This window comes from Eucalyptus grandis, chromosome 6 (genome assembly GCF_016545825.1).
Source record: "Eucalyptus grandis isolate ANBG69807.140 chromosome 6, ASM1654582v1, whole genome shotgun sequence".
Taxonomy (NCBI): Eukaryota; Viridiplantae; Streptophyta; class Magnoliopsida; order Myrtales; family Myrtaceae; genus Eucalyptus; species Eucalyptus grandis.
The window spans coordinates 18384775-18456371 of NC_052617.1; the positions used below are offsets into that span (position 1 = coordinate 18384775).

The window sequence follows — 71597 nt, forward strand, 5'->3', positions numbered from 1 at the left end:
ACCCTTGTCAAGTCTGGCAAGACTCCAACCTGTGAGAGAACTCCCAAAGATAAAAAACTGAATAACAAATTTCCCATCAAACCCAGTAAATCAGTCTTAAGACGTGATCAGAGACTACTAATTCATCGTCTCAACCAAGAAAAAAATAAGAAGACAGAAAAAGGGTCACCACTCCTCCAAAAAGCCCAAACATCCAAGACATGGTATTAACAGTATTCATCGTCCTTGACATCCTCAGGCAAACAGTTCGCACGGGGAAAGAAACCACAGCAAAGCCACCAAATAACAGAAAGATTGATCGGTCACTGTATCAAGGGTCAAAGGAGGAGTTAAACCAAACATTTCCCATAACAACCTCCTCCAACGTCAAGAGATCACAATCCAAGAGGAAAGAAAGAAGCAACACTGCCAATTCGCCGAACAATGAGAATCAAAGGATCTCCGTGCAAGAGGGACAGATCTCTGCAACCAAACGACGCTTCACAAAATCAGACCAAGGAAATCAATCGGACACCATCAACAAAATCAATTAATCAAGAAATGGAAAACAAAAAGGAACGATGGGGAGAGTTACCGTCACAAAATTAGATGCAACTGCCAATCAACCGAAAGGCATACTCATATTGATAAACAATTAAATGGAAAGATCAATCTATTGATAAACCATCCAACAACATTGCTATACAAGTGAAAAATTACATACTATACTTTAGGGAAAGTTTTGGCAGAAGGTAAATGTTACAACAAAAAACAGTGTGAAAAACAAATATTTTTTGGAAAAGAACATGTCCTGCAAGTTCCAGATAACATAGAGAAAAAAGAGGCAATAGGTTGCACGAAAATAACACCTCAGCATAGGAAATTACCATCCAGACAGATCAATCTCATCAAATATTAACACAGGAAACCTGACAAAAAAAATTCTTCAGATAAACCAAATTTAACACCTATTGAGACAATATTCAAGCAGACATACACTCCAAGTCAAAACAAATGCATATGCAAGAGACGTATGTCTCAATGAATGTGTGACAAAGTACGTTGAACCCGAAAAAGTCCATGATAAATAACATGCAGGATAGTTCCATCAAAGAAAAAGGTAAGACATACAAATCAAAAGTTTTCTAATCCAATCCCGAAGAGAAAGTAGGCTCTAATCTACCAAAAGAACGAGTGGAATCAGCTACCATCATTGGTTAAGAAATAGAAACAAAATAAGAATGATTAAGAATGCAAATTGTCATAGATATCTGATGTATGTCATTTCAAAATAAGAAACTACCAGTATGCCCTGAAGTAAAAACGATTCTGTCAGTAATAAACCTTCAAAGTCCCAATAACCAAAGAACACCAACAAATTAGACATTTATATGGCCATTGACTGAGTCCAACAACTCAAATAACCTCTGGCACAAGAAGAACACAAAATGAACTCTTGTTTTGTACCAAAAGAAAACATATAAGTCTTGGTAATGCCCGGAGACAGTTCCATGATAAGGAAGAAGAGCATGACGCATACATCTTACATATGATATCTCCATGATTTACCAGAGATCCAATTAGTGATTGTAGCATACAAATAACAATGAAGAGAAACGAGCTAGAACTTGTGTGGACCTTTCCAGACAAGAAAGAACTCTGACAGAAGAGCTTGTCCTATGAATTGATGCTTATGCAGCAAGAAAGCCATCACTGATCGGACACTCCATCTCGAAATTGACAAGGTCAAGTATAGCCTCGAACAAATTATGACCTGTGAAGGAAAGAGAACATCTGATCATTCCACCTCAACTAGATGATAACAGCAGCGGAAGACAAATCATAAATTGATGCTCATGTAGCGAGAATAAACATCACTGATCATAGACACTCCATATCAAACTTGGCTACGTAAGGTATTGCCTTGACTAAACTCTGATCTGCAAAGGGAGGAGAAATAGATCTGAACTTTCAGATTAACTAAGAAATCAGAAGTAAAGGACAAGATTCATTCAAACCAATAACTGCCCAAAATCTGAGAAGCAGGAGCTCATCCAATTTCAAAGAATTATCAACTCAGCCCCACAGAAAACGCAACAGATCACCAGCTGTCAAATCCAGTAAAACTTTCAAGCTGTAATGGAAGCCTAGAAGGTTGTCAAAATTTCAGTGCATCAAGTTTGTCTTTAAGACAAAGGCTTCTAGATCACCAACCCAAAAAGCCCAAATGTCGTATTGTATGTAACCAACTGATCAGTTGCATTGTATTCATTGTCCTCAGACAACATCCTCAGCCAAAAGGATTTCTCCAGGAAGAAAGAAGCCATTGCCAATTCACTGAATACCAGAATCAGCTCAAAATACAATTGAACTTGGAAATATCAATCAACGATGAATCAATCACCAATCGGAGGAGCGCAAAACCTAATCATGCCGACAACATGGCAGAGTCCCAAAGAGGCAAGGCGTGACCTTCGGAAAATAACATGGCATAAACAGAATTAGACCAATTTAACAATCAATGAAGAGATAAAAAGAAAGAAGAGGATCAAGAGCCTGCATTGGGAATGATGTCTCCTCGAAGAGTACTTCATAGAGGCGACAAGGCGAGAGAGGAACGCATGCACAATCATAGACACGAGATGAAACGGAAGGATGAGGACACGAGGGAGGGACTATTTCTACGAAGGAGACACCGGCTTTTGAAATTTAATAAGAATAAGATGTGGATATGGATTGGATAGTGATCTGTTGGGATGCGTACACCTTGCAAAGAAAGAACCACCGCAGATCATAAATCAATCAAACAATGACATCCCAACTAATGAGAATCAGTTTTCACATTAATCAGAAAATAATGGGACTGGAGAACAAATTCCATTTGAACCAATAAATGCCTCGAAGAACGATAGAGCTTATCTAATTTCAGATGATCGTCAACTCGTGCAAGATCACCCCACTTGTCAAGTCTGGCAAGACTCCAACCTGTGAAAGAATCAGGACTAGAAGATAATTACTCCGAAAGACAAAAAAAACGAAGAATAAACTCCAATCAAGACCAGTAAATTTCAGCCTGTCACCTGGTCTAACATGTGATTAAAGACTACTAGCTCATCATCTCAACCAAAAATAAGAAAACAACGGATCATCAGTCCTCCCAAAAATCTAAACATCCATGTTTTATCAATCAAACTAGCCAATGTCATCATATTGATCATGCTTGACATCCTCAGACAAACAGTTTCACTCTAAGGGGAAGGAAGCCACTCCCTCTTCATTTATTATTGGATGGTGATCTGTCGTAGCGCATACACCTTGCAAAGAAAGAACCGTCGCAGATCATACATCAACCAAACACTGGAATGAGAATCAGCTTTCACATTAAGATTATGGGACTGAAAGAACAAATTTCATTCAAACGGATAATTGCCTCATGAAACCATCATAGAACTTATCCAATTTCAAGCAATCATCAGCTCGCGGCAGATCACCACTTGTCAAGTCTAGCAAGACTCCAGCCTGTGAAAAAATCATGACTAGACGATAAATATCTCCCAGAGATAAAAAAACTGAAGAACCAATTTCCATCAACACCAGTAATTTTCAGTCTATTGCCCAGTCTTAGATGTGACCAAACACTAGATCATCATCTCAACCCTAAAAAGACAGCAAAAGGATCATCGGTCCTTCAAAAAGCCCAAACACCTAGTTTTATGGAACACACTGACCAGTGTCATTGTATTCATGGTCCTTGACATCCTCAGACAAACAGTTTGCACCAAGGGGAAAAAAGCCGCGGGAAATTCACCAAATAACAAAATCCATAAGCAACTCATAGATTGTATGGAAAGTCAGTCAATGGATCAATAAAGGATTGGAGGAGGAGCTAAACCAAGCACTTCCCATAGCAACATCCTCAGACAATAGAGATATGATTCTAGAGGAAAGAAGCCACACTGCCAATTCAATGACTAACAAAAATCCAGAGTAAGCTGGCAAAACAATGAAGGAAAGATTGACTGAGGATGAGGCTATAAACCAAATAATTCCGGTAACCACAGGAATCGTAGACCAGGCAGCAGAAGCCATGGGGAGACAAAGGTGGGGGGTGAGCAGAACCTAGGAAAGCGTGAGAAGACTTATCCTGCAAAGGGAAATATGCAGGCTTTAAAGGTAACAATTGAGTAGAGCAGATTAAAGAACCTGGATAGCCAGCAACACTAATGCCAAAGTAATCCCCATATTCGGCTCTGATGTGTTTCACCTGTATTAATAACCAAGCAGATCCAGAACAAAAACAATAAGCACAAATAAAGAGCAAATACAGGGGCGGTTAACGCTGCCAATCCGGTTTGTCAATGCACTTGCTTAAATGCTCACTTGCTATATATCTAGTCAATTTCTAAATCAAAGTAAAGAACAATGCAGAACCACATACAAAACATGGTATGCAAAAGCATTAATTGTTACTTATGATTTGTTGCTTCTCCAATTCAAAAAGACCCTCTTTCATCATGAGAAATGGTTTATTTTGTATACAGATATTGTACACCAAACTTGTGAATGATTATGATATCTAGCATTTCTCTTTTCTAGGTTTTACATGGGTAAATGAAGCTATCAATAAATGAGAGATTGCACAATTTTAAACAAAACCCGGTCTCCACAATTCATCCTCTTAGCCTTGCAAAAAAGGCAAAGGATCAGCACTTCTCAAGTTCAGCAAACCTTCAACCTAAAGCAATTAGGACTAGACAATTATCATCTCGATTCTTGCCACTACCCAAACATAATTAATGAAAGAATGAATTTTGAAAAAGAAACATAAGTCTTAAAACAAAAAAAAAAAAAGAAACATAAGTGTCCATGCAGGAAATTATTAAAAGTTGCAGTTCATCACCCAGTACTCCTAGTCCATCAACTCAATATTACACCACAAAGGAATCATCAGTCCCAAAAAATAGCTCAAACACTTTATTTTATGCAACAATTGACCAAACTCATCATATTTACTGTCCCTTACATGACGTCCTCGGAAGTAGAGATCAGTCCAACAGAGAAGAAGTCACTTCCAATGCATGAAATAACAGATCCAGAATCTGCTCTTAAAAAAAATAAATAGAACAACCAACCAATAAATTAATACATGGTTAAAGGAGGACACTAGACCCTAATGATGTCCCTGACCATGGCAAAGTCCCAAGGAGGCAACCGGAACACAAGAAATTAAGCTTCTGCGACAAACCAGATGCTTCAGAAATTAGACTGAGAAAGTAATTGGCTCAACAAACGTCAAGAGATAAAAACAAATTAAGAAAGATTAAGAACACGTATCATAATAGATATCTGAAGCACATCATTCCAAATAAGGTACAACCAATATGCACTGAAGTAAAACCAATTCTGTCAGGAGTAAGCCTCCAGTCCTAATAACCAAAGAAAACCTACAATGTTGACATTTATATGGCCATTGACAGAGTCCAACCAGTTCAAACAAACCCTCATACGAAAAGAACACAAAATGACCTCTCATTCTAGACCAAAAGAAAACACAGAAGTTGTGTTAGAAGGAAGTTGAACCAAGCAAGGTAATGCTTGGCGCCAATTCCAGGATAGAAAACAGACCATATCGTATAACTGTAACATATGCTATCTCCATGATTTAGAGAGATCCAATTAGTGATCATAGCACACAAATAAGAATGAAGAGAAACAAGATAGAACTTGTGTGGACCTTTCCAGAAAAAAAAAAAAAAAAAAAAAAAAAAAAAAGAAACTCTGAAAGGAGAGCTTGTCCTATTAATTGATGCTTATGCAGCAAGAAAGAACCATCACCGATCACAGACACTCCATATTGAAATTGATGAGGTAAAGTATTGCCTCGACAGAACTCTGACCTGCAAAGGAAAGAAAACACTTGATCTTTTCACCTTAACTAGAAGATAACAGAAGTGGAAGACAGATTAGGAATGGATGCGTATGCACCAAGAAAGAACATCTTTGATACCAAACACTCCATACCGAACTTGGCCACATAAAGTATTTCCTTGACTAAACTCTGATCTGTGAAGGGAAGAGAAGTAGATCTGATCTTTCGGCTTAAGTAGAAAATAACAGAAGTAAGGGACAAGTTTCATTCAAACCAATAACTGCCTAAAATCCGAGAAGCAAGAGATCATCCAATTTCAAACAATTATCAACTCAGCCCCACAGAAAACTCAAAGATCACCAACTGTCAAGATCCAGTAAAACTATCAACTGGTAAAAGAAGCCTTAAAGTTTGTCAAAATTTCAGTCCATCATTTGTCCTGACAACAAAGACTTCTAGATCATCAGCTTAACCACAAACAGTGCAAGATTGATCATTAGTTCTCCAAAAAGCCCAAATGTCGTATTCGAGGTAACCAACGGACCAGTTGCATTGTTTTTATTGCCCTACAACATCCTCAGACAAAATGATCACTCCAAGGAGAAAGAAGCCAATTCACAGAATAGTGAATATCAAAATCAGCTCATAATACAATTAAACTTAGAAAGATCAATCAACGACAAATCAATCAATCAATCAGAGGAGTGCAAGCCTTAATGATGCCCACAACATGGCAAAGTCCTAGAGACAGCAAAAGGATCATCAGTCCTCCAAAAAGCCTGAACTTCCGTGCTTTATGAAAAAAATTGACCAATGTCATAGAATTCATTATCCTTGACATCCTCAGACAAGCAGTTCACTCCAAGGGGAAAAAAGCCATTGCCAATTCACCAAATAACAAAATCCAGAAGCAGCTCGTAAAGCAATTGTAAAGAAAGTTGGTCCATGGAGCAATTAAGGATTGAAGGAGGAGCTCAACCAAACACTTCCCATAGTGACCATCCTCAGATGAAAGAGATATTATCCAAGAGGAGATAAGCCACAAAACCAATTCACCAATAACAAGAATCCAGAATAAGCTGGTAAAAACAATAACGTAAAGACTGATCGGTCGATCAATCATTGAGCATAAACAAGATAATTCCGATAACCACAGGCATCATCCCAAAGAGGCCGGTGTGAAACCCTCAAGGATCTCCGCAAGGGGGTTTTCGCAACAGAAGAGGATTTGCATCATAGTCAAGCTACTTCTCGTACACCCTATCATTAAAGCATGGCCAAAATATCAATTGATTAGGGATTAAACCATATATATACACATGGAGAGTGAGGACATCAAAAGAACCAAAATCCAAGAAGTGGGAAATTATCCAATTTCCAACAAAGATATCATCACCCGGTATTTGGCAAAACACCACCACAATTCATCAACTCAACCAAAAATAGATGTGAAGAGAACGTTGAACTCAAGAAAAGCTCAGCTATTCTAAGTAATAATTGACCAAAATATCAATTGATTAGGGATTAAACCATATATAAAAGGTGATATCATCACCTCTCAGCCACACGAGAAAAGGTGATATCATTCCGGTATTTGGCAAAACACCTACACAGCAGGAGTTTTCCAAATTCAGTTCAATTCTTCACCATCCACCAACTCAACCAAAAATAGATGTGAAGAGAACGTTGAACTCAAGAAAAGCTCAGCTATTCTAAGTAATAATTGACCAAAATATCAAGATGATCAAGGACATCAAAAGCAAGAAGTGGGAAATTATCCAATCCACCAACTCAACCAAAAATAGATGTGAAGAGAACGTTGAACTCCAAGAAAAGCTGAAGAGAACGTTGAACTTAGCTATTCTAAGTAATAATTGACCAACCTCATTATATGTACTTTTCCTTAGACAATATCCTTAATCAAAGAGATCACTCAGTGAGAAAATAAGCTACTGCCATTCCACTGGATTATAAAAATCTAGAAACAGCTCGTTAAACAACAGAATAGGAATCATCTGATAAATGAAAAAGTACACCAAAGGTTCTGCACCAAAGAAAGCACATCAATCATGTGTATTGTGTGAAGCTAGTATTTGGGGGGCAAAAATAAAAAAAGCAAGACAAATAACATGCACTATCTGAATGATTTACCAGCAATTGATCTTGGGATTGCAGCATGCACTAAAAGAATGAAGAGAAGAAACAAGCCAGAACTTAATGGACCTCAAGCTTTTCCAGACTTACTAGCAATCCCTACAATGGAGGACAGTCAATGATTATTCATCTTACAAATACAAGAAAAGCCAATAAAATCTCAAATGAAAGAAGATCTTGATAAAGATTATGGAGCTAGAAAGAACCATCACAGATTGAAGACAGTCAACGTTGAACCAGAAGAGGTTTGCTTCAAAGGAAAGAGTGAGGGCCTCAGACCTTGCTAGTTCTCACACACCCTATCATTAAAGCATGGCCAAAATATCAATTGTTTAGGGACTAATCCATATAAATATACATGGAGAGTGAGGACATCAAAAGAACCAAAAATTTAAGAAGTGGGAGCTTACCCAATTTCCAACAAAGCCCAGACACCAATATTCATCAAAACCAACACAGAAAAGGTGACAGATCATCACTTCCAAAATCTGGCAAAACACCAAGTGCCTACACAGCAGGAATTTATCAAAATTTTCAGTTCTTCACCCAGTCCTGAAGATGATCAAGGACAATGCCCATCCACCAACCCAACCAAAGATAGATGTGAAGAGATCGTTGAACACAAGAAAAGCTCAGTTATTCTGATTAATAATTGACCAACCTCATCATATGTACCATTCCTTAAAAAACATCCTCAATCAAAGAGATTGTTCCATGAGAAAAAAAGCTACTACCAATCCACTGGTTTATAAAAATCCAAAAACAGCGTGTAAAACAACAGAAGGATGGATCAATCCATCAATCAGATCAAAGAAGTAGCGTAAACACTAATAATGTCCATGACAACTCCTCAACAACCACCCAAAGCATAGAAATCACCTGATAAATGAAAAAGTTCCACCAAAGGTTTTGTGCCAAAAAAAAACACATCAATCGTATAGAATGAAAGCCCTGGGTATTATCTCGAAGCTAGCATTTTGGGGGGGAAAAGCAAAGAATAGCATGCAATAGCATGCAATCAATCTGCATGATTCACCAACAATCAATTTTGTGATTGCAGTATGCACTACAAGAATGAAGAGAAACAAGCCAGAACTTAGTGGACCTCAAGCTTTCCAGACTCACAAATGATCCCTGAAATGGAGGATAGTCAATGATTATTAATCTTCCCCAATAGAATCTCTAAAGAAAGAAGATCTTGTTAAATGAAATGAAGATTATGGAGCTAGAAAGAACCATCACAGATTGAAGGAAGTCCACATCGAACCATAAGAGGTTTGCATCAAAGGAAAGAGAACTAGGCCCCAATCATCTCACCATAACCCAAAAAAAAGCAGAAGTGGAGAACAAACTTCATTCGAATCAATGACTGCCTAGAATCCACTAAGTGACTGCTTGTCCAATTTTGAACAATCATCAACTCAGGCCCACAGAAGAACGCAATAGATCACCACTTCTCAAAACCGGCAAAACTTCAACATGTAGAAGAATTATAACTTGACGATAATTATCTCACTACTCCCTGAAGATAATCAACTAAAGACAAACTTAAATCAAAACTACAAAAAGCCTATAAATCTTCAAAGTTTCAGCACTGCCTAGAATCCACGAAGCTGCTGCTCATCCAATTTTAAACAATCATGAACTCAGCCCCACAGAAGAAAGCACTTCTCAAACCCAGCAAAACTTAATCCTTTAAATGAATTAGAACTTGATGATACATCTCACTGCATCCTGAATATAATCAACCGAAGACAAACTTAATTCAAAACTACAGAAAGCCTAGAAAGCTTCAAAATTAGTCCATTGCCCCTGCTGAAGATGTGAACAAAAATACTTCAGAACTCAAACAAAGACTGCATAATAGATCACCACTCCTTTAAGAAGCCAAAACACCTTATATTATGCAAACCGACCATCTTCTATGTATTTATTATCATCATCAGATGACATGATCCAATGAAGAGATCGCGCTCCAAGAGGAAAGATGTGACTGCCAATCCACCACAAAATCCAGAATCATCTTTTAAACAATTTAATGGAAAGATAAAGCTATTGATGAACCATCCACATCATTGCTTTATAAGTGAAAACACTACATAATATGACATTTGGTAAAGTATTGGCAAAAGGAAAATGTTACTGCATAAAAAAGTGTGAAAAACAATTTTTTTTTTGGGAAAGAACCTATCCTGCAAATTCCAAATAACATACAGAAAAAGAGCAATAGATAACACCAAAATAATAACTCAGCATAAAAAATTACCATCTAGACGATGACAATCTATCTAATATAAACACAAAGTAAACCTGACAGAAAATTCTTCGAATAAACCAATTTAACATAGACACTAACTTCAAATAGACATACACACCAAGTCAATAGAAATGCATATGCAAGAAACGTATTTCTAAGTGAATGTGCAACAAAGTATGTTAAAAGGGAAAAAGTTAGTGATAAATAACATGTAGAATAATTCCATTAAGGAAAACGTCTTTGCTTTAAACAATTTCTGACCATAAAAGAAAGAGAACTTAATGGTGATCCTCTTGCTTTAATTAAAATAAAAAAAAAAAATTGATTCAACACCATTGGAACCATTTACTGTCCAGAATGCAACAAATAAGAGCTTATCCTATTTCAAACAAAACCGGTTCTCCACAATTCATCCTCTCGGCCTTGCAAAAAAGACAAAGGATCAATACTTCTCAAATTCACAGAACCTTCAACCTAAAGCAATAGACGATTATCATCTCGATTCTTGCTACTAACCAAAGATAATTAATGAAAGAATGAATTTTTAAAAACAAACATTAGTGTCCATGCAGGAAATTATTTGAAGTTTAAGTTTAACACCCAGTACTCCTAGTTCCACCAGCCCAACAATACACTGCCAAGGAATCGCCAGTCCCAAGAAAAGCTGGAATGCTTTATTCTATGCAACAATTGACCAAACCAATCATATTTACAGTTCCTTACATGACATACTCGGAGGTGGAGATCAATCCATCAGAGAAAAAGTCACTTCCAATCCACTAAATAACCAATCCAGAATCTGCTCGTATAACATCTAAATAGACCAACCAACCGATCAATTAATAAATGGTCAAAGGAGGAGAGCAAACCCTAATGATGTCCATGACAATGGCAAAGTCCCAAAGAGGAAACCGGAGCAGAAGGAGCGAGCCGATAAGAAATTAGACCAAGAAAGCTCGGCAACCATTAAAATAAAAGAAAGAAAATAACGAAGATTAAGAATGCGAATCGATACTGCACCAAGTAAAAGCAATTCCATCAGCAAATTAGACCAAGAAAGTAATCGGCTCGGCAACCATTAAAATAAAGAAAGAAAATAACAAAGATTAAGAATGCGAATTGTTTTTCACAACAATTGGAAAAATAGATATCTGAAGTTTGTCATTCCAAATAAGAAGATACCCCATGTCAATGCACCAAGTAAAAAAAAGAACAAATTCCCCATCAAACCCAGTAAATTTCATTCCATCAGACGTGATCAAAGCAATAAGCATTCCCAAAAGTCCTAATCCTTGACATCCTCCGGGAAAGCCACTATGAAATTCTGGAAATAACAGAAAGATCAATCGGTCAGTCCAACCAACTCAAACAGCCTCTCGCACATAAAGGGCACATAATGACCTTGCAAAGAAAGGATAATCACGATTGGATAGTGATGTGGCACATCGAAAGAACCAAACTCCACCCCTCCAAAGGAATGAGAATTATGGACTGAAGAACAAATTTCATTCAAACCAATAACTGCCTCAAGAGACGATAGAGCTTATCCAAATTCAGACAATGCCTGTGGAGAGCACCCCATGTCAAGTCTGGCAAGACTCCAACCTGTGAGAGAACTCGCAAATATTAAAAAACTGAAGAACAAATTCCCCATCAAAACCAGTAAATTTCATTCCATCAGACGTGATCAAAGACTGATAATTCATCCTCTCAACCGAGAAAAAAAAGAAGACAGCAAAAGGATCACTAGTCCTCCCAAAAGCCCAAACATCCCAGGCATAGTATTCATAGTATTTGTCATCCTTGACATCCTCAGACAAACAGTTTCACTCTGAGGGGAAAGAAACCACTACGAAATTCACCAAATAACAGAAAGATCAATCGGTCATTGTATCGATAAAGGATCGAGAAACAAAAAGAACAGGACAAGGATCAATAGTGCATTTTGGTGATGTCTCCTCTGAAGAGTACTTCGCAGAGGCTGTCAACTGAGGAACGCGTGCACAATCATAAACACAAGATGAGACTAGGGAGGGCTATTTCTGGGAAGGAGACACCAGGAAGCTGATCTGGATTGGATAGTGATCTGTTGTGGCACATACACCTTGCAAAGAGAGAACCATCACAGATCACACATCAACCAAACTCTGAACTCCAAAGGAATGAGAATCAGTTTTCGCATCAACTGGAAAATTATGGGACTGGAGAACAAATTTCATTCAAACCAATAACTGCCTCGAGAGACAATAGAGCTTATCCACTCTCGGACATCATCGGCTCGCGACGAGCACCCCTTGTCGAATCCGGCGACTCCAACCTGTGAGAGGATCAGGACTAGACGACAATCAAGTCCCACCAAAGATAAAAGACCAAAGAACAAATTTCAATCAAAACCAGTAAATTATAGCCTATCGCCTGAAAGACTACTTTCATCATCTCAACCAAAAAAAGGATCATCGGTCCTCCAAAAAGCCCAAACACCTAGTTTTGTGAAACAAACTGACCGGTGTTGTTTTGACATCCTTAAACAAACAGCTTCACTCAAAGGGGAAGATGCCACTGTGAATTCACCAAATAACAAAATCCAGAAGCCGCTCCTAAAACAATAAAATGGAAAGACCAATCGGTGGATGGATCAATTAAGGATCATAGGAGGAGCTAAACCAAACACCCTCAATGACATCCTCAGACATCAAGAGATATGATCCAAGAGGAAAGAAGCCACTGCGAATTCACCGAATAACAAAAATCTAGAATAAGCTGGTAAAACAACAATGCAAAGATCAATAGATCAATCGATCAATAACTTCCAAGAGTCAGCAAATCACACCCTGACCAAAATGATAACAAGTGCTATCTGCACAATTCATGCTTGATTTTTGCCAACCACAACTTACTTATGCTATGATACAAAGTTACACAATTTGCTCAACAAAGTGAGCAACCGACAAAGATACAAATATGTCCAAAAGTCCAAACATACAAGCAGAATTATACAAGCTCCATCAGGTATTCCACTAGTTTATATACTCGCTAACGCTAGATGCTTCGTTTGTAAGCAAAATTTTATCCAGAGATCACAGCCTTCCATCTCCTTTCAGGGCCTATACGATATATCCTACAGTAAGGTTTAATTTCTTTGTGAAGTCAACAAACCAATTAGTTTTTCTTCTCGAGTTCAACATGAGGTATAGCTCATACAACACATGAACCCTACCATGCTTGATTTTTGCCAACCACAACTTACGTGCTACGATACAAAGTTACACCATCTCATTCAAAGAGCAAGCTTGTAAAAGTTGGCCAAACATCCAATCCATCCACTCCATGGCCCACTAGCATCCTTGCAGATATAGTTTTGAAGGCATGAAATAGAGCCAACTTCCTCAGAAAAGGAAGATAACAGAATAGGAGTTTCGGAGAAAATCGGGGGAGAATCCATGTAGAGGGATTGTGCAAGCTCATGGCCCAGTAACTTTTCAACACACAAGCAATATAAAACTAATTTGTTAGGCAAATTTATATCAACTGGAACTTCAATATAAAGAGAATCCCGATAAGAATGCTTCTACGGACTGCACCAAACCAATTCAAAGTAGAAACAAGTAATCTGCCATGATATTAGTGAATATCGGCAATCAATTTCCATCTCACAATGTAGAAGCATCCAATAAGTCAAACTGCCATCAATGTGTGCCACCAAGTCACCAAGGAAAGCAACAACTAGACTTAGACTTGAAACAGGACTCAACTGTAGATTTATCTAGTGAAGTTCACAGAAAAAGATTAGAGGACAACATCATCGAAGAAAGAGACTTTGTAGTAAAAGCCCCAAATGACAAAGCTAAGCAACAACTAGACTAGCCTTGGAAACAAGCCTCAATTGTAGTAATAGTAGTTTTATCCATTAAAGTCCACAGGCGAAGATAGAGAGAAAGACATCCTCAAAGAAAGGACTTGAACTGGCACCCAAAATAAACCATTTATACCAAAAATCCCCCGGGAGAAGCAAAAAGCAAAAGCTGGCTAACTCAAATCATTCCCCTAAAAGTTAGTAAAATTGGTCAATACACTACAACACAAACCAGGTCAAATTCAGCATGATTAGCAACAAAAGGACTCCAACCTACAACAGGAAGAGAACTAGATGTTCATTGCATCTCCCCAAAAATAAAAAATAAAAATAAAATAAAAAAAGACGATCCCTATGGAAAGATCCAGACATTGCTCATCACTCCAATCCACAAAGAAAAACAAAAATTCAGTATCTCAACTAAACATAATTGCATTAATTAATAACCTCCTGCCTTCCCCAACTAAAGAACTAGGATTCTCTAACAGTTTTGTTCAATTAGCATCCTCACACGGTCCTGGTCCTTAGTGGGATCACTCTAAACTGGAACAAGCACCCGTCAACGACTGAATAAGTCCGTATAGCATGGAAGCCACATAATTAGTTGACATGATCAGCGTTCGAACCTTAATAGCTTTAATAGACCTTTCTGTATAAAATCGGAGCTGTCGCCAACATTGTCCTGGAAAAAGACCCAGCCAGATGCTTCAAAATTCATGCCTTCAAAGCAAACACCAAAGCAAATGAAACCAATCATAAGGCAACCATTTAGTATCTCCAATTACAAGGAAGATGACTTTGTAGAGCAGATGAGATACAGTAGAACCATGAACTAGAATTCCTAGTCAAAAGATCATCATTGGCAAATGATCATGCTGCAATTGGACATCTATGAATTCATAGCCCTAAAGAGTTTCAACAGCTATGCTTGATTAAATTTAGATCATATAAGTAGTAGAAGTTCACCCATCGTACATTAGGTATCATAAGAGATCAGAAGGGATATAAGTAGTAGAAGTTCACCCATCATACATTAGGTATCATAAGAGAGCAGAAGGGGTCCATGCTTACCAGATATGTTAAGACCTCAAACCAAGGCTTATGCAGAATTGTCATCTGCCCCTTCAGTTTCACCCATCTAAAAATAACTACAAAATTTGACAAACATGCCAAACAAGCACCAAGTCTCTGCTTCTCCCAGCCGGACCAGCCATGTCTGCTGACAGCATACAAGACACAACACAGCTTCGTGATGGATAAGAAACAAGAGAATCAGCAGATAGGAGAGAACCGGTCAGAGTGCAAGCAATGCCAAGGGAGTTATGTCTAGATGGCTGTCCTGTCTACGTCCCCATGTGAGGCCTGATCACATATGCCAATCATGAAACACGAGAAGGAAGTGACCTTCTAGAAGGCCTGTCAACATCCCCATGTGAGGCCTAATCACATATGCCAATCATAAAACACGAGAAGAAAGAGACCTTCTAGTTATGAAAGGTACCTACGTGGAATATGTTATCAAAAGATAAAAGGCAAAAGCACAGTACCAGTTCATCTTTTCAGAATGAGATGCTAACAGTTTGCAACGAAGTATAACTTAGGTCCTGTCAGAAAAGTCTTCATACCGAGAACCTAAAATATCCAGAAATTAGGCCCTCAAGGTGGCACCACAAACTAAAAACAACCTATATCACCTACAAAACACGTCATTTGTAAAACGTCCCCGACAATCACTGTATCAGAAGAATGTGAAAAACAGCAGTGGAAAATGTTGGCCAAGCAATCACTGTATAAGCCGCGCACTGCCCATTCGCCGAACAACGAGAATCCAGAATGAACTGCTCGAAACAACGCCGCAAAGTTCAATCGATCGGCTGATGAATCACTAAGCGATCAAAGGACGAGGCGTAAGCCAAGAATTCCGATAACCAATAGGAATCGTAGGCCAAGCCAAAACCCTCAAGGATCTCCGCAACCAGATGATGCTTCACAAAATCAGACAAGAAAGCAAAATGAGGACACCATCGACAAAATCAATCAATCAATCTAGAAGCGGAAAACGAAGAAGAAGAAGAAGGAAGGGCCGATGAAGAACGCCTAATCAACGACGACGAAATCGCAGAAGAAGCCATGGGGGAGAGAAGAGAACCAGGAACGCGGAACGAGAGCAACGGATACGACTGAGCACGAGAGGGGAAAAGGACTGTTATTCACGGGGAAACGATGCACCGACTTCGGGTCCACCGTTGATGTAAAAATATATCCGAAGCGAGGATCGTGATTGGACGGCTGTGATCTGCTGACGGTTCAACTTAGGAAAGTCGGAGGGATCCAAAACTCCGACCGTTGCTTGACACGCTCGCCGTGTGAGAATTAGGAAAGACGCTCGCGAATCATCTTCGACCACGTGTCCTGGGTTGCTAACGGTCGTGTCCTTCTCCTCCTGAGTTCTTCTTGCGGCTTTCCCGCCGAAATTTAGAAATTGAAAATAATATTATTTGGATTTAAAAAATTTAGGGGTAACATTAGTACCTCCCGACCCATGTATTTTTAGTTGAAAATTACTTTCACCCAACTACTTTTTTTTTTTTTTATCTAACACTCAGTTATTTTCACTTAGCTGAAAACTGCCATCTAATTTTTAAAAGTGACATCCGTCGTCCTTGAGCCATTTCATTAGGCCCCCTTAACTTGAGTTCATTGAGAAAATTACTAACATTGGCTACTTTTTTAATGGAAAATATATATATGCCGTCTACGTATCTCTCTCCACTCGCTACTTGAACTCGAGCTAGCAGGATCCATGGCGGCTCACTACTTGAGCTCATGGTGGCCATGATCGCCAAATTCAAGCAATACTACGACGAGGGACAGTTGATGTTGGTGGGGTGGTCAAAGGGGACAAGGGCAGTGGCTAGTGGTGAGGTGGGCGATGAACGATGGGGAGAGTTCATACGTGCATGAATTTTTTTCATGTCACTGATTTGGCATATATCCCCACTTGAAAATAACAAGCGGGTCATGACATGGCACATGCAATTTATTATTCATGTTAGTAATTTGATAGTCGATATTTGAAAAAAAAAAAAGTGATATAAAAAAAAGTCTAATCAAGACTAACATTGACATCATACAAAATACAAATTTGCTTTAAACAAAAAAAAAAAAAAATTAATAGGACAATTTAGATTATTGTGCAATTGTACAAGAACTATCAATCGCATTTACTCAAGGAATTATGAAAATATCATGTCGAGTTTCCAGTATTTAGGTCTTTGCAAAATGATTCAAATCAAAAGTAATACAATAAAAGCCATTTAGGCAATGTTTGGTAACGTTTCCATTCCTCTATCTTTCAATTTCTTGTTTTTGGAATAGAAAAAGAATAAAAATAAATATATTTGTTAATTTTTCTATTTTCACGAATAAATTGATAGCTAGCGAATGGATTTGGAATAAAAATAAGAAGTAAAAAAAGCTTACATTTTTGTTCATGAAAACAAAAAGAGAAACAATGTCATTTAAAAAAAAATAAGTTTAATGTAACCTAATACTCTTCTTTACACAATCAACACAAAGTCAAGTCTCTTGACCCGATCCTAGTCCCCATTTTCGAAATAAAAATAAAAATAAAATAATAAGATAAAAAAAGTAAAAAAATAAAATTCATAAATTCATAAATTTAGAAATTAGATTTTGAGTAAGTTACTAAATTTAAGCGTTAATTCTAGTTTAGAATTAGTTTAGCATAAGAAATTATGAAAATATTTTGCAGAAAATTAGATTCAAAATTGAATAAAATCTAGGGCTTTATCATATAGATTTTGAATGCCATTTTATTTTAAAGATAATGTTATTTATAAATAAAAATTGTTTCCAAAATAGAAATGTTTCCAAACACACTCTTAATTCTAAGTGAAAAGAAGAACAATGGGAATGCTCTTTCTTTGAAACTCGTTGCCAATGCCACTCCCCTCTATCGTGATTTCGAGTGACAGCGCTGACAATTTGGTACCAACAATTGGCAATGTGAATGAAAGAGGTACTTTTTTCACTTTAAATCTAGATTGGGCAGTTGTCAGTAAATTTATTTTTGATTAAAGGCTTTAATAATTTCATGTACTCCCATGAAATGACCTGGCAACCTTGCATGTCGCAAATTGCCTCTTGGCCGCCACTTAGGAATTTTAACAACGATTTATTACTATTTTTTCCCTCGGTAGTACTTTCTACTTAAGTTTAAAAAGTTAGGAAGATTGTCTTAAGAGTCTCCTAAAAGATGATGTATTTTCTTTACATGTTTGAAAGATAGTGTTTAATTGTCCTAGGTGTAAAACCTTGTGCTTTTTATTAATTGTTTGAAAGGTTGCATTGAATTTATTCTAAGTATATAAGGCTGTGCCTTTTATTGGACTTTGTTCTTTTCTTAATATCCCAAGAACAACTTTCTTTATCCGATGACTATCTAAATTCCAAAAACATTACTGATTTAAAAATTGCAATGTGGTAGTCTTTCTTACATGGAACACAAGAACTTATTAAATTGCATGATGGTCCATATTTTCAAAGGGGATTGTGACGTCCGTCGGATTTCAACGATATAAATAATCCTCATTTTGGTGAATTCATGCTCGCCTTTTTACCTCTTTCAATTTTATCCCTACCTTTCTAGGCTCTCAAATCCCCACCTTTCCAAATTATATCTAATCAATTCCAAAACTAGATTCCCTAAAATTAAATCATTCTAACTACCTTCGACCCTTCCTAGCCTTTAAGTATTTATAGCATTGCAATTAAGATTATTTTCTAGAAGACCCAATTTTTTCAATTTTTCTCTTTATCCCAAAAATTTCGATTATATATTTACTAATGGCTTTCTATTAACCTCACGGTCCTCATCCTTAAAATCCTCTCAAAATTGAAGTCGATAATTATTATCCTTTCAACTTGGATGGCTTTCTACTAACCTCATTTTTTCTTCCTAACCAGGTCCTCATCCTTAAAATCCTCTCAAAATTGAAGCCGATGAAAAGTCCAAGTGCCGTTTCTCTCGTCTTTGGATATTATCCCACCATTCGGTTTATACAAAGTCTACCAATTCATAACTACTAATTTAATGAGTCTATAAACAAGTTCTAAATGAGTACCAAACCATGAGCTTGTCTTGTTGTCAATCTTAGATAATTTCACTTATGTATCACTATGGAGTTCTACACATGACAATAGTTTCAATTGCAAATGAGATAGCATATGGCAGTTTGTTATCCTTTCTACTGTAATAGAAATACTGACTTGAAATAAAAATATCATCCATTTGCAAAACAGCAAAACTAATTCAACTCTTCCCTACGTATCAATTCATCCATCTCCTTCACCATCAAAGACCTATTTACATAGTCCATACCAGCAATTGGATTTTGCAAGTCAGTAATCATGAATTGTCTATCTGTGAGAAGATTTTTGAGCATTTAACATTAGACAAAAAACCATGCTTACTAATTGAGACTCATCAGACCAGTTTCATCATACTTAGGGGATCATGCGTGAACCAAACATTCCCATAAAAGGACAAAGTCACGAAGAGACCATGCGAAACCTTCGATCTTCGCCAAAGAAGAAACTAGTTTGTGCAAAGCGAGATGATTAAAGAAATCAGACCAAAAACAAAACAAAAAAACAATTCTCCAGTCAACAATATCAAGAAAGGACAAGAACACGAATCCTCATTTGATATCTCCTCTAAAAGACGATCGATCTCGCAGAGGCCGAATGGAAAAGGGAGAGAGAGCAGAACCAGAATCACAAGACGGGAGTCGGACGGCTATTTATAAGGATTCACCCACTTCCAGCACGACAATGATCATCCGAAGCAAAGTCGGACAAAATAGGAAATTGGAAATCGGATGGCATGGAACATTATATGATGATGCGTTAAGGGTGGGCTGGCAGTATGGCCTTGGGCCTTAAGATGCACACAATTGTCTTGGATGGGTCGCGCATCAAATTTAAGAATGGACGCGATGCTTCCTTGACCTTGTGTCCTAACCAATTGGTCATCCGCGTGGAATGACTGTTTCCGGTTCGAAGTTCAGTCTTCATTTAATGAATGTTTTAAAAAGTTTTTTTTTATAAAAAATTACTTGTATTATTTTATAAAAAAGAAGAAAAATATTATCGTCATCCAAAATATGTTTGGAATAATTAGTTATTGATAATATTAATTATTTCAAACGATACAGTCAGTTGTTTAAAAAAAAATTATTTATTTTCTGCTAGATAAATCAAACCTACGATAAATTTCATATTTGGATTTTCAGGTAGGGTCATGTGGGGCATTTACGCTTTACCTGTGGTTTGCAAGGGAAATTATATGCTTCAATCTAGTAGCCGATAAGAAAAAAAGAAATTTAGTAGAAATTTAAGTAACTTACGAATTTTGATAAAAGGTTGGTAATGATAAGGAGTATCGCGGGACCTCCCCTGCGCGACCTCGCCGCCCCCAATCCCGCGCGACCCGCCGCGACCCACGGCGATCGCCGCGCCCCGTTTCTGACACGCACCACTCCCCGGCGACGGTCGCACCCTTCCCCGGCGACGGTCTCCTGGGCCACCGCGACCATGCCGAGCCGTCGGCGGAGTTTCGAGCAACAAGTCCTTCAGCAGCAGAGAAGACGATGAACAGTAGAATAGAATGGTTTTGAAAAAAAATAAAACGATGAACAGTGTAACTTGTATCAGATGAAATGAAAGCCAAAGGCGCACCTGCACACCCGCCTTGGGCTTTCGGGCTTCCGGAAGGCCAACTTTGGCCTAATGGGAATTGCAAAGTGGTTCCCAAACACCCAAACTTTGACCTAAGTACCTTTAGAGCCTCAAAGCCCTTTTGCAAGGCCAATTCCAAACGCAGCCTAAATACTAATGATGATATAAGGTAAATGGCTTCCTCTAAAGAAAGATAGCTAATTGTTTTTTTACAAAGTGTAACGGTTATATTACCCTAGTTGAGGACAATTGGTGAGTGTTGGTATTACCAGTGATTAGAGCTTGAGGCAATTTAAACTTAAATTATTATTAGTCAATTGCTAAGTGTTAGCATTCTCGAATTTAGGAACTTCATGGTAAGATTAGAGCTCCAAGATCACTCTTGCCCACAGGTTTGGGAGAAAGGAATACTACACTAATAAAATAATTTAAAAAGATTCAAAGGTTAATTAGAAATACCTCCTAGATGCTTCCTAATACAAGGAATTATATTTAGTAAGGTTCGTCCTCCTCCTTCGAACATACTTTGGTTGATCCTAATACATGAACCAACCACAAATTTCAAGAGAATGTACTCGGACTTTACTCGGACTTTTACTCGTCCTTTACTCATTTATGTTGAGCCCAGACAGTGTACTTGTCCGTGCATGCAGATCCCGCGTGCATCTCGTGTCCAGCTCATTTGCCAGCTAATTTTAATGTTTCTCAATATTTTGTCTACAAAACATCCTTAACTACTCATTTTACAAACACCAAATCCATGGGCAATTAAGTAAGTTGATAATGCAATATTCCTCAAGTTTCAAACTTAGAATTTGAGGTTTTTCCATCATGAACTAGTAACCTCCCTGCAAAATTCCAAATCTTGAATTACTTTTATCTTTCTATATATGGTCCCCACGATTTTTTTTTTTTTTTGGATAGGGTATTGTTATTATAATTTCTATCTATTAACCATTTATTCAAATATTTCGTAATAAAATGATTTTGGTCAATTTTTTACATACACGGATTGCGGGTATACATGTGCCGGTTTCATTAAAGACGACTAGTTGGGTAAAAATAGTAGAAAAGGAGAGACCAAAGCATGACCAGGTACCGGGAAACAATATCCACTGCTTAGTCCAGCAACTGCCGGTGGCTTATGAGCATCAGATGAGATGTTAGGCAATGAAGAGCACTTGTAACATCAGAAAAGCAAAGCAATGTCGTCAGGCCGCGCCTTGTGTAACATATAAGAAACGGTCGCATTAACGCAGAGAGTTGCTACACTGAAGGATCTTTGATTGATCCCTAAAGCATGGTTTCTGCGAGGAACAACTCTAGATTGCATCGATGAAAATTGATTATCACGGTACTTTGGCCACTGCAAAGCGGCTTCCCATAGCATTGGCATCGCAAGCTTCTGGTATCACCCGATGGCTCCGATGTCTCAATGCTCCGCAGCTGATCCTCCCCATTTTCTCACGCGATTTTCTGCTTCCTCAGCCTGAAATTCGATGAGGCGTTGTATTCCAATGCAACAACCGTGTGATTTACAGTGCTTGTAGAAGCTACTGAGAGTACAAACGAAAGAGGACCAAAGGCAACGGATAGATGATGAATTAATAATGTCTAATGCTTATGTCGAAAGGAAAGGAAACTTACTTCTTGGTTCCAGTTGGTTATGGAAGTGATAATCACCAAGATGATGGTTTGCAGACAGGTGCCCCCGATCATTCCCGACCAAATCCCCTGGAATAGCAAAAGGTAAAGGCGGGTTTTGCGGGAAAGAATCAAGATTGAACGAGTTGAAATGAGAGTAAGATTTCATTCGACTCTCTTCTTGCTGTCCTGGAGGAGCTGTCATATTTACTTAGCCACAGACCAAAGCCCGAACGTTCTCATTTTCTTGAATTTAAGTCGGAAAACAGAAAATTCGTAACACAGACATCGAACACTGGCTGCCCTGTAAAAATGCAGTAATTGTCTCCGGTCACCTAAGAAGTTGTTCTTCAATGTCTTGCTTTCTAATATTTCAGATGACATGAGAGCTGATTTTGTTCCGTACACATCTTATTAGTCTAATCGATCAAGCACTCACCATCGCCCCAAAACCAAATTTGAAGCCGAGCAGGATGCCGGCTGGCAATCCAATGATATAGTAGCATCCAATATTGATGTATGCAACGAGGGATTGCCATCCGGCGCCAACAGCAACACCTTAATGACCCAAGAGAAGTACGATAATATGAAAAATGTTATTCAGAATAAATATGAAGCGTGTAGATAATGCACATTTGATCTGGATGGACATTTTCTCGTAAAAATGACAATCCTGGGCCTCTAATTTTCCCTAAATCCGATGATTGAATATTTACGCTTGCCTTGCCCTGTCATTGTAAAAATAGTTGAAAATCGATGGATGATGCTCTCGTGTGCTAGTGCTTACCTGATAAGACTGGTTGGAGACTGTTCAGGAGTACTGTGAATCCCAGTAAGAAGGCGAGCTTTGTCGTTTCAGCGGCGACAGCCTCACTGCTCGTGAAGAGATAAGGAAAGTAATCTCTAGTGACGAACACGACAGCCATGGCAATAGCTCCTATTGTCACCGATGTGACTGAAACAACCATCACTGCAAATTTTGCGGCTTGAGCATTGCCGGCTCCTAGTTCATTTGATACTCTCACACTGGCAAAGAAAATCACAGTAGATTCTGTTATATCTAAAAATATACGTTTTTGAGGAACGATGTACTATTACTTGGCACGAGCAAGTAATTGGTGCTTAATGATCGATGAAACAAATTAGCCGAAATCTTGTTTAGCGGACAGAGGGAATGAAGTAAGAACCTCACCTTATCGCGGCGTTGAACCCGACTGCGATCATGATGTCCCATCCGTTTATGTTCATGCTGTTCGCATCGAATTCTACTTATTAACCAATTCATCCAGATGAAATGTGCTGCTGAAAGCATTATCAAAATGGAGAAAATGCCGACCTACCATATAGAGATGGCATCAACAGGTATCAGAGGGTTTGGCAGACGTCCGGCAATCACCAACAACACCATGAAGTACCACAGCTCCAAGCTGCAATTCAAGTTCATACACCATCAATTCCACACTTTTGACACAATCGAACACCCATTGACGAGCATATGTAGGAATTGGCATACCATAACATCACAGCAGAAGCCAAGGAAAGCTTTACAAATCCCCACAAGTCTGCAAACGCGAGCCAGGAGAACCCACTCCAAGCGCCGTCCGACTTGGTGATGAAAATGTACAGCAGCTGGGCAACGATGATGAGCCACCATGATATGTCGAGAGTGATCGCTGCTCCGACTATGCCACCACCAAGTTTCAAAATCACCAGCCAGCTAAATATCGCATGCAGCACCAGGACAGTCGCTGAGATCCAAGCCATAACGAAGACCTTTCTCTGCGCTTGCAGAAACTTTTGTATTGGGAAATTGAGAGCATAAGCGAACAGTTGCGGGAGCATCCACAATGCGAACTGACCTGAACCGTAGCAAGGACGTCCGATTAATAAAGTCGGAAGAACTTCAAAAAAATTTAAGTAGCGTAATGCTGAACTCCAGCTGCAACTTATTGATGCACAGATAATGGAATAGAGTACAACCGTAGTTTAACTAAGGTCCAAGAGACCTGTTACCCATTTTAGGAGGATTATATATATACTATCTATAATGCAAATTCGTGAATTGCAAAATCACCACGACTCGTGACGACTCCTCTAGTTCCTAGCATTAAAAAGAGTCTTTATGTCGGATTCAGGATGCAAGGGAAAATCGTTCGAGGAGGGAAAAAGATGAATGTTGATGAAGAGACTTACCAGCAGCTTCCGAGATCTCGGCAGTTTCACCGATGAGCTCGAGAATGGGAGGAGCGAAGACGTAGACAGGGACCAAAACGCAAGCTGTGGTCAGCAAAATGACCCATGATCTCTGCATGTACACCCCCAACATCCTGATCCGTCCCGCTCCAAACGCTTGCCCGCACAGCGTCTCCAATGCACTCCCCATCCCCAACTACATCCAACCACATTCAAAACATCAAGAAAGAAGAAACGAACAAGTCACTATTCTCACAAAACGATGCTGAGTAATCAAAACATGTACACACATATTGAACACAGTACGACTCGAGAAGTAAAGTCGCAACTTTCCGATTGTAGACCTCATGTCAACGTAAAGAATAGAGACAGGGATATCAACCATGACTCCAAACGCAAAGCCGCCAACCACGGAGTTCCCGACGGAGACAGCAGCAAGGTCGATCTCGCTGAGCTGGCCAACAAAGATCTGAGTCAGCGCGCCGAGCGAGTACTGCGTTATAGAGGTGAAGATGGCGGGGCCGGCAATCTTCCATAGCTTCCCGGACTCGCTCCTGAACCGCCTGAAGATGCTCGCTCTCTTCTCCCCTCCGACAACATTGTCGTTCCTGATGCCGTCCTCTCCGAGAAGCGGCGTGTCCGTGGCCATTGCCTTCACACCTCGTTCTCCAGGGACGAGTATCCATGGACGTCGTCTCCACACTCGACTTTATATTCAGCCGCGAGAGAGCGAGGAAAAACCGTGGGATACGAAAAGGAAAACTTCCAGAAGAATTATTTCCCCCTTTGGATTGGGCCCTCGAGCGAGATCAACAAAGAACTTGCTGACACCTTTCGAAATCTTTGAAAATCGTTGCGAAGACAGATAGCTTTCTTGTTCCAAGTCGGGTAGGTTTGGAATTGGAGTGTGATGCTGTGATTGGTAGTGGGTAGTGATGCGTTTGAGAGTAGGTCTGGTGTCCGCGTCGCTCTGGTGAAATTCGTGCATGGGACATCAGATCTTGAATCTGAGAAAAGGCGCGATGGATTGGAAAAAAACACGTATGCGAAGTTAATCTTCAGAGGAACAGGAACTAGGACATCAGTTCCGTGACACCGAATGCAGGACGGGTTCCCGAATCTGGATGGAAGCGGGCGGCGATCAGCTCGGTCTCGCCGATGAGATGGCGGAGCTCTTCCGAGTCAACATACCGAGTGAGTACTGAGTCACGGCAGCGAAGACAATTGACATAAGACACAGACTCACAACCTCACGAATATCTGTATTATTTAGTCGAAATAATAAAAAAGCGAACCCATAATTATCATTTTTTTAAAAAATTTCTCGCTCAATACACTTATGTAAAACTAATTATTTTTCCTCTCACGCAGTCACACAACATTGCACACCCGCATAAAAATTCTGACATTTCATTTAAATTATCTCTTTTGTCGATGTATTTTCTAAACCAAAGATTTTATCATCGATCATGATAACCCGATGATAGATTGGTCACGTTATATTCCCCTATACGTGCTTTGCGCGCTTTTTTATATCACGTGAAGAGATTTTCAAATTATCAAGACACCGATAGTATTGTAATTAAAGAGTCATGCACTTACAAGTGGACCCGAGCACTTTTGACTTAAAATGTTCTGCAATGAATGGAGAAATTCCATGAGAATGCCCTGAAGGGCGGCTGCATCGGTTGCCTATAAAGAAACGGATAATTATGCAACTAGTTCTTAAATTTTGGCTTTGTAATGTCGTGTCATCGGGACAAATCAACTAATCAAGTACTCGCACCAATTACCTTTTGGGTTTGACACGTAGTACTGACTGATTTGGATGTCTTTAAATCAAGATGAGAGTCGCAAATATGACAAGTCGTGTGAAGAAAAGAAGCAAATTCGAAGTTGGGTTTGTGCACTAGCCTTAATCCAATTGCCATGTAAACCGTAGGGCAGACGCTACACGGTGCACTCAATGAGGGGACGGGTTTCGCTAGTGGACACTTAACTAACAATGCAGGGATAATTACAAAGATAATCTCCAAACTTTGACTCAATATATAATATTATTTTTAAAATTTTAATTTATTTAAAATGGTTCATGAAATTTTTATACATATTTAATGTAGTCATTGGACTATAGAAAAATATCGAATATTACCTTTCAATTGATTCAAGTTAACATAATTTGCTAATTTGATTTTCAATTTGATATATCTGAACAATGAACAAAAAAATAGTGTTATACATAGATTATTCACATAAGATATTCAACTTGAAATGGAATATATAATCCACATCAACATGGATTATCATTTTTTTCCAAATTAAATAAATTAAAAGGATTATTATGTTTTAATTCGAGTGGAATATTTTACATGAATAATTCACATGTAACGTTAATTTTGTCCACTGTTCAAACATACAGGATTGTTAACCAAGTCAGCAAATTCCTTTAATTTAAATTAATAGTCCAAGGATTAAATTAAACATGCATAAAAAAAATTCGAAAATCAGATTAAATAAATTAAAAGTTTAAAGATGACATTGTATATTGGGTTAAAATTCGAAAACCATATTGAATAAATTAAAATTTTAAAGAATAAATTATATATTAAGCCAAAATCTGATGATCGTTTGTCATTTTCCCAGCTCTATATTGTAGTGCACATTGCATTCACGTTAGCATATTTCACCGGACATTACACAATAGATAGATTGGACCACTTAAAAGGACCCCTTTTGCTTGGCTATCCTGCTTCCCTTTTGTACCCTTGCCAATTAAGCTTTCCAGTCCAGGTCATCTCTCAATAAGTAAGAGGAGGTTGAAGCTTATAGGTAGTAACCTAAGTGCTAAGAAGCTCTAATCATGCTACTTCCACTATATGTTTAACACATTGAATTCAATACCTTTACTTCCTCATTCCAACACTTATACCCCTTCCCCTTATGAACTACTGTATTCCTATGAGCCAATAACTAAATAAAAACTATTACACACTCCATATCTCCAGCTCTTCCATCTCCAATTTCTCAAACGCATAAAGAAAGCAGTCGGCAAAACCCCCACCACTTATACCTATATTACTCCATGTGCCAAAGGCAATTCTTCTCATAAGCCCAAGGCTTTTGCACATTCGGGGACGGATTGCTTGCCCAACTCTTTTAGCTTCGCCTGCCTTTCACTCCTCTTTTCTTAAAGAATATATTCTAACTACCTTTCTCTGGGCTCCTAGGCTTACACGTATCCATCTCTTGCTTTAAAGAGTTCCTTATTCACAGGTAGTACAGTTAGAAAGGAAATGAGATTTTTTTTTTTTTAAATATAGAAATTGCTTAGCCGTTAAGTTTTGAGAAGGTGGTCCATCGAGCACTCCTCAATTATTAATTAATTACTAATTGTGCTGAACTTTAGAACTTTTGAAATTGTGGCACTTGGATGGAAATTTGATCAAATTTTCTAGACAAATACTGATGCGGGATAAATTTTAGAGAGAGTGGAGGCACGACAAAAGTTCAACGATTTAGTTGTCACCTAGGTGAGGTGAGGGTAGCACAATCCATATGCAATGTAAATGGTGCTACACTAGGCAACACTCACGTCATGTAAGACTACCACGTAACTTTAAATATGGGAAGTTCGATCTAGTGATATTGGACAATAACAAATAGAAAGATGAAAATAATAAACATTTGTCAATTTGATGAGCTACTCATAAAATTTATCTAAAAAAGAAGGAAGATAATCTTGCTCAATTAGGTGGCTAGTCGCCGTTCAAAATATCTTGTATTATAAGGCTTTAAAGTTGATTCAACAGTCATCTCAAACTTGAAGAAAAATCAATTTAAATTTAATGGTTGTTTCGAGAGATCTTGTTAGGTCTACTATGCTTGTAGAAATTGGCTTACTTGTGTCATCATACTGTCTATTATGCTTGTAGAAATTGGGTTAATTGTGTCCCACGTATCATGCCCATGTGTCAGGCAATTAGCAGCGTGCTTGAGCAAAATTTTGTACTCACATCCGTCTTTCAATCTTAATACCTGTTATTTCAAGATTATTTAGCTAGATTTGCTCATTTTTTAGGGTCCCTTTGATTCGTGAAAAATGAATTATTTGAAAAAAATAAAACTTTCTTGAAAATGACTACTTATATCGATAGAAATAATTAGTCAATGAAAAAAAATTCATTATCGACAATAATTTATACATAAATATTTTAATAAATAATGACAATATTTTATTTATTATAATAAACAATATAAATAATTATTTTAAAAACATATTCTTTAAATTGTTTATTTTTCGCGATTCATATCAAGAGTTAAATCTCCTGCCTTTCTTGGGACAACATTAGTTGGTTTAAGTCTCTATCGTGCTTGTCCAGCTGCACGTGCCGCTTCCCTCATCTTCACGAAAAGATTGATTAGCTGTCTTCCCTCATTTACCGTACTTCGCGGATTTCAAAGACGAAATCCTCGTATGAGCTTTCACGAAAGCCAATGCATGAGATGTTTCTAGCAAGAGACGAACAATTAACCGGAGAAAGTCATCACTATGCTTTCATATTAACGAGCTAGAAGAAATTCTCCTTAAAGTTTCATTTGTTTGTAAAAAATAAATTATTTATCTTTAAATTAATTAATTATTAAAATTATTATTATCAATAATAATTTACTATTAGGATTCGCCCCAATAGACATCCTTCCGATAAGGAAAGGAGATGTGAGGAGTTCAAATCCCCACATTCTCAAGGATGGGATGAGGACACGTAAATTTCAGGAATGGGTTTAAACTCTCACATCCTGCAAAGAGAGAAAAAGTTTGAGAGTGAGTGTAGAGTAGGAATAGAGTAGAAGAGACCAAAAAAAAAAAAAAAAAAAAAATCACGTCCCAATAATTTCTTACTTCATGTTTGCTGCAATCGCCCATGCCTCAAACGCAGCCACCGTTGCGACCTCCGCTTCACCGTTGCCATCATCAAAGGGAAGATAAAAAGGAACAAAATTTTCATAATTTTGCCTCTCTTCCCTCTTGGTGAAATGCACAAATTTTCTTTTCCATTTTTGTATGCACTTCCCTTTTTCTCCTCCTCCTTCCCAAGCAAAGCCTTCCAAAGGAATTTTGCCGAGAAAAAAAAATTAACACAACAAACAAACCCAAATTGACATACCGGTATAATTTCTAACCCAAACTAATTTGCATATCACAAAAAATCCCAAATTGATACATCCATATTATATTTACTTTCAAATTAATCTTCACGTCACAAGAAATATGAAACAGTTTTAGGTAAGTATTTCACTGCTACATTTTTCTGGGGACAGACACCGCTACATTAATTTGAGCGTTTTTCTGCTGAGAAAATTGATTTTGATTAAATGTGGTATGGATGTATCAATTTAGAATTTTGACGGTCTTAATTCAAAATTAAAGTTTCCTAAGAAATGGTTGGAGGCGAAGGGAATAGCAGTCGTCCTAAGATTATTTGCAGTGCTGGATACAAGCCATCATGATATATCAATGTTTGAACGGTTAGTCGGAGCAACGGATCGGCTTTTTTTGACAAATGCGAGCAAGAGGACAAAATTTTCGGAAACTGATTTTAGCCCAAAGAGCCAAATTGATAACCAAATGTTCCTGAAACTGTCTAAAATTGGAATAAACGGTGGTTTGTTAGTTGAAATAATTTTGTCGAATATTGACGAAAGCAATTGGCATCATCTAGACCACCGCGGCTGCCGCCATCATTGGAAGACAAATTTTGACACGATATCATAACAAGATTCAATCACTACACGAAAGTTAGCGAATTTGTGTCGAGCTTAATCTTATTCGGCTTAGCTTTGTGTCCACCCGAGTCATGTCATGTTTGAGTCAAACTTGCAAGACATGAAATCGACATGTATAACTCTTTTAAAGTAAATTAATGAGTGAGTATTGACACTCAAATCATTGCATTTTGCTGTAATTGCTTAAGGTACTAAACTTTTATTGCTTTGCAAGTTATGTGCTTATTGAAACTTGACAATATTCCAGCAAAACTACTCATATGACAAACGCACTAATAATCATTTAGCCGCACCATCAAAGCACTTCATGAGAAAATTCGCTCTTGATTCTAGCCAGAACGCATCAATTGCGAAAAGAAAAGATTAAAAGTTTGATGCATTGAGCAATCGAAATCAAAGCTCGGCAATTTGGACTGCAAAATCCACTTAATAGACCATGAATTATTATTATGGACAATATATCAAACACGACACTAAACAAGAAAAAGCAATGCGAACTACCAAAATCTATTTAGTCTTTAAGGGGACTATAGGATTTGTATTGTTAATCGTTATAAAAACTTAAATTATAAATAAAGGCGTGATTTAATATTTAATTATTTTAATACTCTCCATCATACTCAATTTGGTTTTTTACTTAGTACTAAGGCATGAAAATTAGATTCGAAGTCAGGATCTCTAGCTTTAACACTACATGAAATTTTATGGGGTCACTATTAATTATTTTAAAAATTTAAACTTTAGATGAAAGGGCAGTTTAGCATAAGTTCAATTGCGTGTGAAAGATCTTGGTGCTTTCCTGGGAGTGACTTGATTACGAAATGGAACTTCTGCTTTCAAGCACTTTTCACCACATCGCCACGGCTTCTCCAAGCTTTTAGCAACTTGAAAATGGTTAACCCGTTTCCGGAACAAAACTGGCCAGGACACAGCTTGCCCCTAACCTCCCCACCTGCCACGGAAAGCCTCTAAAAAGTCAACAAAAAAAGAAGACTTCCTTTTCCTCCGTCGGGACCCCACGGAGAGACCGTCCTGTCAGGGCGTCGTTTCTCCTTTTCTTTTTCCGGGTTTTTTTTTTTTTTTCGTTTTTCAAACCGCATTAACTCTATGTTGGACACCTTGCAAAGAAAACCTTTGATGGGAATCATTTGAAATGCTCAACCGGGCGTTTGTTGTTTTCTCTTCTTTTTGATGCATCATAAGTTGTCAGATCTTTCTGGGTCGGGACAAAACCTGCAAAAGACCTTGCGGTTCCTCCGAGCTTGACTTTTTGGCATTTTGGGTAGGAGTAATTCGATTTCGTTGCCGTTTCTTGGAGTCGCGCGCATGATTTTGGGAAATGCTGTCGCTCCGCCTATTGTTCGGGACGGGTTTTTTCCTGCTCTGATTTCGTAATTGTTGAAAGATTGCGAGGAGCGCGTTCCGTGTCGTTTCTCCCGTTTCTTTCTTGTAAAGGTGGTCGTTGGGGGCGGAGGGACGGAAAGGGAAGAAAAGAGGGGTGGAAAGGGCGTCGTCCATGCGAGGATCGCCGTTGCTTTTTCGTAGAATTGTGAAGTTATCTGATCTGGGTCTCGACGGCTTTGGCCATTTTTTTGTTGAAGGCTCTGCGATTTGTTTGAGGTGAGTCACTCCTCCACTACGTGTTTTTTTTTTTTTTTTTTATAAAGAAATGTTGGTGCTTTTATCAGAAGTTGAACGTTGTATTGTCATGATTTTAATTGACATGTTGAGCTGGAAGAATCTTAGTTCCTGATCCATGTTTACATATATTTGACTTTGATGTGTCAACTTACATTGTTCAAGCGCTTCCTTTATTATTCCGGTTCCCAGCTCATAAGCTCACAAGTATGACTGGCGGGCTGATCACTTGCTTATCTTTTGTTTTTCCATGTGCTCTTTGCCTAATGGCTAAATCTTTTTCCTGTTCAATTTGAGCATGCTTATGAGAAATTGGCGAACATGTTCAAAAGGGTTGTGTTTTAGGACATACCGCTTCTTGAATAGGGTTGTGATCAATATTGAAGATCAGGAGTTGATGGTTTCTTTCCACTTGTTGTACCTCCATTAGGTTATTGAGCTCAGAGTTAGTTGCCAAACATATATTGGCTGTTTGCTAAGGTATGGATTGCATTCATGGAATGATGGAGGAAAACTACATCGACTTTGATTGCATGTCTATGGCTGTTAAACATGGGGTTCTACGAATACATTGAATTCGATGGAATTAGATAATACAGATGAGGAGAGTATCTGGGGCAGAGTTCTGTTGTAGACCTCACCTACCATAAATTCCATGATGTCTTTGCAGGTAAAAGCTTTCCAGATTATGAACAGATAACATTTAGCCTTATGGGTTGGTTCAGCAAAATCTTTAAAGGCTCGAGTTACAAAATTTCGGAAGGGCATTACGATGAAAATTACGGGAAGGATCCTTCTTGCGATGCTTCTTCCACTTCAGGGGTAATCTCATCTACACCTTTTGGTTTGTCCCTGAAGATCAAATCCGCTAAATATTACATTAATGGTGGGGAGTGCAACAAGTAATATAGATGCTTTCTCTGCTCTGAAATGCATGCTTTTTTGTTTCTTCTGCTGCTAGATCTTAGTCAAAGTACATAGTTACTTGCCTATGGTGCCTGATATTTCTGCCTCGATCAAAGCTTTCTGGGTTATATGACCAAGTTCACTCACTTATCCTTCTGATAGAATTTCTTGTTGAATCAAATCTAGGATATCTTGTCAGACTATGAGGATGAAGATTTTGGTCAGGCCATGGCGCTATCCCTATTAGAACAAAATCACAACAGAGCAAATGTTATTGGTGAGTGATACAGCTAACTACTTCAATCACAATAATGCTTGTGATAGATGCTTGGGGTCATAGAATGTGCTGAAATCGATGCTTTGATTATGTTGTGGTAAAAATATGGGATGAATATGTTGAATTAATGTCGATGGTACGAATGATGAGATTGTATATTTGCCCATGGCTAATTGGTACGGATGGAAGAACTATTTTTAATTTATTGTGGAAGTTTTCTAGAGAAAAAGTGGACAGGACAACATGATATGTTTTATCTAATGCTTTGATTATTAAAATGTTGCATTGAAACAGTAAAACCTGGCTTAGCTTAGGAGCAGGTAGTGGTTGCTCAAATGCATATGAACCTAACTTACATGCACAGTTAGATCATATCACATGTAGTGGTAATTGGGGGCTGGAGGCTCATATGCAGGTGGTACACTGAAGTTTGTTCACCTTGGGACAGAGAGACCACATTGTAGACATCGTTTTGAGAATTGTAGTCTGAGAGTTTCTGGGTGATGAATTTAAGCTCAATTTTTACTGAGGATTAAGCATCTGCATGTTGTCCAATGAGGCACTAGAATAGGAAATTTATATTTAATAGCCACTACAAAATATGCAACATCTGTACATCTTATACTCTATTCACACACAAAGTTCTCTATGCCATATGTGATAATGATATGGGATGCTCTCTCATGAAATTTTAAGTTTCTCAGCTAAATACCTTGGAAGTGTCTTATTTGATGTGTGCATTCTCAAATGTACCATGCTAGAATTCGACATAGTTTCTCAAATTGTTGGATAGATTATGAATCTCAGTTGAAAGAAGATGAACAACTTGCCAGAGCTGTACAAGAAAGCTTGAACTTTGAAAGTTCACCTCAGCATGAAGACGAAAGCGCTCCTTACCCTCATGAAAATGGACGTTCTCCTCCCTCATACGGAAATGGGTATTCTCCTCCACAATATGGCAATGGACCTGCATATCACCCTATGCCAACATACTACCCGATGGGCTACAGGTATGTGGGAGACAATAAAACGTGGTCTGATTGTTTATAATTTCTGTGGTCAGTGTAAGTGACAGATTCACTTCTTCAGAGCCTTTCTCATGGGCTTACCATAGTCGCATATTGTCATATATGGCATTTGACTGCACTTGTTGCATGTTAAGCTAATAGAGTATTTTAAAGCAAATTCGATCCTGTTAGAAAATCATTTTGACAATACTTTATATTTAACTTGTTTAGTGATTTATTAGATACAAATTCAAAATATAACTTAAGTTTAAACATGCTTATTTCAAAATTAACAAAGGGAGACAGGATAAGTCTGGAAACTGATTTTATCAAAGAGTAATATCTATTCAAATTGGTTTAGTGTGACCACTAGAAATGTGAACAACAAAGTGAAATTTCACTAGAAAGTAGACATCTATGTTAGTAACTTACAAGTTCAGAACTTTGCTTTGGCTTCAGAAGAAAAATTCGTGGAGTATTGTCCGGCTTATTTGATTGACCAGCAAACTTAATTTGACATGAAACTTCCAGCATTTTCAGCTAAAAGCAATGGTCTCAGTTGCTCCAGTTACAGAGTTTGTTTCTGTAATAAGCCAATATGGTCCAATTAGTCAGCTCCAGTTTATCTGTATCTGCCTCTAGCGAACTGATTTGCTTGGTTATTTTCACCTAGATGCTTATTATAACTTTAGCAATCAAGAAACCTCTTCTGAAATGAGATCTTGTGTGCATTCTTTTGGATAATTGTTATGTAATCCCTTTGCCTCACGACATTGCTCAGATGTTACAAGTTTCCATCTCTTCAGTGGTGAAACTTCACCTCTCAGAGTCAGATACATGCTATAGCTTTAAAAGCTTTTTTTGTTGATTAGCAATGGCATAACGTGAGAATTGAGGACGTAATATCTTCTCCCATCTCTATGTTATACTCTAAAAATAGAACTTGGATTTTACTGTGATTTCAGAAAATATCCTTCAAAGCTCTAAATGGTTGTCATCTTCTAACTCAATATCTTATAAACGCCTTGCATCCTTGTGAAACCATCGGCATGAGATCTGCTGGTTAATCTCTATATGGGGTTCTTAGCTTTCTCTTTCTGATGGTTGTCTCCCTTCAAGCACCATGCATTCGTCAAGTGTGATTGATAATCACTTTCTCTTCTACAGGATCTGTGCTGGATGCAGTACAGAGATTGGTCATGGACGGTTTTTGAGTTGCATGAATGCTGTTTGGCATCCTGAATGTTTCTGCTGCCGTGCTTGCACCCTGCCAATTTCTGATTATGAGGTAATGGGCGTCTAAATTACCAAGTGAATTGTTCAATAATTTCTAGTCCGGGAATCCATTCTTTGTTATTGGTAGTGTTACTTGAGTTGTAGACTGGCTAATTTAGCATTTTTATGCAGTTTTCTTTATCAGGCAATTATCCTTACCATAAATCTTGCTACAAGGAACACTACCACCCAAAGTGTGATGTCTGCAGTCACTTTGTAAGTCATGGGAGTTGCTAGAACTAAAGCTCTTGATGGTTTACTCCATTTTCTTTAGTGATGCAAGCTCAAGTTGTTCTACGGCATTTATTCCATAGGGCTATTTTAGTTGTCTCAGTTTCTGAGGAAACTGCTTCGGAAATTCAGTTTGAACTGCTAACCTAGGATGTTCATGCCCAACCTTTTCTGAGTGCGAAATGTACGACAAATTATTAACAATCTAGTCTGTGTTGATAAAGATACGGATTGTCCGAGCATGTAGTATAGTAAGTAATGAGATGTTCTCATGGAGTCTTGTGTTTCGTAATTTAAATGAAAGACGATCAGTACCTGTTTTGCATGTCATTTATCCAGTTTTTGCACATTGATAGATGGAAACTGGAGATACCCGATGTAAGAATTTTTGTACCAGCCTGTCATGTTGCATTTACGAGAAATGATGGTCACTAAATTCTTTTGCCCCTATATTATCTATTGTCAATAATTTCGCCCTTAATCCTATCATATGTTAATTAAAATACTTAGCAATGGGCTATGATTGAGTGGATTCATCAGGGTCCTCCAATCCTCAAGCTCCAGTTATGACTCTTCATGGTGCTTCGATGTCTAACTTTCTATTCATCGAAGAAAAAGAAAAGAAAAGAAAAGAAAAGAAATAATCATCAGATGATGCTTGGAAGAATTTTGTATTTTATCATATGTCATTGATTGATCTTTGGGGGATAAAGTGCCCAGTTTTCAGTATGGAGAAAGCAGAAAGCTCTCCATCTTTTTCTTTGGTTCTTTTAGAAACTCCACGTTTTGACTGTGCTCGTTTTGGAAATCTCTTGACAGATCCCTACAAACCTTGCCGGTCTTATTGAGTACAGGGCGCATCCCTTTTGGAGTCAGAAATACTGCCCTTCTCATGAACATGATGGGACTCCGCGATGCTGCAGTTGTGAGCGAATGGAGGTCAGTATGATTAAACTACTTTCGTGTTCTTAAAACCAGCACTGAATTTGCAATAAACTAATGTCATGAGGATTAAGCATTTTCTCATCATTCATGTGCAGCCACGAGAGACCAGATATGTTGCTCTTAAAGATGGCCGAAAGCTCTGTCCCGAGTGTTTCGACTCAGCAGTGATGGACACAAATAAATGTCAACCATTGTATCTTGGCATCCAAGAATTTTATGTAGCTCTAAACATGAAAGTGGAGCAGGAAGTTCCACTACTTTTAGTTGAGAGACAAGCACTAAATGAAGCGAGGGAGGGAGAGAAACACGTAAGTCAAACAGCTCTAGATAATCTTTAGAGCTCCTCTAGTGGTTGGGAAATTGTAGTGACCTGCACTGCTGACAATCTTTATTTATTACATTAACGTATTTGTCAGAATTTTCATGCAACTCTCAATAATTAATTTGATTCATTATAGCGTTGATGTCAACGATTGAAGTAAATTAGTTTGACTTCTAAATTTTTGCTGGATCATGAATGTAACGTGGTTCTGAGAATTTGTCTTGAAATAATCGGTGCTTGACAGTTTGTTACAAGATTTAATTTTACATTGCTTGTTTGCTTGTCATTATTTATTGAAGTCATGCCTTCTGAAGTATAATAATTTACCGATTGAGGTGTTGTTCATTCTGGCCAACTCTGTCTATGATCCATCCCCCATTGTCTACTCTGAACAAGATTGTCAGAAGAGCTGTCGATTAGCAAGATGAATCATAATTCATGTTACTACAAACACAGATGACCTTAAATTATCATAAACTGAGTCATATTGATCATGCTATTGCTTTTTGCACTGAATTTTTTTTTTCTTGGTTCAGGGCCATCATCATATGCCTGAGACAAGAGGACTGTGCCTCTCTGAAGAACAAATCGGCACGGTAAAGACTTTTAGACTGTCTCTCTGTGTTTGTGTGTGGGTGGGTAGGTTCGGGCGCCATGCATGCGTGTGGGTGGTGGTCGTGCACCAGACACTGGCACAAGGCATCCCACATGCAAGTGTGCATGCCCATCATAGTTTAAGATTAAATGTGAGTTGAGGTCTATATTAGCCCTTCATGAACCAGATTTCAAGACAGCCAGGAGTCAGGGGACGTCGAAGAGCAGGCCCAAAAACAGAGCCTCATCAATTGACACGTCGATGTGAAGTGACTGCAGTTCTAGTCTTGTATGGCCTTCCAAGGTATGCCATCCATGGATCTGATTCTATAATGAATTGAAATCTCATGAAAAGCTCCAGAAGAAGAGAAGACTTAATAATTGGCACTTAATAAAACAAATGACATCTTACATACTTCTCGTGCAAATTATGAAAAGAGGTTTTTACCCAAAAAATGATCTTGTAAGTTGGACAAAGATTTTGGAATTCTCTTTCGGCTTGTACTACTTTCTCAGACATCAATAGTGGTCAGCTTACGTGCTATTGAAATGTTGATTGGAACATTATGCAGGTTGCTGACTGGATCTATACTGGCTCATGAAATGATGCATGCTTGGTTACGACTAAAAGGTTCTTTTCCAGTGCACTTCTTTAGTTGAGTCTTCAGAAAATTAGATGGAAGCTTCATCAATGTGCTTTATATATTCCTCTATTACTAAGATTATGCTGTTCTTTGGATTTCTTCTTTTTTAAAACATTTTATGTCAAGAAGTGGCATCGTGTGTGTTAGGGCGGCTTCTCCATTCTTGTTGAGCTTTATCAATTCATTAGTGTTCTATATATGGTTGGTTGCTCCTCTTCAAGCTGCTGATATACCCGGATGGTTTTGAAGGTTACCCCACTCTTCGTCAAGATGTTGAAGAAGGGATTTGTCAAGTGCTAGCTCACATGTGGTTGCATACACAACTGATGTCTATATCAAGCCATGACTTCGCATCGACCTCCTCAATTCCATATGCTTCCAGAGCAGGTAAGAAAGGTGCAAGATCTCCGTTTGAGAGAAAGCTGGGGGAGTTCTTTAAACACCAGATAGAGTCGGACGCTTCCCCCGTGTACGGTGATGGACTTAGGGCTGGTCTACAGGCTGTGCATAAGTACGGTCTCCAAAGGACACTTGACCACATCCGTACGACTGGCGACTTCCCATACTGATCATCCGAGAACATTCTCACATTCTTTTCCTGTTTTCCTTCCTTCTTAAATGGAAAGGCCTGGCCTTTCATGCTGAAAATAATTTCGAAATCATGCAGTATCAGCTTCCTATCTGATCTGTAAATTTCAATTTGATTATTGTTGTTATATGGCATAATGACATCTCGAATTGTGAGCGGTATGATTTAATAAACACGGTTACTTTTCTACAGTCGCAGTCTCGATCTGAAATGAGCTTCCCTTTTTTGCTCTTTTCTTCTCTTTCCTAAGACAATGTTGAGCCATTTGCTTTGATCCTCTGCTTTGATGATGTTCCGTGATAGTTCAACTAATGCAATTCAGTCCAGTTTTTAATCAAGAGGGTCAATAATTTTTCTCTTCGACTTCTCCTAGTTCCTCTTATGGTAAGAAATTGTGACATAAACCGTATACAGCATCATCTATAGAATTAAACAAGAGGTTCTACTCTATTGAGCTAAATTCTCTATACTGTGAATTACACCCTCTTTCCAAGCTTCGAGTGTGGCGGTTGAATTTCCAGGGCCTTCAGATCTGCCTGAATTTTCAACAGAGTCGCCACTATTTCCTCCATGCCCGGCCTCCTCGTAGGCTCATGCGCCAAGCAGGTCAGACTTAATCTAACCATCCGCATAGCCAGAACACTTCCGCTACGTTCAAGTCTAGGATCGATGAAGCTTTGAAGAATCTCCATTTCCGCGTCGTCTCTTTCCATCGCAGAAGCAATCGCGGCTGAAAGCAGAACTTCCCTCCTGTCCTGCAAAATGACCGCATCCTTCCCTGTGATCAGTTCCAAGAGCATCACTCCGAAACCATAGACATCGGTCTTCGAAGTGACCAGACCTGCCTTGATGTACTCCGGCGAAATGTAACCTCGGGCCCCACCATGGTGTGAAGCTGGGCAAGCGCTCGACGTTTCCCTTCTCGAGACGCAGGCGAGACCGAAATTAGCAATCTTGGCCCTGAGATTGCCATTCAGCAGTATGTTGCTGCTGTTGATGTCCTTGTGCACGTAGGCAGGCTTGGTGAAGCTATGGAGATAGTGAAGTCCGTTGGCGACATCGAGGGTGATATTGATCCTGTGGCTCCAGCTCCGAGTTTTCTTCGAGCTTTTACCAGAGGAAAGCCACCCTCTCAGAGACCCATGGCTCATGTACTCGAAAACCAGGTAATAGCAGCCATTGAATTCGCAGAACCCCCGAAGCCGGATCAGATTGAAATGGTTGATCTTCTTCAGTATGTTCACTTCGTTGGACACGTCTCGACTCACCCTCTTGACCGCCAGGGTCTCCTGGCCGAAGGCACCGCGGAACACAGAACCTTGGATCCTGTTCCGAGAGCTGAAATTCTGCGTGGCCTTCTTTATTTCCTCGAACACAAAGACTTTCAGGATTTCCTCCAAGCTGGCGATTTCGAAGCGGAGATCGACCGGTGAGGCTGATTTCCCAATCGCCTGGCCTTGAAACTGGGGAACCACCGCCTTTCTCTTCTGATGCCACAGCACACATGCGAATGCTGTGAAAACGATCACCAAAAGACCACCCGCCGCAGCTCCAACAGCCAAATACAGTTTTCTGTCGGGTTCCCTTCTTGGAGAGACATAAGGGGGCGGAGTCGAAGACGGCTGTTTCTGGTATGTTACTTTGGTTTGCAAGCTCGAAGGTGCGGTTGTGAGAGGAACTAGGATCGTCGTGAAGGGGAAAATAGTGGGGTTCGCTCCTGAAAATCCGTTTTCCATGAGTATGGCCTCGGCGCTGGCGTTGAACCTTTCGCCAATGCCCATAATGGTATCATTCCAGTTGATCGAGTAGGTCAGCAAGTACCTGACGCCGTTTCCAGTTTGATTCCTGGTAGGACAGGCGCACCGAAGAGGCACTCGCAGCTCACTCGCCCGCTCCAATTCGAACTCGCCGTGCTGATTCGCTCGCTTGAGAGCACCGCATGTGGAGAGCCCCTGGTGGTGTCGTTCGCCACAGTGAAGTAGGTGTCATTGGCACCGGCGATGGGAAACGCGGAGACCGCCCGGTAGTACTGTCCCGAGCAGGAGCAGTTCACAGGGACGATCACCTCCTTCTCAGTGGGGAACACGGCGAGCCTCGTGACGTTGTTGGCTCTCGCCACTTCCTCCTGGCCTGAGGACAGGAGGGCCGAAATGGTCGGGACGGAATCGTAGGGAGGCCGAGACTTGAAGATGAGGAAAGCCCGGCAAGCGCGTCGGTTGCCATTGCAGGCGTAGAGGAAGGCCGGGGACGGCCCGTCCCGGTCGTCACTGTCGCAGTCGAGGACGGAGTTCCCCGAGTACTTCTGCTGAGCATTGACAGAAGAAGCGAAGAGACTGAGCGTGAAGAGACTGAGGACAATCTGGCGATCCATGGACACTGAGAAGATTCAAGGATCTTGACAATGCTTTCGGGAAGCAAGCTTGATGTTGCTAACGTAGCGCATAGCCGCGTGAATTTATATTATCAAAACTTTATTGTATAACAAATATATTTTAGAATGGACATTGCTATCGGTTGGATTTGATTTACAAGCGAATAAAAATCGGTGTGGCCCCTATGATTTCGTTTAATATAATTATGCAAATAAATCCCGTTTGAACGGGTAGATTACAGAACAGTTAGTCGAGGAGTGTTGACTGAGTTCATGCATTAAACGGATTTTTTTTTAGCCATTTAGAAGATTCTTGAGACCCCACCTAGATATAAAATCTTAATTTAAATTTCGTATTGAAATGCTAGTCCGTGAATGAAATTCGTATCTTACTATGGCGACCGCCCCTACCTACCCAATTTTGGATGACCTAAAGTTGAGCATCAAATTACTCCACATTAATAATAAAAGCGATAAAAACCATAGGCTAAACTATTCAAAATATGGATCGAAGCTCGTCAAAGCAATGGAAAGAAACATATAGGGAAAGATCTTAGATCGATCCAAAAGATCTATTTGGAATTCGGAAACATCCTTCTTCTTTCTTAATGAAGATAGAAAATTAATCCATGAATAGACAACATTGTAATGTTTTCATGCTTTGGAATCATAATCCGATGGTCACAGATTCGGTATGTTCCCTTGGGAAACTCAAATTCATGTGGGGGTGCCATATTTATCCCTCAGTTGATCTGCTCCATACGGTCGTGACCCTAGATTATAAAGAAAATGGGGAAATTTCAAAGTCATTTGAAACCCGAAATACGCGAGAATTTACAGGCTATAATAGGAAGAATTGCGGTCAAAGATGGGTATGGCACAGGACTATCAAGTGGCCATTTTGAATTATCTTGAAAGATTGATTTTTGTCTCGTCTGGCATGGACCTCCCCAGACGACCCGGAATCGGTGTCCGGGCTTCGCAGGACCAGAGGAGAACGTAATCCGCATTTCTTTTGGACCAATGAAGCAAAAACAGACGGCGATGACCGCAGACCTGGTCAAACAATTCAGATAAGACCAATGAGTCAAATCTCCAGCCAGCTAGAAAATAAATAAATTTTCAAATATTTCCTTAAAAACAATTAATTATATTGCTTAAAATTATTAAATAACAAAAGATATTTTCATTACCAATAATAATTTATATCTAAATTTTTCCGTGAATGATGAAATTATTTTTCATTGATACATTTATATAAACAATACAAACGATTATTTTTTAAAATCGTCTTCCAAAATATGAATTTTTCATGAAACAAATGGATTCTAAGTTAAACAGCATGCATGTCTGAACAAGTTCAAGTTGATGATTTCGTTTCTTGCTTGCAATTTTCTTCCTGAAGCATCCACGAGTAACTCTGGCAACGTAGTTCCTGTCATGTTGTGTCGAGGAACATACCACGAAGAGAATAAAGGACGCACGATGCGTAGAGGAACATGTAGCCACAGGCGCAAGAAGACAGACACCCCACTGTATACGCACTGGCCGTCTTTTCGTGCTATTTTTGGATAGGGTTTTAGGGGGTTGAAAGATGAGCATGAGTCGTGCCCGGCCGCTGCATCGCCTTCAGCAACCGCGGTCAAGCAGCCCAACTCAGGGCGAGGACCGTGCGGTCCGGTTCGGTGTCGGATTTATGTCAAATAGTGCATCGGTTCAGTGCTCAAAATCGAACTGGATTATATCAAGAGCCGAACCAAACTGTATTGCAGTTCTCTCAACTTCGAAACGTTAAAACTTGTTTTAGATCAGTCAGGCGATGAGAACCGTTAGGCGAAGGGGAGATGAAGAAGAAGCCATCGATGGAGAGAAAGACTGAGACAGAGAGAGAATCAAGCGCGACAGATTCACATAGTGCGTTGGGGTAGATCTAGGGCGAGCAAATTGAAGAGGGTGAGCAGAGCGTTCAGAGTTGAGCGGAGAGTGAGTGGAGTGAAGAAGGCAATGTTCGGAGATCTAGGATTTTAATCTTTTTGAAAGGGGGCAAAATTGGATTTATAGTAAGGTTTTGAGGGCAAAATAGGCAACCGACTAATTTTCATTAATTCAGTCCTTAAGCATTCCGAAAATACTGAAAATTCAAAATAAGTTCTTATTTGTTTTGAGCTTTTAGCATTTTCAATGTTACATTTCACTTAAAAGCTCTTTAAAAATAGTTAACAAACGTCTCAGCATTTTCCTAAGGGATTTTGGAGACTGAAGCCCCCTAGTGAAGCTAAACCGAACGTGTCCTAACAGACAATTAGATAGTGTGAGGTTAGTTGAATCTGAAAGATAAGTGATACAATCGTTAATTATAGATTGTTCATAGATTGAGCTGCATATCTAAGCATTTTCACTATACCAGCTCTATATAAAAAAAATGTGTTTATAGTCAAAATCTTATTCAGGGTAAATGCTTATTCATATCCTAAATTCAGAGGATGCGTAATACATACCACCATCGATTATTGTGAGTCCCAAAATTAGTTTCTTTTACGTTCTTCAGGTAAAATAAGGGCCGCAGCCCAACAAATGCAAATATTAAGAAGTGCAAAGGGAATAAAGGGTTAAGCTCTTTTGTCTTTACTTCTCTTAGCAGTTTGAAAGAGAATGATCAACCATATAAAATTAAGAGCTCATCAAATTGCGTTTCGATCTTCCTCCGGCCCTTTATGCGGTAATCTTATTGAGATTAGATGGTGAAGCGCAAAGAGAGGAATGTTCACTCAAAGGTAGCGTAGACTCAAGAAACTACAAAGAAGGTGAAGAGAATGAATTCGATGACTATCTTTAACATCATCGAAATGGTTGATCAAGCAATTGATCGTATTCAATTTAAAATGCCCTATGCCTCACCTAATGTACATTTGAGAAGTCACCACAACCACTCATGAGTGGAGTCATCCTGATGAATCATAAGTCAAACGATCTACTGTAGGTCTGTCTGAGCTAATAAGATTGGAAACACAATTTCGGCCTACCTGGGTAAAACAATACCTTATTGAGCTTGAAAAATCATCGAAAGTGTTGATTGAGCAATTAACCATTTGATTTGGATGCAACAGGTTTCGTATTTATATTAAAGTGCCCCGTGCCTCACTTAATGTACATTCAAGAGATCACCGTAATCACTCATGAGTGGAGTCTTGCTGATGAGTCAGGAGTCGGTGACCTGCTATATGTCTCGCTGTGCTTTTGAAACAATACCCTTCTTGGTTCAAAACCCGTCTGTATAGGTCCACCCATGCGTGATCATTTTACGAAGTGAACTTAATATGTTTTAAATCATGGGCGACCCTGCGCGACGACTTTTAAGCCCGATACAGACATCGACTAGCTCATCGATCGGGCCTAGCGTGAACGGAGTAATTTACGTGCATCTACGAAAAGTCTAATCCAGTTAAAAAGATTTCGCATGTCCGTTTTATCCGAACAACTTAGAAAAACATACAGTCGATCCATGAAGCTAATTTCACAAGCAGCTCTACGGACCTTCCTTACTGTCTCGACATCAGTTCGAAGCCATCATGCGTTGAAATTCGTGGAAATCGACCACTCCATTCCCATCGAGATCGAAAGCACGTATCATGCTCGCACACTCTTCGTACGAAGGTTCTTTCTCCCCGAGCCTCGCCAGCGCCTGCTGGAGCCCTTGCGCCGTGATGCCGCCGCTACCCTCGTCGGCCTTGAAGATCTCAAACACCCTCCTGAGATCGCCGTCCGTCTCGCCACCGCCCTCGGGCTCCATCATGCGGACGAAGTCGTCGAACTCGAGCAGGCCGTCACCGTCCGAGTCGAAGTTGGCTATCACCTCCTGAGCCCCCTGCCGGGGTAAGGGATCGCCGATGGACACGAAGTACGCAGCGAGCTCCTCGCCCGACATCTTCCCGTCTCCGTTGCGGTCGAATCGCTTGAAGGCTTGCGAGTACTTGTGCTCGCCAATGACAATACCGCAAGACGTGCTCGTGGATGGTGACAGCAGAGAGGCCGCGTTTGGAGATTTGGGACTCGAGTGAAAGTTGCAGGGGAGTTTCAGGAGTTTGAGGCTCCTGCGGACGAGCCACTTCGACGGCTTGATGAGGACTACTAGAGCGGTGGCCATGAGATTATATGTACAAAGGTCTGAGTTTCGGCGCACTAGAGCGGCATGGATGGAGCTTATTTTATAAGTGCAGAGGCGAAGAATAATGGGGTTTGCATTGCTCAGAAATTGCGCGATGGATGAGGGCGTTGCTGCGCGTGAAGTTGCAGTGCAACTTCATAGTGGCGTGACTTTTCAGAAAGACTCAGAATTTTCTGAAGGGAAAAGACCGGTATACGGATTGTGCTCAGTAATTGCCATGAAAGTGACCGGAAAATTCCTCCTCCTATCGTTTTTTTTTTTTTTTTTTTTTGGGTGGGGGGGGTTGGCAGGAAAAACATTCCGATTGGTGAATGAATGCATCGAGAATCTTAATTTTAGTAGGTTGAAAATATCAGATCAGATTCACGCATTCACTGCATCCATAATAATATATTATTGGAATTAGGCTAATTGTGCTCGTGTATGAATATGAGACAAGTGAACATTCAAATCGAATCAGTCACAATGCAAAATGTGAAGTGATTCGCAATAATCTGTACATTCTTTACAAGCATTGTTATTTGCTAGAACATGTCCCTACTTAGCTCAAATAGGATGTCATAGTGAACTCAATATATAAGATCATAGAGTCATTTCATCTAATTATTAACTTAATCTTTTAAGTGGGTTAGATATATTTACGTGATTCTTGGCATGATTTCACGTTCTTCCCGCCCAAGTTTGAGTTCGACATTTTGACATTACAGTAATCTAATCGAGTAGTATAGATCAATCAAATCCTAAATTATTTGCCTTATTGTAATCTGATTAGTGATGCAAATTTAAATTATCATATGACCTAAATTAAAATATTTATTAAAAAAAACGAGCATGCGCATTGGACGGCTGCAAAAGCTAGTTTCGGGTCACTGTAAGAGCCGGCCACCGGCCACCGCCATCTTCTTCCATTCTACCTACTTTAAACGCTGCCGAAAATGAGCTATAAAGTATCAGAGCAGTACAAATTGAAAAATGATGTTGAACTTGATTAAAAAAAATAAAAATTGCAGTTTGCTTCAAGGAGAAGGTAAGCAGACTTAACCCAAAAATCTCAAATGAGACAATCCGTTAAAAGAAAAGGAAGATTATATCTCTTCGACAACTTTTGCATTTCGAATCATTACGAGGGGTTAAGCTTATTGTTAGCATTGCTTCCGGCATGATGTCTTTTTGCGATCTTGAAGTACAAGGATTCTACTTCAACCAAAAAAAAAAAAAAATACAAGGATTCTACCCATTGAGTCGATCATTGAATGCGAAATGCCATTCTCAAAAGGAATTCGTGGTACTGATGCAAGGCGATCGATTAAGACTCGCGAGAACACCGTGATCTAAAAGCAACCAAAGTTTCTCCATAATTTTAACATGATCATGCTGCACATCGAGTGATCAATCGCGAATAGGCAATGGGCAAGTCTAATTCGCAACATCATCATGTGCCCTAGCATCATGGCAATGGATGAGTCCAGCCTCAATGGATCGAGACTTGGCTTCAATGGACTCCGGCACTGGTGCCAAGGACCTAGGCTTGAACTCAATGGTCCCGAGCCTCGGCATGGGATTCAAGCACCTGCAACCCTAACCTAAGTGCTAGGGAGATAGGCTTGGCTTCAATGAATCCAAGCATGGGTATAGGGATTGAGTATGGGCATGGGCACCATGACCTTAGGCCTGGCCTCAATTGACCTAAACATTGGAGTCAGGGAAATAGGAATTAGCTATAAGGTTTCTGTGCTCGATCGTGAATTTCTAGTCCAAACAAAAATGCCTAGTCGTATTTTTGGAAAACAATTTCCAACTTTTTAAAAATGAAAATTTCCTCAATATAAGTATAGATATCCGTTGATTAAGAAAACAATTTTGTTATCTCATTTTTTTAAACGACTCAAAAGCCAAAAAATGAATAAATGTTTTTTGGAGAAATGTTTTCCACCCAAAAAAAAAAAAAAAAAAATACATCGTAAAAAGAAGGGGATCTTCGACGGGGGACAAGAATCCCACCTTCGGACTTAAGTCCGCTGGATCAAGCAATCACAAGTCACCATACTTTACTTAATAACACCTACATTCGCACATAATCCTTTTTTATTGTCTTTTGAGATTTGGATATTTTCTTATTTTTATAGAAAAGTGAAAAAACGCGTTATACTTTTAAAAAGAGAGAGAACAATCGCGCCTAAAATAACTATAATATCTAGTCTCTATAAAGCCAGTGTTGATGTTGAACTTGATAAAAGAGCAGTTTGCTTCGAAGGGAAGGTAACCTTATTAAAACAAATGGAAGATCATATCTCTTCATCAACTTTTGCATATCGAATCATTAGAAGGGCTTAAGCTTATTGTTAGCATTGCTAAGCCTGATTTTAAAAGCCCCCTTCTCATCGATATGATGTCTTTTTTACGCTCTTGAATTACAAGGATTCTACGTATCAAGTAAATCATCGTATGCGAAACGTCATCCCCTGAAGGGATTCACGACACCAACACAAGGTGATCGGTTGGGGCTAGACGACACCAACACAAGGTGATCGGTTGGGGCTAGTGAGAACGCCTTGATCTGAAAGCAACCAAAGTTTCTCCATGATTTTAACATGATCATGCTGCAAATTGAGTGATCAATTGCAAATAGGTAATGGAAAAGTCTAGTTCGCAACATCGTCTTGTACCCTATCATCATGGTGTAGTTTCTTTTATCCTAATTTTAACATCTTTATTCTGGGTAAAAGAAGCTTAAAGCTAAATCAAAATCGAATAATGGCAGCAACCCAAAGACAAATTACATCAATTCTAGCTGGTTCTACCCAAAAAAAAAACTTCGTGTACACTCCATTAATCAGTATTTAAGCCTCTCTTTACACCTCTAGCACCACTCAATTAGATCAAAAATCGAGATAAATTCTAAATGGCACATTTTATATGAAGAAACGGAACGAAATGACATGAAGCGATGGAACGGTAATAAGCATATTGGAGTAGTGAAATACGAATTTCATTTCTAGTGTTTGGTTGACGCGGGAACGGAAAGGAATGTCAAATTTGCATTAGACCCTCCATAAGAAGTTCCAACGACAAAGAAGTTAGGGGCACATTAGGTGAAAAGACACAAGCGTGCTCATTCTATCAACAGTACGATGAATCAATTCGGCAGTTCCTTTGTAAGTAATCTTAACTCCTAGCTTCGAATCAACATTAGAAACGGAGGATCATCGTTTTAAGCCCATGTATCTTGGGTCTCCAAGTGGTCGCCTGAGACCCAAACCAAAAAGCCCACAGCATCCATCCTGTGCCAACCAGCTCTCGCGCACGGGCTTGGATCTGGTTGTGAATTACAATAACTCCATTTATTTTACAGAAAATGTTACATTCCTAAAAAATATTTTGCAAAAAGTCATTTTTGGAAAAATGATAATATTTTTTTCATATCTTGCTAAATTTAAAAAAAAAAACTGAAAAATATTTTCTACTGTTTAGAAAGAAAAATCTAATTTAATTTTTTCAAATGCACACATACTATTTAGGTACTAATAACTTACATACGAATAGCTAAGAAACTAAGTTCTTACCTTTTACCAAAAAAAAAAAAAAAAAACTAAGAAACTAAGCATGAGCATCAGGATCCCTAGTTCATCCTCAATGGACCTTAATCGGGCACTAGGGACCTAGGCATGGGCACTAAGAGCATAGACACCAATCCTAGCATACCACAGAGGTTGGGCTCAAGGTCTTAGTGCCCTACCCAGATCCCTAGCGCTTGTGCCCTAGTTGACAAAAGTAGAGTGTTGGACCTTGATGCCTAGGACTGTACTTAGGTCCATAAAGGCTAGCCTAGGGACCTAGCACTTGGGCTCAGGTCCTTGATACTTGAGCCCTAGTCCATTGACTGAGCTTGAAATGCTAGTGCCCGTATTTAGGACCTCAACGACTGGGCTCAAGCTCTTGGTATTCAAGCCCTGATCCACAAAGGCTAGGCCTAGGTCTTTCAAGGCTGAGCCTAGGACCTTGATGCCCATGCTCAAGTCCTCGTGCTCAAGATTTAAACCCCCTCAATGCCAGTTTTTCGGATCCTCAATGCTTGAGCCCTGGGCCTCGATGGACCTAAGCACAAGCATTGGGGTCATGGTCGAAGCCTCAATGGACTTAGGCTAAGGTGCGACGGATTTGAGCACGAGCACTGGGGTATCGAGTTCGACCTCAAGGGACTCAGGGTCTTGGGATTCAGTGGATCCAAACTTAGGCGTGAGGGATCTTGACATCAAAGATTTGAGGATGGCCTTTGTGAATGTGTTGGGGAATCATGCACATGCATGGTCCTAGCATCGAAGACTTGGGTGATGATTTTTTATTTAATAACACATAGGTTCACACGTAACTTTTTTTATGATCTTTTGAAATTTGGATATTACTTTTTTTTTCTTTGGATATTACCTTTTACTGTTACAAGAAAGTGAAAAAACGCGTTATACTTTTAAAAAGAGAGAACAATCGCACCCCAAAGTAACTATAATCTATGTTCTCTATCGCTCATCATTTTTTGAAAAGTTTCATGTCTTTAGTATTCCACGAAAGTGGAAATGTCTTTTTACAAATTTTAAAAACATTAAAAAAAAGAGAGTAAAAATCAACCTATCCAGCCATCATTCCATCTTTCAGTCGACCCTTAACTATCACTGCATTTTTTTTCTTAAAGTTTATTTGAATTAGACATTTCCTTTTGATGGATATTCTTCTTTTGCATTTTTAGATGACCTCAACGAATAGATGTACAGTCGAATCCACTTACGAATAAAGAAAAGAAGAATTAAATTAAATTTTTAGCTCGGTCATGCTGCTATAAATTATTAAAATATTCGCATTCGAAATTGAAGAAGCGACCCATCTGATCTCTTTCAGATCTTGGCTAGCGCAATTTAGCAAAAGTCGCATATTCCAGACGAACAGTATTTAGGAAATTAGACAAAAAAAGGAAAAAGAATAAAGAAGAGCAGGGTCCACGTCCATTTTAAATCCCCGGACCATGTGCCCCCTCGTCGATGAAGAAGCTCAGCCTGTGAACGGTCGCCACGTGTCCCCGATGTGAGGGCAATCAGTGGGAAAGTAACATGGCCGCCCGCCCTTCTTTGCTCTCTCCTCACTCCACCGACACTCGAATTTTAGAAAATCCCCGAGGACAGGCTGGCACGTTGACCTATCTTTGTCGACCCATTAACAGATCTTTTTTTTCCCCCCTCTTTTTTCATTTATAACTCGAAACCACGACGATAATTGCCAATCACAATGATTAAAACTAGTGGTAATCAAATTTGGAGGAGTCTCGCGAGAAATTTCGAGGGCAAAATCAAGTGAAAACGCTCTATCGAAATGAAATTTGACCGAAGGACGCGTAAAGGCCGCGAATAGTGAAGAAAATGTGATTATAATTGATTCGAGGACAATTATGAATAATGGAAGAGACATAATCATAATCAAATTGAGGCTTGCCGACTTGGAAAAAGAAGCTAGCAAACCTAGCTATGAATAATTCAAAGGCGACTTCTGTGAGAAATATCGTCGGTGAGAATCTTTCTTTAAGTATGTAATCACATCATTTATGAATGCACACTCGAGACGGTTATTATAATGATGATATATGCGTGTCATGATCACATTGTTACCCACAAGGAAATAATATTGGATACCGATCGTTATACCAAAGTTTCTTCTTATTTAATTTGCTCGGACATGATGCGGTAGAAGGGATCCATCACTGACTGTTGAGGTGAGCGGTCTCCTCTCTGCCGGTCGACCTGGACTTTTCGTCTACCTCCGACCGGGGCCCGATCTAAGTAGCCCCAGATGATGCTCTCTATGAAATTAAAAATGAATTTCGAAAAGTTAGAAGATAGTTGGATTGCACAACGTGGTGTAGAAAGGCACATTTATGGGACCCAAGATGTCAATTCAAGAAAAGGGAAAACTGCAAGCTGGCTGATTATTTTTGAACCGGATAATTCCCTCTACAAGTAAGATCTTTTGTATTAGGCTATTAGCGGATATAAAATCAACAACTGTTCATGAATCCACCTCAAAATAGCTCTACAGTTCTTGCTATACAGGCTTAGGGTACATGTACAGGATGATAAATCTCTGCCGGAGCGTAAAAATTTTTCCAAAAAGAAAAACATCGAAAAGATCCCAGATATTTTTCTGGATCTCCTCCTTATTGTTACAATTGAATTTCATATATTTTTTTCCAACATATGTAATCGCTAATCAAACTATAGGACGCCGATCAAGTGACGCCGCCGTCGTCGATCCATCAAGCCGGTAGTAGCGTCTCAAAAATTATGGAATTACACGCCCACCTGCATCTCCGGAGAGAGCGTGCGTGCGTTATCTACACAAACTCCGCGACGCGCCGTCGTGGTGGTCGACCGTGGATCGAGTTCGCGCTTCGGGCAGCGGCGGCGGGGGATGTCGGGTTTCCTGGTTCTGGATCAGGAGTCCAGTGAGAAGGGAGTGCGCAAGAGATCGTAAGGAGCCCACAAGGCGTCCAAGGGGCACGGCCGGTTGGCGTCGAGCCGCGCCCACGGCTTCCCCTTGCCGCTCCAATGCAGGAGGCTGACCGGGCCGGGTGCAGGTCCCGGCACAGCCCCCGGAAGTTGTCGCCGCCGAGGCCGTGCTGGTTCCACCGGTGGTCCACCGGCGCGATCTCCCCGGCGAACACCAGCAGGAAGGGCGGGAGCGAGCCGAGCTCGTAGATCCGCATCCGCTTCTGGAGCTCCATCCACTCCTCGATCTTGGCCGTGTACCCGCCGGCGCGCCACCGGTCGAGGTCGATGACCATGACGCCGGTGTTGAAGTAGCAGGGCCGGCTGCGGCGGCCGGCGAAGGTGAGGGGGAGGGAGGGGCTGGACCAGAAGGTCGGGGTGAAGTAGGAGGTGAAGTTGGCGTTGCAGTACTCCGGGGCGGCGAGGACGGCGGAGCCGGGGTCGAGCGGGGTGGCGGCGAGGGAGGCGATGTCGTCGACGAGGACGAGGTCGGAGTCGAGGTAGACGACGCGGCGGACGCAGAGCGGGAGGAGGTTGGCGAGGTAGGAGCGGGCGTAGTTGAGGGGGCAGTCGAGGGCGGAGCGGATGGAGGTGGAGATGAGCCCCGAGACGGCGGAGGCGTCGAAGGGGTGGAGCTGGAAGCGGAGGTAGGGGAAGGAGGAGGACACGGTGGCGCGGAGGAGGGACGCGTCGGCGGTGGCGGCCGAGTAGACGAAGTGGAAGATCACGTTCTGGGGGCAGGTGGAGTGCTGGAGGACGGAGAGGATGGCCGCCATGGAGCCCCGGATGTAGGCGACGTCCAGGGTCATCGCCACGTGGACCGCCGTCTCCGAGCAGATCACATCGTCTTCGCCGTCGCAGCCCTCGCTGTCGTCGTCGCCGTTGCCGTCGCTGGAGGCGTTGAGGAGGGAAGGGCAGGCTGGGGAGTTGTAGAATTCCGGGGCTTCTTTGAATCGTCCCGGGTCGATGGTGGCGGATGCGGGGGCGCCGCCGCCATTGGCGACGGCGGCGGAGATCGACAAGAGGAGGAGGAGGGAGAGGGAGAGGAGAGCTTTGCTACTAGGCAGAGGCATTAAGAGTAGACCGGAGGGGATTTGGGAAAGACGAGGGTTGGGACCTGGGGGGGTGGCTCTGGCTTCTTGGAACTCGTTTTTGTATTGAGTGGAGGGCAGATAGATAGAGAGCCTAGAGGGGGGGATGAATGAGGGGCGTTTTTAAATGATGTCTGAAGATTGGAACACGGTTTCGGCGTATCTTTTTACTATTTAATTCGAATTTTATTGTTCTTTTTTCAAAAAGAAAAAGGAGAGAAGGAGAAGGAGAAGGAGAAGATGAATTTTATATAAAAAAAGAAGAGAGGGAATGGGAATGCGAATGGTAACGAGGGATTGGGATTAACTGAGCTGGATGGGCTGGCCAGAGGGCAGCAAAAAGGAGAGAGCTCGGTCAAGAACTTTCCCTAAAAGGGACGTTTGTTGAGCTTAGGATCTGTCGTACTAATTCAAATTTTTTATTAGAACTAAAACTAAAAGTAGCATAGGGTCATAATTTCCTTTAAAAAAAAATTGTCATTTTTTCGTGCGGTCCCTTCCTTGCGGTGGTATATCTCTATTTAATTCTTTGATTGGGTAAATTAGGGAGAGGGCAATTTGTGGGAGGGGGTAGGCGGTGGGGAAAGGGAAGACTTAGCTTTTAATCATTCGGAAACTTTTCAAAAAGCATTTCTTTTGCAAGCGAACTTTATTAGTGATCCTATGAAGCAAAATTGGTTCGTGGAATAATAATCTTGAGGAGAATTCAAGGGACTTCGATGTCCCATCTTTTCTCCCTCGCTCTCTCTCGCTCTACGCATTCTCCTCCTCCTCCTCGTGAGTTGAACCGTCGCCTTCTTGTGGGAAGGTGGAATTTGCCGATCCAAGGCATCTCTCGAACCGAGCTGACTTCTCCCGTTTTATTAAAACCCGGAGAGCTCAACCCCCTCGCGAAAGCTAGCGTGCCACCTTCCATTGGAAAACGACGCTTTGTTGAGCGTTCGATGTTTTCGTTAGCACCGCGGTGAGAGCGCGTTTCTCCGACCGAACGAGGAACCAAGAGGGCCATTTTTTTCCTTTTTAATTCTTTCTCATTTAACTAAAAATGCATATCGTTTCATGATCCCAAGAATTACTCACGAGGGTGAGTTAGGAAGTAATGCTCTACAGTATTGTGACCAAAAAGAAGGGAATACTGCCGAATGTTAAAAAGTTCACTTTAAACGGTGGCCACAAGAAAAGGACAACATCTATGCTCAAGATATTTAAGAATGACACGGTGGTGAAATTTTGTAAGTGGGGTTACGTCGAAGAATTTGATTGCGCGGTCTACTCAAAATAATTAGGACTTAATTGAATTTATTTTAATGTCCAAGATTGAATTACACATTAGATAGACCCATTTGTGCAAATTTTCCAATATTGGTATAATTATATATAGATGATATTCTTGGATGCAATATTAAAAATTATGAAAATTAATGATTTACTAATATATCACTTATAAGAATAAATGTATAAAAAGTATTTTTATTATTCACGAAAATATTCAGATATACTTCACCAAAAAAAATATTCAGATATAAATTTTTTATTAGTTAATTATATCAAGGATTAATTTTAGAAAAATATTTTTAAAATTCTTATTTTTTATGAATCAAGTGGAGCCGAGCGCGTCTCGTTATAACATGTCTTTGATAATCAGTCCGAATAATGGGACAGATGGGACTTGCACGCGGCACACCTGTATAGCATGGCTTCTGTCAAAAAAGACCCCTAATTTTGAACGAGTGGACTCTCCAGAAAAGGGCAAAGAGAGAATTAGGTCAAGATATCAACCTAATGCTTTGCCTAATGCTTTGTCGGCACTCTCCCCTCGGCGCCATTGCTTCCTCTCACATGCCCGCCTCTCGTCTCCCATCGTATACAGCACCTCACCGAACCCTCTGCTCAATCATTCACCAAACAATCTAGACACAGAACCATAGTCAAAGGCTCAGCATGCCACTATCGACTCTTGGAGTTCCTGACTTTTTCCCTCGGCAAGGTCATTTCGCCGAAGCTTCTACGAAAATCTAATCTTTACTGTTTAAAGAAAACCATCAAATTCAACCTAACTCGAAGGGTTCTTTTTCAATCTTGTAACAGACGCTCCCCTGCTGTCAGCCCGTACGCTTGCTTTCGTGATTGGGCCTCTCTTTCGAAAGCAGCTCGATGTAAACACGGACGCTTCGCACCAGGGCTGTTCCCCCTGGGAAAGAGTCGCCGTTCGAGTGGTCAAGAAGAGAATAGTTGCAACGATCCCAGTTCCTTTCTGAGGAATGATAATCGTGCTGCTTTTGGATTCAAAATAATGCTACGCTTGTCTTGCGAGGAAGGACTGAACAACGAGGCTCGGAACCTTCCCTCAAACGGACAAACGCATGGTCGATGTTGATGTCAACTCTTCAACTTCTAAAGACTGGGAAAAGAAGCAGAAGTTGTCACGAAAAATTATTATAAACGTGGAAAATTCACCGGAGTCCCGAGTACCATATAGTTGTTTAATCATGCATGTGAAAGCTCGTTTACAATTTGAGAAAGAAAATGTATTTCTAAGAAAGGTCGCGCCATACATCCCATCTAATCAATGATGGAATTTGAAAATTTATGCGCTTCCTTATCATTCACGTAAACGAAGTCATCCAATCAGCATTTTATAATCCTACAATTAGTTTGATAGCATGGAAGATGACTCGGTTCTTGGGAGCATCTACTCCGAGTTCTCTGAAGTTGGCCAAGGTTATTGGATATGTCACAAGGATTCTATGTACCTAACAAGTTCATGTAAGTATCTACTTTTCCTTTTCGAATTAAGCTACTTGCCAAATGAAAAGCTTGACAAACTTAAGACGGGAGCCAACTTATGGGGCGAGGGGGAGAGAGAGATCCAATCAATTTACTTTGGAAATCACAAAAGTTTTGGGTCCTCAATCCCTCAATCACTTTCCTAATTAATTTAATTAAAAGATGAAATGTTAGATCGGACGTATACAATGAAAGTAAAAATATGCCATCGCATTCCAATGTTGTGTTGAGAGTTGATAGTTCTTCTAATGAAGACTCATTAACAGTAGGCATAATATGTCTTAAAAAACAGTTCTAATTTATTTTATCGTAACACATTGCGTCAAATGTATCTTATCGGATTTCTACATTAAACCATGTCAGTAGTCCCGAGTATCATATAATTGTTAATCATGCACGCGAGCGAAATGTCGTACAGATGTAAGAAAGAAAATATATTCAAAAAAGACTGTGCCATACATCCATCTAATCAATGATGGAGTTTAAATGTTATGCAATTTTCATTTTATAATCCTGCAATTAGTTTGATAGGATAGAAGATGACACGGTTCTTGAGAGTATCTACTTAGAATTCTGAATCTTGGGCAAGGTTATTGGGTAACAAGTAGGATTCTATGTATCTAACAAGTTCATATAGGTGTTTACTTTTCCTTTCGTATTATGCTATGAGCCAAAAAAAGGATGACAAACTCAAGACTAGCGACCAACTCGCAAGGGAAGAGAGAGATTCAATCAATTTACTTTAGAAACCACAAAAATTTCGAGTCCTCAATCGATTGATTACTTTCCAATTAATTTAATCAACATGTGAAATGTCAGATCGAACATATACTATGAAAGTAAAAAATATGCCAACGCATTTCAATATTGTGTTGAGACTTGATAGTTTTTCTAATTGAAGACCCATTAATGCCGGACATAGGGACCATTATAATTTATCTTATTGTAACGGGTCACCTCATATGTAATTTATCAGATTTTTGTATTAAACCCTATCGGTAGAATAAAAGAAAAAAAAATACGCAAAACGTTATTAACGAACAATGTGAAACGACAACCACGATTTCCTTAAGATAATTTCTCGATAATCCCAGCAACCCGTTTGACTGCTACACCGCTCTTCTTAAGGTGTATCTCCACAGATCTTGCTAAATCGATCTACAGGATGAGCTAATGTCAAGATCGATGGGAGACTGACAGGTTCCAAAGGTCACCGACATCCTACCCATGAACCCTAATGCGTGTGGGACACGAAGGTGCCATTAAAGTCAAGCTTAAATGAAAGTGCACGTTGTCCTTCTTTATGTCCTGGCGAGCAAGACGACAACGCCATGGTCCCCTTCCCATTTGCGGTAGAAGTGGCTGAAACGAAAGTACGTGCCGACCGGAGTGGGTACCTTACGGAAGACTTAGGGGAGCGAGAGAGTCAAAGTTTCAAGGCTGAGAAATAGATCGGAAAAGAAAAATATTTAATAGTATCTATTCCAGTCTCGAGGGTGACTTTCGATTGGCTGTTCTTAATTTATTGAAGTCGATAAACATTTTCTATTTTTGTTAGCCTGATTGGGTAGAAAGATGACTTTGACTTTCGAGGAACGCTCTCCACGTAGTTGCCAAGAAACTTCTAAGTAGCATTCTATACTTGAATCTCACTTTTGTGTGTTTCGCATTTTCTTTTTTTATTCATTTGCATTCGTTTATTCACGCACATAAAGTGCTTCTTCTTTAAAACTTAGCTGTTCTAGCATTTTAGAGGACTGGGCTAATCTATTATCTATATAATATTATATTAGAAAGATTATCGTGCTGATACCTTCTAGATTTGTCTCAATAAATATATATATATATATATATATTATAGGATTTTAGACCGATCTTGATTATTCTTTGTGAAGCATGATTTGATATTAATATTAACCAACTTGATTGGGACGCATGAAGTGTTGCTTACTAGAAAAAGACTAGTTTGAAGTGAGACCGATAATCAAAAATCAACAATTGGAAATTGTCATCATCAACTTAAGGTTTAATTCACTTTTGTTTTCCATGTTAGAGTTAGAGGTGGCAAATGAGGGTCGGATCGCGTCGGGTTGGGGTATGTCGACTTTGGGTGAATCATTAATGTATTTCACCTAAATTCACTTTTATAACCAATATTAGCTCGTTTATTTTATGAACAATTTAGATGGGTCATACCCAGCCCAACCCAACCTAGATCTAGATGAAATTCATCCACATAACTTAAATTTTTTTGACTATACCAATTAAGCGTTTGGCAAATTTAAAACATATTAAAAATAAAGAAAAAACATTTCGACAAATACATTTTCATCGCACCGAATTGAACATCGGCTCTGCCCCTTCCTCCATTGCTAGCACCACCGCGGCACCCTGGCCACCACCCCCTTCATTTGTAAGAACGTCATTTCCTTCCCTAGACAAACCCTCGACAAACCCTCGACCTTTCCCCGTCTCCTCCAGCCTCCGCATCGCGTACAGATGGAACGTCAGCCTCGCTGCCACCCATTTGCGAGGGAGAAGACGTGACCGAGAGCCTTGTCACTTACGGATGGCCTTTGCTTTGACGACCAATCACGCGATTAAGAGCTGTGTAGCGCGAGGGAGAAGATGACCTCAATAGACCGTCAAATTTGGTCCTTAATGATTGGTCGGTGCCGTTGTCGAGCTCGGCCAGAGCTCCTCCTAGATGGTGACATTCGGCTGGTCCCTAAGCGCCTACTTCCCTCACTCCTCTGCCTAAGGGTGTAAAATGGAACCAAAACGTGCCCAGAGCGCCCGAAACTGGACTAGATGAGCTCAGAACCAGTGATTCCCATGAGGACTGATATGGTTTCCCGTTCCAATCCACATGAACCGGTGCAAACTAGTCCGGTTTTAGGTTCCGAGCATGGAACCGCCCATCCAAACTGAACTGATATATATACATATTTTAAAAAAGAAATTCGAACTTGAGTACTTACTTATTTTTCTAGTTTTTCAACCAATATTTATATGTAGTATTAGATTGACTAATTTTGTCTCTCATATGCACAATAGGATTAACCCATTTCTTTTTTGTTCATTCTAATAAACCATTGACTTGTTTGTTCAATCAAAACAAAATAAACAAACGAAAAAGATGGATGAGACTAATTGGTGATGTCCATAAATGTTGCAACGCTTTGTCATCATGATATGAAATTAAGAATCAATAACTAGTTTGAAAAGCATAATTAGGTGTCTCATTAACCATATCCGTGAGTTAATTAGGTTAACATTCAAAAAAGATAAATCAAACAATTAATATTTTGACTTATGTGGAAGTTAGGACTTCTAACATAGTGTCTAATTCTCTACATGCCTTAGAGCACCAAACCATAACCTTTGGAGAAATTAAGTTCCTAACTAACGAATATTATTGATTCATTCTGGCCTATAATTTTAAATTGTTAATCAAAATCAATAGCTTGCAATTCAATCCAAATTTGAGGTCAAACAAGCTTCAGTGCTCTACGTAGAAACTAGGTTCACTATGATATTAATTGATAAATGCAATTTTGTAAGGATCAGGGACTAGTTCCATGGATCCATTTGGGAACTGGATTGGACCGGTGATTTGGTTCTCAAGTGGATTTATGAAATTAACGAGTGGTTTTTTATTCTAATTTTTGGGAACCGATCCTTAATGGGTTGTTCTTGATTCCCATCTTGGAATTGCTCACCTAGATCCTATTCACCCCTACCTCTGCCTATGTGCAGCTCTGCCAAACATCTCCAAGCTCATCCACTTCATCAGGGACCTTCACAAGCATGAGTTGCACCTCAAGACCGATCTCGAGCACGAGGGCATGACTTGCTCCAAGAATACCAAGATTGTCAAGTTGGTGCAGCAAATTGAAGAGCTCGAAGCATCAAAAGAAGCTAAGGTGCAAGCTAAAAGCGTCCGGGGCTAGGTTGGAGGAAGAGAAGATGGCAATCGAAGAGGGAGAGAGAGAAGACAGTCTGAGCCAAGTTGGTGCAAGCTAAGTGCCTGGAAAATGGGTTCATTTTTTAACTCATTTAAAAATAAAATAAAATTGGGCTATTCATTTTAGAACTCATTATGACTAGTCCCTTTAAATTTGAGGTGGTCCATGTATGATCCATCCCAACAAATTTTGAGTTAATAAATTGATTTAAGACCCACTTTGATAGGTCTACTTAAAATGTCTCAATCAACCACAAGAAAGAATTATTAGGTTATAGATCCAAATAGTAGAAATTTTATATCATCGCAATGCTATACATATTCTTATTTTGGAATCATTTCAGGTTTTCAAATCGATGGATATGCAGAATATAAGCAGGCGCTCTTCTCTTATTCTTTTTTCAGGAATTAAATTCCGAGGCACTTTTTACCAAATAAAAAATAAAAATCCCGAGGCACAAAGTATCTGGTTGGCTGATGATTTATGTAAGGTCCTAGGAAAATTCAAGGCATTCTTTAAGAGTATGCTTCGAAGCCCAGCAGACCGTTTAATAAATATGGCAGACCACATCTGCATTATTGTAGGCATTTGGAAATTTGTTGTAAAATCGGCAGAAAAAATGCACATCATTGAAGAGGGCATCGGCAAATGACAACCACAAACCACGGCAGCATCAGACGTGACATGTCTTCCAAGTAAAAAAGATGGCTTTCGAATCAACCGTCATCTTCGCGAAACAGACGCAAGCTACGAATCGCGGAAGAGGAAAGGGACGTGGCTCGAGAAAGGGCAAAGTAGCCGAGTAGCCTGCGATGAGAAAGATCTTGTGGTCGCACGTTAACAGTTTAGAAGCAACTTCATGTGCTGGTGGTGGGAATTTAGGGACCACTCGGGGCTCTAACCATCTCCAGAACGACAGTTTCCAGTGGAGAAAAGCTGTGAGGACCCATGCCTCAGGAAGGAGAATTTCCCACGACCCGAAGCCCACGTTGTCCGCGGACCGGACATTAGGATCCGGAGGGAGGATATCAATGCCGTGCCCCGCCGCTCAAGGACGATGGAAGAATGCCAATCTGACAGAGAACGACGAAAATATCAGACGATCACCCCATTGGAGCAAACCGCCACCACATGCTCCCAGGACCAGGAAGACGCGAACCAATCTGTCTGAAAGTGAAACCTCGATCGCCAAGGTGGCATCCATGGCTACCCGTGTACGCGTGAATCCAGATAGGTAAACTAGGCTGTTGAGAGGAAGGCGAAAGATCATATTGCCATGAGCGCTTGTCAACAGCTCAAATTTTGTCCCCATTTCAAGAAATCATTAAGTTTAACCTAGAATTGACTTATAATAAATCAAAGGTTAACCAGCGAGGTTTGAGGCCTTGAACAAATTTTAAACCTCACAAATGGGTTCTACTCATCAAAATGAGTTATTTGGACAAAGTTGTCATTTAAAATCTAAACAGCCAATATTTGACCCCTTAGGATTGGATGCTCGTTTTTCGTAGCGTTGGAAAGTTTGAGATTTTCCGATATTGATCGCACATTTTCCGAAAATTGGAATTGCAAACATTCAATCGCAATAAAAATCGGACTAAAAAATGTCAGATGAGAAAATAATCACCAGTTAAACTCCGTTTAAACCTTTCGGTACCCGAAAAGAATCTTGTTTAGCTCATCTTAGAAATTGGATTACCTAAGAAATGGATTTTAACATAGTCTAAAACTAGAAATTTGTCTAGCATTTCAACATCAGCCACGCTTACTGAATCTTGGGCCTAATGGCCCTTTAGGCCCAAAATATTGAAAAAAAGGGCTCTGCACTTTGGGCCAAAAATTTCAAAAACAAAAGGACTTGATACGGCGCATAGCCGGCCTGGCCTGTCTGCCACCTCCATGCACCGGCGGCTCCGCCGCAGCACCATTGCCCTCTGTGGACCTTTTTTGGCGGTCCAGCTGAAGTCATATTTTCATTTTTCTATAAATTTCTTATTCCATTATACTCTCCGTTTTTTAAACTTTCGAGGTTTTAATTGTCACGTAAGAGCCGGCATGGTATTTAACAGCCATATCAACAATTTTTTTTTTTCGAGATTATTTCATGAAAGTATCCACTTAAACAAAGTAATATATAAATCTAAGCTTTCAAGATAAGTTTAAAGACCTCCAGTGTCGATATTTTATATATATGAAGTCATATCCAAGCTCACGAGACAAATTGTAGTTGTGCATTTTATCAATATCTATCCCTAATTTTATGCAGCCACCGAATCTCAAATATCAAATCATGTAATATATATTAGCAATCTAATGACACCCAGGAACCTGGAGATGAATGTACAAAAATATCGCATTATTTATCAGTTGACGATCGACTAATTTCCCCTCGACTTTGATTTTGATGAGGGTGCGAAAGCCACAAGTTGCTTTGGAACCCTGTTAGCTATATCTTAATTATCAGGTCGGAGAAGATACGTGGATTCTTGGAGAATAACACTTTTCGTAACATCGTACTAGTCAAACTTAAAAGAGCCTTGCTCAACAAGACAAACCTTAGAAAAAGCAAGGTGAGGCCTGAGGGAAATGTAGTGAAACGTTTTATATGCGTTTCTAGAACAAAGAAACCCTAGGAAAAAAAGCGAATGAGCACCCCTTGTTAGGGCTTCAAGAACCACGTGGGCCGCAACATTATCTAAGATTCCGAAAGAATTTGACCCTCTGTGATTCATGATCATGGAATTAAAACGAACAGTATTTAGGAATTAATACAAATAAGCAATACATAGAACTTAAAAGTTTCAAACGGTGGCAGATATATCGGTATTGATTTACCAAATAACTTTATTAAATGATGTAACAAAATAGTAAGTGGATATCTAAACAAGTGGAATATCTTCCGCACGCAATAGCAATCCTCCATGCATCCCGTCTTGTGTAATAATTTCGCGGACCTAGTTTAATATACATTGTGTTTCTCTTACAGAATTAACTTAGAGGGGATCGATTATTACTTTCATCCACACTTTCAAAGGTTTTTTTTCACGTAGACAAGCTTCTTGTTAGAGTTTATTCTCCAGAAGGCTGATCGAGATCATGATGGATCCACATCAAAGCCGGCGAGATCCTGGATTCACACATCATAAGTCGCATTTCAATTTCGTGAACCTAATTTAATGTGTGTTGTGTTTCTTTTAGAAGGGAGCGATAGGTCGCTTTCGTTCCCGCTTCCAAAGGTCCTATCACGTAGGCGAGCTTCTTCTTAGAACCGATTTTCTAGAAGGCAGATTAAGATCGTGGATCAACATCAAAGCCGAGGATGTCACTTGGGGTCAGGCACTTTTTTCCGTGATTACATACCTAACGGCATTCTTTACCTCCAAAGGAAAAACTTCGAGTCACATCGTGAACCAAATCGTCGTGTTGGTTGGAGGAAGGAAGTGTTTCTAGGAGCCATCGAAGTCGTTTCCCCCGAGGACTCTTCAAAGATTCTTTAGGCCCCGTGTGGCTTTGCTGTTCATGTTTCGGTGGGGAATACTTCTAGAAAATAATGCCGGTGTCTCTTCATTTTGGTCGAACTTCAAACTTATTTTAAGCAGCCGCATTCATGGAAAGACTTGCTTGACGAGGAAGTAGGAAAAACACAGGATTCTAGACTCTGTCAATGTCACGCGTAGTTTGAATTATAAAAAGAGAAAAAATTTGAGAAGAGGTTCTCCTCTCGCCGAATCGAGAAATTTTCTACAAATTAGTTTTTTGGATTTTCACACGTTTGATATGCTAAAAATAATTGATGCACAGACAAAAATTTATAGTCCAAGAAAATATGTATGCTTAAAGTTAAGAAAATAAACTTCCTAATTTGAAAAAGGGAAAATACTTTCTTAGAAAATGATCTCGCAGAAAATACTTTCTTTCCGGTGCATTCATTCTAGTGAGAGAATTTTCTACAAATTAATTTTATGGACTTTTTTTTATATTTCTGGTTTGCTGAAAATAATAAGTCAACAGATAATCATCTAAAGCTGAAGAAAATATGCATGCATCAATTTAGGAAAATGAATTTCTTAACTTGAAAAAAAAAGGAAATTTTTTTCTTAAAAAGTGATTTCTCAAAAAGTAATTTTTTATTAAAAATATTTCTTGAAACAAACATACCATGAAATTATTTTTATAGTCAAACAAGTACACGGCGGTACATTTATGAAAATGAGAGATCCATAAGCACTTGTAAAAGAAAAGTCCCCATTTTTCAAAACTTTAATCACGCACGGGTATAGTGAGAGAGGTAATTGCATTGGCAATTTTCGTAATTGCTTATGTCAATTACCTAACAACTCTTCTATGCTAAAACCCATCAAAAGATAACATCAAACTCGGACACGAAAGTCATAAGCGATAAAGACGAAATTAATGTGTCTGATGAGCTTCCAAAGGAATGTCGACACCTCATTCAATCGCATGCCGTAGTCAAAAAATAAATTACCTATGGTCCTAAACATATTGTATCAATCATCGATTGCTATGTAATGTCTAAGTCACGGCCGTTCTTTTTAAGCGTAACGACGGTAAACAAAGCGAGCTGCTAAATCTACAACAAACCCTAGCCAAGTGATCTATATATGAATATCTTCAATCAAAGCAACATGGACAGATGATCATGTCAATTTTGGAAGAGCCGCCGCCTAGTTTTTACCTGGTCCATCACCTCATATGATCACATCATATGTTAACTTGACGCTGCACGAGTCTATGCTCTTTTGGACATTTCTTTAATGTTCTGTTCCTGTCCCTTTCCAGATGCTCGTCAGATTCGGCCCCGACCCTCCATTAAAGAAATCTCAATGGCTGTTGATATTTTCGCCAATACGGGGTTAGCATTATTTTAATATAGCCCCTTGCAAATCTTTATGATCCAAAAGTTGTCGTTGTCATTCCATATTTTTACTTCTTTTGCCCCCTCTTAAATCGGTGTATTTTCTCAGCCTCACCTTCATATGCCAAGTCAAGTTCATTCTAAGGGTCCAGGAGAAGAGATGGAAATCATAATCTAAAATGAGGGAAGCGATTACTTTAAAGATGGAAAGAAAAAAAGGTTTTGATAAATAGCCAAAAACGTAATATGGCATATTGCGACATTTTTATTGAATACTATCACGAGTACAACAGATAAGGTTTAGCAACATAATTGGTAACAATATGATTGTATTAGATAACTTGCCATCGAATTACTCAATGAATTTTTCAATCGATCAAATCCTTTACTGGTCAAAATTGGGTGGTAAGATGAAATGCATCTCATCTTACCGAAAGTGGAATGTCCTACTTTTCCAAAAATTTCAATGGAGTTATAAGGCAGCCTCCTCTTGGTCAGGATTTAATTTTCCTACTAAGAGTCTCGAGAGACCAAAACCATTGTACAACATATCGTCCCACGAGTGACCTAGAATCGATAAATCACGTATTACGACATACATTTATATATTTAATTACGACGATATAGAACTCACAAAAGTGCCCTGTTCTCCAAAGTTTTTGTCAGTCTTTATTCCCCCCATTTTTTTAAATTAGGAAAATGTAAGTGCTTCCTTGCCCATCACTTATAATAGATCCAGGTGGCCAATGAGAATTTTTCGATAACTTTTTCTAAAATCTACGGCATCAAAAAGAAAAGCAAAAAGACCCAAAAAAAAAAAAAAAAAGTGGGAAATGAGAGATGTGGAATGTGCATTGGAACCGAGAAAAGGAAAGACCAGACAGGAGCTGAATCTTCACCAGTCTTTGACTCTCTCTCCACCCGCGTATATAAAAATCTCTCCTTTTCTCCTTTCTCTCTCTCTCTCTCTCTACTTTATAAGCTCGCTGACCTTCCTCTTGTTCTCGATCCCACCTCAAGTTCCAGCGATTTCTCAACTGTAATCTGCTCATCTCTCCTTCTCTGTCAATCCGATTCAATCGCGCACTCGAAATCTCGAGACTTTCCCGCAGATGAGAGAATGGGCACGCGGCTGCCAATGTCGGGGGCCACCCTGAAGTACTACCTGTCCGAACACCCCGCCATCGTCAACTTCCGGTGGAGCCACCACCTCTGGGGCTCCACCTGGTCCTTCCTCGCCGCCGCCGTCCCCGCCTACGTCGCCGCCGCCTCCGTCCTCCACCTCCTCCTCCTCCTCCTCCTCCCCCGCCCCTGCGGCGCCGCCCCGTCCCCCTCGGGCCCCTCCCCGCCCTCCACAGCCTCGCCGTCGCCGCCGCCTCCGCCGTCGTCTTCGCCGGCATGCTCCTCTCCGCCTCCGCCGAGATCCGCGACACCCGGTGGCTGTGGCGGCGCTCCCGCACCACCCCCATCCAGTGGCTCCTCTGCTTCCCGCTGGGCACCCGCCCCTCGGGCCGCGTCTTCTTCTGGTCCTACGCCTTCTACCTCTCCCGCTTCCTCCACCTCCTCCGCACCTTCCTCACCGTCCTCCGCCGCCGCCGGCTCACCTTCTTCCAGCTCTTCAACCAGTCCATCCTCCTCTGCATGTCCTTCCTCTGGCTCGAGTTCTCGCAGTCCTTCCAGGTCCTCGCCATCCTCTCCACCACCCTCCTCTACGCCGTCGTCTACGGCTACCGGTTCTGGACCGCGATCGGCCTCCCCGGCGCCCGGTTCCCCTTCGTCGCGAACTGCCAGGTGATCCTGCTGTGCTACAACCTGCTCTGCCATTTCGGGGTCCTGCTCTTGCACTTCTGGAAAGGCGGGTGCAACGGGATCGGGGCCTGGGTGTTCAATTCGGTGCTCAACGGCGCGATCCTCTACCTGGTGCTGAAGTTCTACGTCAAGGTGCAGCTGAAGTACCGGAAGGTCGGCGCGGTGGCGGAGGACGAGGACGGGTCGACGGGGGCGGCGGCGGCGGCGGCGGCGCAGCAGGCGGGTTCTTCCGGCTCGGAGACGAAGGTCACCAGGAAGAAAGATCATTGATCTCGGGATTGTGATCTCATTTTTTTTGGGCGCATCTGGTAACTGCCTTGGTTTTTTTTTCGATCAGTTTCGTAGGAATTTTGTTGTTTTGTTTTCTCCGATTCTTATTTTGTGCAGAACAAACGGGGATAATCCCAATTTTTTTTTCTCGTTCTTTTTCTCCATGTATTTTGTCCAGAGCGAAGCTGTAAATTAAACGACGTTTGCATGATGAATTGACGAGGAAGATGATGTAACATTTTTTGTAGCGTCGCCTCTTCTTTTTGTCCCATCGCCGTCCTGTTTTTAATGTGTTCCGACGAGCTGTGACGAGAGATCCAAGTCTATTTTTTTAGTGGGTGGGTTTGATTTGAGTCGTGGGGAGTTTGCGTGTCAAAAGGGAAGGTTGGACGATACGTATGGTCAGCAACAGAATAACGTGAAAGCCTCGGACGGTCCTCAAGGCCTCTATCTGGTTGAAATCTCTCTTTCCGCAACCGATGTTCGACTCTCTAGCGTGCGAGTTATTAGGTCCGTGGTGCGTGATTTCGATATAAAAGCTGTGGTTTAGGTATTCATTAATTTCGCCGGCTGCTCGAACCGTGAATTCTTATTTTTGGGGTACACCCCCTAAAGCGTAGATTGGTACACGTATCATTAGAAATCTGATCCGATTCTGGTAATTTGTGGGAGAAAAATCACCAACACAAAGAAAAAGGAAAAAAGAAGATGCAGAGCAACCGTCGAAAAGATCAGGGGAATATGCAGAGCGACGTTGTTGTTCTTCTTCAGTCTAACATATTATCTCTTGAGCCATGGACTGGCAACGACAAAGGGCCGGCTGCATGTTCTTGAGCATGGCATATGACGTGAGAGTGGGAGATTCTTGGCAATTGGTTGAGCTTCGACTAATTGACATGTTCAACCTTTGAGAGAGGATATTAGGAATGCGTTTGGTAACGATTTTGTTCCCGTAAACAGATTTTAATCGAAAACGATTCTTTTTTATATTCTGTTTTTAGGAATAATTTCTAAGCATTTTAAACTGTTTGGTAACTGTCCAAAATTTTTAATTCTAAAATAAAATTGCGTTTGATATCGTATTCATTGATTATGTTCCAAATCAATTTTTTTTTTTAAAATTTTTACTTTTTTTTTTTTCTTTTTTTCTTTTTCTCTATTCTTCTTTTTCTTCTTCTTCTTCTTCTTCTTCTTCTTCTTCTTCTTCTTCTTGTGGTTGGTCGCTAGTCTGGCGACCAGCCAGACGAGGGTTGGCGACCTCGGTGGAGCATCGTCGGCTCTCGGTGAGGTCGGCCCTCATCGGGCGAGCGTCGCCGGTGGCCAAGCCGACCTCGCCAGGGCTGGGCGAGGCCCGCTTGGCCACTAGCAAGGCTCACCCAGCCCTGCCTGGCCACTAGCGGGGCTGGGCGTCGCGAGGCTTACCCAGCCCTAAGTGAGGCCGAGCCTCACCGATGGTTGGGCTTGCCTCCGATGAGCTCACCGGACCTCGCACTGGCTTAGCGAGCCTTTGGTAAGCTCGCTAGACCGGTTGCCAGCGATCGGCGGACGGCGGACGGCAATCGCGGGATGGCGGTAGATGAAGAAGAAGATAATAAGAAAAAGAGAAAATGGAAGAAGACTTGATTATCAGATTTGTTCTCAGAACAAGAATTAGCTATTTTTTTATTCTTAATTCTACTCCAAATCTGTTCCCGGAAACAAAAATTTTATCAAATAAGATTCTGTTCCCAAACTACTCTTAGGAACAAAAAATCAAAATCAGTCACTGTTGAGATGATTACCAAACAGCACCTGGATGTGTTTGGTTCAGCTTTTTCGAAGGGTTTTGGGCTTGATGAAAATTTTAGGTGTTTGACAAGTTTTTCCAATAAGCCTTATTTTCATGGGCAATAATTCGGGCACCTTTCTTTGGCCTCTGTACCGGAGTGAGTGGAGGGCAAGAAATCGCGCCTCACGGGGTCGCAGATGGAGGCCGAGTGTTCTCCGGCCAGCCCTAGGCTAAGCAAAATCTCAATTATGGAGCAACTTCCATACCTCTTTATATTTCTCCAAATGTCAAGTGCATTTATCCACTTTGTTCTGCTGAAGATTGGGCCTTTTTGTTGGCTAAGATCGACTGAGGATACGGATTACCATAGACCAAACTTAATCACGGCATGGAGATGTAGACGGGCTGTTAGAAAATGTTTCCCACTTGACGTGTGCTTCCGACTGTTTTGGTTTTCACCTCTTTGCCAGGTTCTGAAAGATGCAACGTGATTTTCCAATGAAAACTGAGGATGGTTTTTGGTAATCTCCCTTCTGTTTTCCTTGCTTGCATTTGTATGCAGAACTACTCTTATTTTCTGCTAGATCATCGCGTAAACGGAGGGAGAGAAAACAGAGAGAGAGAGCACAGCTGCACGAAGGAGATGCAACTGGGTCGTTCCAAAATCTGCAGCGTTTCCCAAAAGAATGTGCAGCAAACACGGGGTTCTATCTGTCAACATCTTCGGCTTAATCAACGTGAAGAAATAGGCCTGGATGCAGGCCTGCGCCCTAAGAAAGGACGCACTTGTTTATAGATTAGTGGCCTAGCTCGGCTGTATCCTCCTCAATAACGTGGATTCGTGTTGGACTGAGATGAACTATAATATTAGAGGCCCATGATGCGTAGGCCATGATGGGCTCACCTTTGTATTAACTTGATTTGATCGGTCTTTCCCTCGGGCTACAACAGGGTTTCATCCAAATTCCACCGGCCACAAAATATCTTTATTCTTCGATTTTACTAGAGAAGACATATTCCATGACGACTCTTAACATGAAATATCACATGTAGATAAGAGAATCGGTAACTTCATCTCAAATGGAGCTGAATTTGGAAAAACTGTGTCAGAATTTAATCAACAACAAAATCTAAGAATGTAATCATTTTAAATGGAACCAAATGTGTACAAACTATGCTTGGATTCTGAGAGCCTCAATGCTCAATCGCTCATTGCAACCTTGAATTGTTCTTTGATTTCTTTCTCGTTAGATTCCCAGCTCCTTTGCAAATGCTTTTTTTTTTTTTTTTTTTTTTTTTTGCACCGATTGATTTGTAGGTAGGTGCATCGCTACAATTCTTATTCTCCAGATAAATGGAATTGCGAGATTTTGTCCATGGTGCTATCCCTATCTGCTGTTGTCGCTACCATTATGACTAACGGCAAAGGATGAGGGCGTTTGGTCGATCATCACCATGCTGGCCAAGGAAGCACTCTTCTTGTTCCAATCTCACAAGTACAACAAGTGCCTCAAGTTCTTGCATCAGCTCTTGCAAAAGGAGGACAATCCGAAAGTCATTTCAGCTCCCAATGTCCGGCGAGGGCGAGCCTCGCGATGGCTAGGCAAGGGTTGACCTCACCAATCAAACCCTGTCCAACCATGGCCAACGGGGGCAAGCTTCACAAGAGGCTAGCAAGGTCAACCTTGCTTGCTCTTGCCTTTGGCTAGTTACTGAGTCCAACGATTGACTCAACAAAGAAGCAAAGAAGAAAAAAGAGAGATAAAGAAAAGAGAAAAAAGAAAATAAAAATAAAAATTTCAAAAAATATTATTAAAAATTGTTCTTATCAGCACCAATCGCCTTATGTAGGACAATCGTGTCATGTATGCATGCTAGTGATTTTACAAATGATTTATAACTCAATTAGTTAAAAAAAATGATGACTAAATTGGTACAATTATAATAAGTTTAAGACTTTTTAAATAATTTTCTCTATATTCTACCTACTTTTTTTTTTTTTTTATCTAGTGCTAAATGCTCGTGGACTGTTTTTTTTTTTTTTTGGTCGATAATGCTCGTGGACTGTTGGACGGTCGAATTCGAATAATACAAAACCCATCTACTCTAAAACGTGATTCATTAAGAAGGGTGTTGATAAGTCGGTTCCACCAACTCCCTCTCTCTTTCTACTGGAACGAAACCAAGAACGTTTCCCCTTATTAGTTTATTGGATTTTCTTGATGCTGTCCAGCTGGTCAGTTGAGGATGAGCAAGCAAGAATATTCGACACAAATTGAGGGAATCGGACCAAAGGCAGGGCGGCTCAATGGACTGAAGGCCATAATAATTGATATAATTCTTATGACCCGGTAAATCGGCTCGAATACGTGAAGTGCGACTGAGTGATGCCGCTTCACCTTGGTACCAAAGAGTTTCTAAACCATCGATTTGGTGAATTTAGGATGGCAATGGAGCATTGCCTCAACTTCCATGCGAAGAATGAGATATTTTTAAGGTTTTGAATTAACTAAAAGTTCGGCCACAAAATTATTTAAAGAATACGAGATTCATCCTCATCGCAAAGGGGCAACGCCACTGTTGTTTCACGTTTCTTACATAAAGCTCTCTTTAGATGTACTCCGTCCCACTGATCTGAGTACTAATAGGTTGTAATGAAATTGTTCAGACAACGTTGCACGTATGAAAAACTTCATTGGAGATCGATCACTAGAAAAAGACGAGGAAAGTAGGTCGAAAACGTCTCATGCAATATCTGTTCCGACAGTCTCTTATGTACAGATTCATCTCTACTATTGAAATGACCCCATCAATTTGTTTCTCACCCGCATTGAATTGAAGTCGAATCTCCCACAAGAATTACTCAAGCTGCACTTGAAAAGTTGTGACAACTGATGTAACATTTGTCGTCATCGTCAGTAACGTTCCCTTCAAACCTTCAATTAGGTAAACCCCAAGAAAAATGGCCCGATCCCTATGCACGACGACCAAAAAAAAAAAAAAAAAAACAGGTATTCATGTCTCAACTCTCTCTTCTTTTTA

General features: G+C 40.2%; 6 protein-coding genes and 1 pseudogene across 11 annotated transcripts in view; 2 read left to right on the forward strand and 5 right to left on the reverse strand.

Moving 5' to 3' along the window:
- Positions 1 to 22097: 22097 nt before the first annotated feature.
- Positions 22098 to 25876, reverse strand: LOC104448719 (protein DETOXIFICATION 33). Of its 3 annotated transcripts, none has more exons than XM_010062597.3 (9): positions 25094 to 25875; positions 24712 to 24907; positions 24032 to 24377; positions 23859 to 23945; positions 23711 to 23767; positions 23306 to 23544; positions 22958 to 23076; positions 22522 to 22608; positions 22098 to 22363 (listed from the first exon to the last, which is right to left on the reverse strand). In XM_010062597.3, exons 1-9 carry the CDS (start codon positions 25358 to 25360, stop codon positions 22307 to 22309), a joined length of 1455 nt encoding a protein of 484 aa, XP_010060899.2. In that variant the 5' UTR covers positions 25361 to 25875; the 3' UTR covers positions 22098 to 22306. The 3 variants fall into 3 exon arrangements, with proteins under 3 accessions (XP_010060899.2, XP_010060901.2, XP_010060900.2); XM_010062599.3 differs by having other exon boundaries at positions 25002 to 25234; XM_010062598.2 differs by lacking the exon at positions 22958 to 23076 and having other exon boundaries at positions 25094 to 25876.
- Positions 25877 to 31509: 5633 nt separating this feature from the next.
- On the forward strand, positions 31510 to 39114 carry LOC104448720 (protein DA1). 3 transcript variants are annotated; one of them, XM_039315655.1, is made up of 13 exons: positions 31510 to 32115; positions 32564 to 32613; positions 32804 to 32955; positions 33226 to 33316; positions 34110 to 34326; positions 35491 to 35611; positions 35731 to 35814; positions 36649 to 36768; positions 36870 to 37082; positions 37633 to 37692; positions 37879 to 37994; positions 38263 to 38321; positions 38584 to 39114. In XM_039315655.1, the coding sequence occupies exons 3-13, from the start codon at positions 32845 to 32847 to the stop codon at positions 38901 to 38903; spliced, it is 1512 nt and encodes a 503-aa protein (XP_039171589.1). In that variant the 5' UTR covers positions 31510 to 32115; positions 32564 to 32613; positions 32804 to 32844; the 3' UTR covers positions 38904 to 39114. The 3 variants fall into 3 exon arrangements, with proteins under 3 accessions (XP_039171589.1, XP_010060904.2, XP_039171590.1); XM_010062602.3 differs by lacking the exon at positions 32564 to 32613; XM_039315656.1 differs by lacking the exons at positions 31510 to 32115; positions 32564 to 32613 and having other exon boundaries at positions 32916 to 32955; positions 34124 to 34326.
- Positions 39115 to 39399: 285 nt separating this feature from the next.
- On the reverse strand, positions 39400 to 40704 carry LOC104448721 (protein LYK5). The gene has a single exon (XM_010062605.3). The coding sequence runs from the start codon at positions 40702 to 40704 to the stop codon at positions 39400 to 39402; it is 1305 nt and encodes a 434-aa protein (XP_010060907.2).
- Positions 40705 to 44847: 4143 nt separating this feature from the next.
- Positions 44848 to 45438, reverse strand: LOC104448722 (probable calcium-binding protein CML41). The gene has a single exon (XM_010062606.3). It carries the CDS (start codon positions 45436 to 45438, stop codon positions 44848 to 44850), a length of 591 nt encoding a protein of 196 aa, XP_010060908.2.
- A 5972-nt stretch (positions 45439 to 51410) lies between these two features.
- LOC104448723 lies at positions 51411 to 53300 on the reverse strand (annotated as a pseudogene). The gene has a single exon (XR_001988622.2). The product of XR_001988622.2 is annotated as a probable galacturonosyltransferase-like 1 (transcript).
- Positions 53301 to 65583: 12283 nt separating this feature from the next.
- LOC104448724 (elongation of fatty acids protein 3-like) lies at positions 65584 to 67035 on the forward strand. The gene is given in 2 exon segments (XM_010062607.3): positions 65584 to 65999; positions 66002 to 67035. Coding segments are annotated over 2 exon segments (957 nt in total). The 5' UTR covers positions 65584 to 65828; the 3' UTR covers positions 66788 to 67035.
- Positions 67036 to 71284: 4249 nt separating this feature from the next.
- The window catches only part of LOC104448725 (calcium uniporter protein 4, mitochondrial), a 1983-nt gene continuing 1670 nt past the window's right edge, over positions 71285 to 71597 (reverse strand). Inside the window, exon 2 of the mRNA XM_010062608.3 lies at positions 71285 to 71597. This exon is cut by the window's right edge and continues 508 nt beyond it. The gene's annotated coding sequence lies outside the window, so the exon portion shown is untranslated.

Coding starts and splice junctions, on each gene's coding strand:
- LOC104448720 (XM_039315655.1), top strand. CDS start 32,845: ATGGGTTGGTTCAGCAAAATCTTTAAAGGCTCGAGTTACAAAATTTCG. Junction 37,083..37,632: donor CGAGGGAGGGAGAGAAACAC/GTAAGTCAAACA, acceptor TTCTTGGTTCAG/GGCCATCATCATATGCCTGA. Junction 37,693..37,878: donor CTGAAGAACAAATCGGCACG/GTAAAGACTTTT, acceptor TTCATGAACCAG/ATTTCAAGACAGCCAGGAGT.
- LOC104448722 (XM_010062606.3), bottom strand. CDS start 45,438: ATGGCCACCGCTCTAGTAGTCCTCATCAAGCCGTCGAAGTGGCTCGTC.
- LOC104448721 (XM_010062605.3), bottom strand. CDS start 40,704: ATGGGCATTGGCGAAAGGTTCAACGCCAGCGCCGAGGCCATACTCATG.
- LOC104448719 (XM_010062597.3), bottom strand. CDS start 25,360: ATGGCCACGGACACGCCGCTTCTCGGAGAGGACGGCATCAGGAACGAC. Junction 24,378..24,711: donor CGAGATCTCGGAAGCTGCTG/GTAAGTCTCTTC, acceptor GCTACGGTTCAG/GTCAGTTCGCATTGTGGATG. Junction 22,364..22,521: donor TAACCAACTGGAACCAAGAA/GTAAGTTTCCTT, acceptor ATCGAATTTCAG/GCTGAGGAAGCAGAAAATCG.